The sequence below is a fragment of the Trichosurus vulpecula genome, chromosome 4 (assembly GCF_011100635.1).
Source record: "Trichosurus vulpecula isolate mTriVul1 chromosome 4, mTriVul1.pri, whole genome shotgun sequence".
Classification (NCBI taxonomy): Eukaryota; Metazoa; Chordata; class Mammalia; order Diprotodontia; family Phalangeridae; genus Trichosurus; species Trichosurus vulpecula.
In genome coordinates, this window is record NC_050576.1 from 108871613 (window position 1) to 108938439 (window position 66827).

At 42.1% G+C, this 66827-nt stretch overlaps 2 protein-coding genes across 3 annotated transcripts; one reads left to right on the plus strand and one right to left on the minus strand.

The window, feature by feature from the left end:
* The first annotated feature begins 17726 nt into the window (after positions 1-17726).
* On the plus strand, positions 17727-23684 carry IL24 (interleukin 24). Its single transcript, XM_036753656.1, has 5 exons — positions 17727-17888; positions 19706-19768; positions 20965-21123; positions 22823-22897; positions 23601-23684. Exons 1-5 carry the CDS (start codon positions 17727-17729, stop codon positions 23682-23684), a joined length of 543 nt encoding a protein of 180 aa, XP_036609551.1.
* Positions 23685-25531: 1847 nt separating this feature from the next.
* FCMR (Fc fragment of IgM receptor) lies at positions 25532-54494 on the minus strand. Of its 2 annotated transcripts, XM_036753688.1 has the most exons (9): positions 54356-54494; positions 48726-49058; positions 42343-42675; positions 41109-41204; positions 40177-40387; positions 38477-38604; positions 36611-36796; positions 34908-34963; positions 25532-27310 (listed from the first exon to the last, which is right to left on the minus strand). In XM_036753688.1, exons 1-9 carry the CDS (start codon positions 54390-54392, stop codon positions 27125-27127), a joined length of 1566 nt encoding a protein of 521 aa, XP_036609583.1. In that variant the 5' UTR covers positions 54393-54494; the 3' UTR covers positions 25532-27124. The 2 variants fall into 2 exon arrangements, with proteins under 2 accessions (XP_036609583.1, XP_036609584.1); XM_036753689.1 differs by lacking the exon at positions 41109-41204.
* Positions 54495-66827: the final 12333 nt, after the last annotated feature.

Below are 66827 nucleotides of genomic sequence, written 5' to 3' on the forward strand. Positions count from 1 at the left end.
GCAGAGTAGGGCAACAGGAGTGCTATGTAATTAACCTGGAGAGGTAGGCTGGAGCCGGGTTGTAAAAAGATTTAAGCACCACACCAAGAGTTTGCATTTGACCCTTGAGGCAATTGAAAGGGAGCCAGTGGTGGAATTGACTGGACAGAGAAGTTCCATGGTGGTCAGACCTTTCTTTAAGATGTTACTTTGGCAGCTTTGCGGAGAATAGGTTGGAGAGACTTAGGGCAGGGAGACCAATGAAAAGGCTATTTATGACAATAGTCCAGGTGATTGGTAGGTGCTGAGGGCCTGAACTAGGGAAAGAGTTGTGTGAGGTGAGAAGAGAATAGAGACTAGAGATGGTATGTGGTAAGGTAGGCCTGGTGTCCCTGGGTAACAGAGATTATTATATTTCCCATCTCTCTCCCTTAAGACTGTAGTGCTGGGGAGGAAAATGAAGGGAATAAGCATTGATTAAATATGTGCCAAGCACTGTGCTAAGGGCTTTCTAAATATTCTCATTTAATCCTTGCAACAACCCTGACAGGTTATCCCTTTTTTTATAGTTGATGAAATGGAGACTTTTGTGTTGTTCCTATCATGTTCAACTCTTCATGACCCTATTTGGGATTTTCTTGGCAAAGATACTGGAGTGGTTTGCCATTTCCAGCTCATTTTACAGATGAAGAAACTGAGTTAAGTAACTTGCCCATGTCACACAGCTGTCTGAAGCCAGATTTGAACTCAGAAAGATAAGTCTTCCTCATTCCTAGCTCAGTGTTCTATCCACTGAGCCACTTAGCTGCCCCCAAATGGAGACAGACAGGGGTTAAGTGACTTGTCTAGGGTCACACATATAGTAAGGGTCTGAGGCCGGATTTAAACACAAGTTTTCCTGATATCAAGCACACTTTATCCACTATGCCACCTCTTAACTGTCTCAACAGTTATCAAGTATTCATTAAGTGCTTACTACATGCCTGGTGCTGTGCTAAGATGTAGACTGGTCTTACAGGTTAGTCTAATGGGCACTGGAGAGAGAAAGTTTCCTAATCCCCAAAATGGATAGGAGAAGAGACTTTCTCTTCTCTAGGGGCCTTCTTTCCAGCAAGGAAAAGAATTTCAGAAGGGAAATGATTTTCTAAAGAAGAAGGAAATGCCTCCACCCTCTCTTTGAGTCTTATGAGTAATAAATTTTTTAGAGGGTGTTTTTCGGAAGCTGAAGGTAAATTCTTTGGGAATTGGGAAAAGCCCCACCTGTTGGGAAAAGCCCCACCCTTCTTCCTCAAAGCAGAACCTTCTCCCCACTGGATTCTTTGTGCTCTGCTGATAGTGGGAGAAGAAAATCTTGGGTGGTTTTTGGTTTTTTGTTTGTTTGTTTTTACAGAACCGGGTCTGAGTCTTGAACCAGGCAGTATTATCTCAGCCCAAGCCCAAGCCCAAGCCCAAGCCCAAGCAGGGATCTGACTACCTTAGCTGTTGGGTCTGAGCAGGAGGACAGAAAAAGAAAGCAAGATTTGTTTAAAGAGTTCAATTCCTTGGACTGTAAGCAACACACATGAGTCTGTTACACTCACCTCTTAACCCAACATTCACAAGAATTCAGTGCAAGTTCAGACCTGCTAGCTTCAACCCACCACTTCTCCATTGCATTAGAATTCTTATAGCAGCTGAGAGTATTCGCCAGGATTACCTACCTGTAAAGGGCATCTATTTTTTAAAATAATGCCTGATTGACACTAAGTTTTGCTATCACAACCACTTCCAGATATACTCCCCATCCACTTAACCATCATTGGCTGCCTTCTCTTGTAACAATGGAAAACAGTTAAGCAAAATCAATTTACATAGAGCCTGTGTCCAACAGTCTGGGCACAAGAACTTGGCATAGTTATCCTAAGGCAGATTTACTAACAGCAATAATAAGAAACATTTATAATAGTGCTTTAGGTTTACAAAGCATTATGAGAGCTTAGTGGAGAGAGGGACTTGGAAATACTCATAAGGAAGAGGTAGCGCTTGATACAGGGCAGCTGGGGGCGCCTTATCGCAGAGTGCGAGGCCTGGAGTCAAGAAGACTCAGCCTCAGACACTACCTGTGTGACCCTGGGCAAGTCACTTAGTCCTGTTTGCCTCGGTTTCCTCATGTTTGAAGTAAGCTAGAGAAGGAAATGGCAAATCACTCCAGTATCTTTGCCAAGAAAACCCCAAAGGGACTCAAGAACAGTTGGACACAACTAAACAACGACGAAAGCATTTGATACAGCTTTCAAAGATAGAATAACATTTCAACAGGAAATATTGTGGGGGAGGATGTATCAGGGAACGGCACTGGCACAGCCAAAAGCACAGAAGCTGAAAGAGCAACGCAAAGCAATTCCAGTAACGAGTTTGATCAAGCAAGCAAGCAAGCTAGCGTTTACCATGTGGCAATCACTTTCTCGAGTTCTGGAGATAAAATAATGTAAAATGTGCACCTGGGACCACTGCATCACTCCCTACTGACTAACCTTTTTGTTATTTTTATCTCTGGGTTCAAAAACAGTCTGACAGTCTAGCAGGTATGCTCTGAAATATGCTCAGGAATTTAGAAAAAGGCACAATTCTGTCTCTCTCTCTCTCTCTCTCTCTCTCTCTTTCTATCTCTGTCTGTCTCTCTGTCTCTGTCTGTCTGTCTCTTTGTCTCTCTCTCTGTGTGTGTCTATCTGTCTCTCTCTGTCTCTCTGTGTGTGTCTCTGTCTCTCTGTCTGTCTCTCTGTCTTTGTCTCTGTCTCTTTGTGTGTCTATCTGTCTCTGTCTCTGTCTCTCTCCGTGTGTGTCTCTCTCTGTGTCTCTGTCTCTCTGCCTCTCTCTTTGTCTCTCTCTCTGTCTTTGTCTCTGTCTGTCTCTCTCTTTGTGTGTGTGTGTGTGTGTCTATCTGTCTTTGTCTGTCTCTGTCTCTCTCTTTCTGTCTCTGTCTTTCTCTCTCCCTCTCTCTCTTTCCCTTTCTGCCTTTCTCTCTTCTCCATTAGCCTGAGCCCCAATTTTCCCCCTACATATTCTCCTAAATCTCTCACAAATAATTGTAACTCATGGGATTTAACAGTTCACTATTAATGGACACATTATTTATTAGCGGTATCAGATTGTATAGAACACAGAGTTAGATTTTGAAACAATGTAGAATAGTTTGCAATAATTTCATTGGGAGTCGAAATTTCCTCTCCTCCCTACCCATCTTCCTAGCTAGTGTGAGGGGTACAGAAGAAAAAAAGACATTGAGATGTAAACCCTAGGCACTAATTTCCCCTTCACTCCTCTCTGTGGAAAGGAAGAAAGAAACCAAACTGAGCTTTTCTTGATCTCCTCAATTGCTACAACTGGCTTCCCACATCCCCGCCTGCTCATTGGCATGAGTGGCTCCGCCTACTCCTACTTCCTCCATCGCCCTCTCAGTCCAGTTGGTGCCTTGGGTCGGCTATAGCCATTGCCTCCATTCCGGCCTGCTCATGGCTCCCACAGGATACAATGCCCACCTTCACACCACTTCTTGCCATATATCTAAGCAAGCATGGAGCCCCGAAGTGGCTTTCCTCTTCCTGCCTTCTTTGCCTCTCCACCCTTATGACCCCTCAGATCCAAGATGGAAGTCTCCTTTAAGGCTGCAGAAACTGGAAAACCTGGGGGCTTTCCTGCGTGCCTGTGTACCTTCAAACCCCCCAAGTCTCTCTACTGTTGTATTCTCTGTGATCTCTGTGACATCTTGATTATCCCTGGAGGTCTGACAGGGCAGCATGATCATAGGATCGTACATATGGAGTTGGGAGGGACTTCAGAGGTCTTCTGCTTCTACCCCTTCTTTTGCAGATGAGAAGACGAAGACCTAGAACAGTTTGTTCAAAGTCCTATATTTGCTAATTCCAAATCCAGTAAGTTTTTCACTGCAACAGTTTGCTGAAGACGAGGGTATGTTAAGTAAAGCAGTTAGGTGGCACCATAGGAGAGAGAGAGGCCTGGAATCAAGAAGACTCATCTTAATGAGTTCAAATCCAATGTCAGATACTTAGTAGGTGTGTGACCCTGGGCAAGTCACTTCACCCTGTTTGCCTCAGTTCCTCATCTATAAAATGAGCTAGAGAAGGAAATGGCAAAACCACTTCATTATCTTTGCCAAGAAAACCCCAAATGAGGTCACAAAGAGTTAGTCACAACTGAAATGACTGAACAAGAGTATGGTAAAGGGAAATAAAATTCATTAAGAATGTTGGGGTCAGAATGTGGAAGGCCTTAAATGTCAAAAGTCAATAGAGTTTGGAGTATTTGATGGGCTGTTCAAGCTATGTGAATAGTGGAGGAGCATGGCCAGAGTCCTTCTTTAAGAAGATGACTCTCTAGAACCAGGAGAACATTACACATGATTACATTCACATGGTAACTGTGATGACTAACTTTGATAGACTTGGCTCTTCTCGGCAATACAAGGTTCTAAGACAGCTCCAAAAGACTCCTGCTGGAAAAGGCTATGCACATCCGGAGGAAGAATTATGGAGTCTGAATGCAGATTGAGGCAAACTATTTGCTCTCTTTTTTGGTTTCATTTCTTCTTTCTCATGATTCATTCCATTGGTTATAATTCTTCTTTACAACTTGACTATTGTGTAAATAAGTTTAATGTGAAGGTATGTGTAGAACCTATATTGGATTACAGACATCTTGGGGGGAAAGGGGAGGAAGAGAGGGAGGGGGAGAAAATTTGGAACTCAAAAACTTATGGAACTGAGTGTTGTAAACTAAAAATAAAAAAACAAATTAAAAAAATGACTCTCATTATGATGTTTACGACAGATTGGAAGGAGAAAAGCCCAAAGGCAATCAGATAAAGTGGAGTTATAATTCCTAGTTTATAGACAGGGAAATTTAGAGGGTAAACAATTTGTCTAGGGTCATAAAGCTTTGCAGAGCAGAAACTCTCACTTCTAATTCCCAGATTGTGTCACCTTCCAAAAGTCTCTCCCCCATATCAGAGAATCATAAACTCCAAGAGTTGGAAGGGACCTTAATGGTCATCCAGCTAGACCATACCTGGACAAGAATCCTCTCTATGACATGCTTCACAAAGTGTTGTACAGTTTTTGCTCGAAGACCTGTTACAAGGGGGGAACCCACTAGTTCTCAAGGCAGTCCATCCTACTTTTAGATAACTTTAATTGTTAGAAAGTGTTTCCTTAAACCAAGCCTAAATTGGCACTAATACCTGTTGGCTCCTCAGGAGTCAAGCAGAACAGAAACGATCCCTCTTTTGTAAGATAGCCCTTCAAATACTTGAAGACTATTATGTTCCTCTTCTCCTTAATCTCTTCTCTGACACAGTTCCTTGTATGTCATGAACTTGAGGGCCCTAGTCATCATGGTTGCCTTCCTCTGATGCCCTTTAGTTTATCAATGTTTCCCTGAAATGTAACTGAACACAAAGCACTCCAGATATGATCAGAAGACTTGGGTTCAAACCGCAGGTCTGTCACTTACTTTCCACGTGACCTTGGGCAAATCACTTGAGATCACTGGGCTCTAGTTGGACTAGATGACATCTATAGGCCCTGCCAACTCTAAAGCTATGCACCAGCAGTCCTCCAGCCCGACCTAGGTAGATTTTACTCCATTAAAGTGATCATCTCAGGTACAGTGTCTGATATGGTATCTTGTGCCTATGTCACTTTGTTCAGGTAGAGAATGAATTCAAAAGAACATGTAGCCTTTGCACACAGTATATACATCCCAAGTCTTAAGTCATTGGACAAGCCTATGACAGTGATCTCAAAGTAAATAGTTCCAAGGATGCTATTTGATTCTTCAGATCATTAAAGCTGCCCATCTGTAATCAGAAATACTCATTTCACAAAAGGAAGGGGGCCATACAATTTTTTTGTTTTGTCCCATCTTAGAACAACCATCCCTCTAGTGTATCCATAATCAGGATAGGACATGGGCATGCTCGAGGTAATCTTAGAAAACTGTAAATCTTGAGCACCACTTTACATCAACCAAATTGGTAAAAAAAAATTAAAAGCAATAAAATTCAATGTTGGCAGAGTTATAGAGAAACTTTTATACTTATTTGTTGTTTACGGAATTGCAAATTAATGGGATTTTTTTTTGAAAGCAATCTGGTAGTATATGGTAAAAATTATCCCCCAAAATACCCTTTGACCCTCAAAGTTCTATTGTTAGGAATATACTTTGAAACTGTTATAGAAAACAGCAACAAAAATGATCTCTTCAAGGATTTTCATAGCAGTATAAAATATAATTCTGCTTTGCTATAATTTAATCAAGTTAGATTTCATATTCTCTTTCAAGCTTTCCTCCTTGTAAACTTCAACTACCACCCATATCCTGGAAAAACTTGTCTAAAGGTTAAACTTTTGTCTTGTAATTATCTCTGCCTTTGTAACACCACCCATCACCCACTTTCCAGAGAACCTCGGTTAACCTAAAAGGTCAAATTTCATCGGTTTAAGCTCTTGTTGCAACTCTCATCTTTTAAAGACTACTTCCATTGCCTGGGAACCTTTGTCCTGAGACTCAAATCCCATGTCTTCACTGTGGCTGTTGCTCTTCCTTCTTTTTTCTAAGAGGATCAATGATCATGGGGTGATGTCTTGACTTGCTCATGAATTCCATTTTAGTGAGTCAGAGTTGCACAAAATCATTAGCATCACTCTCTCTTCCTGTGGCAAGATTGAAGTCAAAATGACTGATAGAGGCCCAGGATGCAGGGAATAACCTTGGTATCTTTATTGCATGACCAAGCTCTAAGTGCTCCACAGTGCTTGCTTCAACTGCCTTCATGGCTTTGGAACCAATTGTTCTCATCCACCCATTCCACTGGGAAGTCTTTACATGCTTGGGGTAGACATCCCCCTAACTCGCTGACAGGTCTGAGGCCTGTTGGTCACCCTCAACCTAGTTTATCCCCATCTGCTGAGATGATTTTACCAGAGTGTGGCCACTGCATTGGAGTGACTGCATTGGAGCCACGAGTGACAGTTGGGTGGCGCACGGACAACAAAGATTGATGAGAAGCCCTGAAAAGAGCTTGGCAAGCCCTCACAGTGGAGGCGATCCCTGAATGCCTCATACACTCCTCCAAATGTAATCTCAATTCTGACTCTGTCATCGATAGCCAATCAGAAGAAGAAACACCTATGTTGATGGAGATTTTGATACGTTTTCTTGGTAATTGTATTAAAAGACCCTGTCAGCCTTTGCTCAGGGTTTTTGGTCATTTAGAGAGGCAATTGGCCAATTATTGGTTACTACTAGCCTAACTAAAAAATTGATTTTGCTCAGAACCTTGTCTGTTAGTTTATCTTAATTTTAAAATATAACAATAGGTATATTTGTAATTGAAAAAAAAAACTAGAAAGAACTTAAATGTCCGAGAATAAAGGAAATAAACTGTAGTATATTAATGAAATGGGATACTTCAATGTAATTAAGAACCACAAGTATGAGGAATAAAAAGAAATATGGAAAAAATTTATGCAAAGTGAAAAAAAAAACAAACATAAAGTCAGAGAAATAACTGAAAATGACTGCATAAGAGAAAAAGTGAGAAGGAATGGATAAAAAGTCCTAATAGAGATAATGAGAAAAACTGAATATTTCTTACATTTTATATATTGAAATTAATTTATTTAAATGCAAAAAGTTGCAAAACCTGTTTAACCAGTTGTACTGATGTTTAATATTAATTTTAATTAATATTAAGTTTATATGTTTTTAAAAATCTCCCCTTATATTTTATTGTTCATCCCATTCCATAGAATCATAGACTATTAAAATTGGTTAGAGATGATCTAGTCCACTCCCTCCTTTTGCAGATAAGGCAACTGAGGCTTAACTTGTCTGAGATTACACTGGTAAAAATTGAATAGCTAGGATTCAAACTGAGGTCTTCCCTTTTTCTGCCACTCCATAGCTATTGATTTATTTTTTTTAAATGCCAGCATAACATGGGGAGCATACATCTCTGACATCTTTAAAAAAGTACAGTTTTTAAAAAGCCACTAAGGCGTAGCTTTCACCATGACCAGCCCCTTAACGATCATATAACCATAGTCTTGGGTTCTGAGTCGAAAGTCACAGAATGTTAATGATCGAACATCTTGCAGATCTAGTGCAATGAACACTTCAATTAATTTACAAAGGGGGAAACTGAGTTTCATAGAAGAAAAATGAGTTCCCTGAGGTCACACAGAGTTGAGACCCAAACCCAGATCACCTGATAACCCATCTAGGCATTTTTATCTGTGTAGCATTCTGTTTCCCAGGCTATTTTTTTACTCTTTTATTTTTATTTTTTCTACTTAATAGTATTTTATTTTTTCCAATTATATGCAAAGATAGCTTTCAATATTTACTTGTATAAGATTTTGACTTCCAGTTTGACTTCCATTTGACTTCCTCCCTCCCCTCTTCCCTCCCTAAGACAGCAAGCAATCTGATATAGGCTATACATGTACAATCACATTACGCATATTTCCATATTAGTAACATTGTAAAAGGAGAGTCAGAACAAAAGGGAAAAGCCATGAGAAACAAACAAACAAAAAAGAAAGTAGTCTGCTTTGATCTGCATTCAGACTCCATAGTTCTTTCTCTGGACGTGGACAGCATTTTCCATCATGAGTTTTTTGGAATTCTCTTAGATTATGGTATTGCTGAGAAGAGCTAAGTCCATCAAAGTCGGTCATCGAAAAATGTTGCTGTTGCTGTGTACAATGTTCTCCTGGTTCTGCTCACTTCACTCAAGATCAGCTCATGTAAGTCTGTCCAGATTTTTCTGAAATCTGCCTGCTCATCATTTCTTATAGCACAATAATATGCCATTATATTCATATACCACAACTTGTTCAGCCATTCCCCAATTGATGGGCATTCCCTCAATTTCCATTTCTTTGCCACTGCAAAAAGAGCTGCTATAAATATTTTTGTGCATTTGGGTCCTTCTCCCTGTTTTATGATCTCTTTGAGGTGCAGACCTAGTAGTGGTGTTGCTGGATAAAAGAGTATGCATAGTTTCGTATCAATTTGGTCATAGTTCTGAATTGTTCTCTAGAATGGTTGAATCAGTTTGCAACTCCACCAACAATGTATTAGTATTCCAATTTTCTTGCATCCTCTCCAACATTTATCATTTTCCTTTTTTTCTCATATTAGCAAATCAGATAGGTGCAAGGTTGTTTTAATTTGCATTTCTCTAATCAATAATGATTTAGAGCTTTTTTCATATAACTGTAGATAGCTTTAATTTCTTCATCTAAAAACTCAGGTTATATGTTCTTGATGTCCGTGTGACCAGAGAAATAAATGATCATTATCCAACAGGAGCTTTTCTTGGGGTCACTGTCATGTTCTCACCGGAGCCAGAAGTAGCAATTCTGGCACTAGGGACAATTGTAATTAGGTGTGGTGGTAAGAAAGATCTGGGGTAAGGAGAGACATTGATCCCTAAGTACAAGACCTCTTGGGAGAAAACCACCTTATAGGAAGAGGCATATTGAGGCCATTGCTAAGGAGGGCACTGCTTAGGAAGAGAGCAGGGCAGGGCTTGGCCTGGGAGGAGTGGGGTATGGTCACCAGGGGAGGAAGTAGCCATTTGGTACAGTAGAAAGAGCATAGACTCTACAGGTAAATTTCAGAAAAACCTGGAAAGACTCACATGAACTGAAGCAAAGTGAAGGGAGCAGAACCAGGAGAACATTGTGCACAGTAATAGCAACATTGTGCAATGATCAATTAAGATTGACTTAGCTCTTCTCAGCAATACAGAAATCCAAGACAATTCCAGAAGACTCATGATGAAGGATGCTATCCACATCCAGAGAAAGAAGTGATGGAGTTTGAATGTAGATCAAAGCATACTTTTTTCACTTTATTTTATTTCGTGTTTTTTTTCTTTAGCAAACTAATTTTTTTTTGGCAAATTGTTTCTTCTTTTGCAACATGACTAATATGGAAATAGGTTTTATATGATTGTGTGTGTGTGTGTGTGTGTGTGTGTGTGTGTATATTTATATATATATACACACACACATAAAACCTATATCAAATTGCTTCCCATGTTAGAGAGGGGGGAGTGAAAGGTGGGAACTAGAAAACTTGGAACTCAAAATTTTATAAAAAATGAATGTTAAAAATTATTTTTACATGTAAATGGAAAGAATAGAATCATATAAATTTTTTTTGAAGAGTATAGGCTCTAGTGCAAAAGGATCTGGGTTCAAATTCTGCCTCAGATGCTTACTATCTATATGATTTTGGAAAAGTCATTCAACTTTCCAAGGCCTCATTGAGTATTCTCATCTATAAAATGAAGAGATTTGGGTTAGATGGTTTCTGAGGCCCTTTCAGTTACAGAAGCTTCTTATTTTAGCTAATTATTCTTTATGACTAGGGCTAGGCCCCTCTGTTTCTACCCACTGAATTTCAGTGTCCTAGACCAAAGCACTAGTTGACCCACCCTAGTTTCAGCTCTTATTCTTGATGGTCCCTATTATAGAAGCTAACAGCACTAAGCCTCCTCAATTGTGAAATTAAAAAGTGAATATCATAACAGGATTCTTGATCTTGAATCAAGGGCTGTATCACAGCTGTAGGTTTCCATTTTCTGCTGCTGAGTGTGGGAGGAGTAAAGAAGGATGAATTCTTTCCCCCTTACTATACTTTGATCTAAAAGTTCAGGGAGAAAAGCAACAAAAAGGTGGAATAAGTCCATAGCTCCCTCAATCCAGGGTTGTGAGAAAAGTGGGGTTGGCTCTTCAACAGAGGTCTGGTCTCCTGGACCTCAGTCAACTAATCCCCAGAAGGCAGCCCCATCCTTGGGGAGCAGTTGAAAAGTTTTGGCAGGGCTCTCCCAGAATGGAGCTAGGGCATCTGTCTAGATCCATGGGAGGTAGCCCCTTTTAGCAAACATCCACACGCCACTATGCTGTCAAGTACATTTGATGGCGAAGATGTCTCAAACTGATCAAAGACCCTCCTAATCAATCCCCCATTACAATGATGCCACTCTCTCTTGACAGCCTTGTCTCATACTCTTCCATGCTGCAGTAGAAATAGACCATTCTCTGATTCCCAAATAAACCCTGTGCTTTTCCCCTTTCGTTGGGTTCCCTTATGCCTTGTGTGTCCTCATTTCTCCTCTTTATCTAGCTTCATCTACCCATCCCATAAAGTTCCATTCGAATGTTATGTCCTCTGGGAAGCCTTGCCTGATGGCTTTGGCTATAAGGATGTTTTTCAGATCTCACATAGTCCTTTAATTTGTACCTGTAACAACAATGCTACTTGCTGCTACTGTGGCTGTGTAAGGCCAATAACACCAGCACACAGGAGGGCTGCTAGCACAGGTTCTTTGATCTGCTTTTCTAAGGAAAGCAACTTTAAGGGGTTGACAATCTCAGTTTAATTAAACGTACATGTATCATTCACTTAGTTCAGGGGAAAATGTCAGCACCCTGAACTTCAGAGAAAATACAAACAGAAACTACAAACACGTCAACAGACAGGCTTTGTCTGATCAAGATATCACATACATAGTTACCAAAAAGAGAAGCACCAATATCTGGGTTTTCAAAGCTAGGAGGCTCTTAACAATGGCTACCCAGAGTCTTGTCTGGTCAAACCACATGATACTCTTCCAGTGAGTGAGAGCCCCAAAACAAAACTCCAACCTCAGATCTTATATACCCTTCTCAGGGTCAGAGAGCTTCAAAACCATGGGACTCAAACCTATGTGAACTAGACTTTCTGGTTTCTTAATCGGGTCAAAGACTGTTAATTTACTGAAAGAAACAAAAGACAACAAAAAGTCCACTTTGCCTGCTATTACATTTGAAAGGCAAGACTCATCAAAGGTACCTGATTACCTTAGCATTCTAAAAGAGAAAACAAAAAAATCCCACCCTAATTACCATAACAGTACCTTTCAAAACAAACAAACAACCAAATGGGGTTACAAAAAGTCAGATATGACTGAAAAACAACTGAACAACAAGATATACTTGGTACTTGAAGCCATGATTTTTCTTTCTGCTTTTCCCAATAGTACAAACCTCAACCAATCTACTTCTAATGAACTTACCAGTTATTATTGTCTATTATTGTTATCTGGCTATGTTATTCCCATCCCACCCCGCCACCCCCAGACTCATAAACTACATGAAGACAGAGATTGAATTTTATTCAAATTGAGTAGCTGTACAAGTAATAGGCATTGAGTAAATGCTTGTCAAATTGAATTGAAGCTATAGATAATACTCTTAGCTTCTTCCCAACTGTACTTTTTGGCACAGTATCTGGTGACCTCATCAGCCTTTTTGTAACAGCTCAGGTCTCCTTCCAGGCAACTATGAATATTCCAATTAGGATTACAATTATTCTAATCCCTCACTTACCTCCTCCATTGATTTCCAGCTTTGGTTCTTTCTTTTCATCCGGACCCACCCCTAGATTCTAGGCAGGTACTTCCTGTCTGCCTCATTACAATTTCTCCCCACAGTGACCTAGAGCACAATTTGATAAAAACTGGGGAGAAACCTAAGGCCGGTATTGAGCACTAGTCCTATATTTTGGGTCTGCCAGGAGCAAAGGAATAATCCAGGAACAATGACTGTTATCTGTGCATTGCACCTCACCCCCTTCCCTCCACCCATCACATCTCAACCCCATTTTTTCCTAAAAGAAGTGTGCCAGGTTCAGAGAAAATTAAAGTTTCATAGGATCATAGGTCCTGAGCTAGAAAGGAACTTAGAAATCATCTACTCCAACACCCTCACTTAATAGATAAAGAAATTCTTTGGCTGTGAGAGCTGGGAGGTGTCTGGGGTCCTGGCAGAGAACAATGAAGTGCAGGGAGGTAACTTCACTCACTCAGAGCCACACAGGCAGTATTAAAATCTAAGTTACTATAGGAAGAAAGTGACAAGAGATAAAGAGATGAAGAGTTGGATAGTATCTGGAAGGGGAGGATGGTTCAAGGTGAATACTTGGGAGCCAGGAGTGAGTGAGCATGGCTAACCCGAGCAACTCACCCTGAAGATGCTTCTAGCCCTATGACCTTCTCCTCTAACGGGTGAGTCTCTGGCCTGGACCACCATTTCATGAAGTGCTCCCTTCACCCTTTACTCCCTCCCTCCCACTTTCTGGGTCTTTATATCTCTTCCCAGCAGCTTTGACCCTAGCCAGTATCTTCCCTGTCCAATTCACTTTCCAGATCTCTTTTATGTATTACCTTCCCTCATTAGAATGTAAGCTCCTTGAGGGTAGAGATTGCATTTTTTTCCCCTGCATTGTATCTCCAGCACTTGGTACAGTGCCTGGCATGCAGTAAGTGCTTAATAAATGCTCTGTCTCTCTATCTACCATATTGCTGCTTAGATTGGCTGTGTACCCTACAGCTTGGGGATGGAGTGGGGGACCTGCAGCCTTGAGGCCACATGTGGTCCTCTAGGTCTTCAAGTGCAGCCCTTTGACTGAATCCAAACTTAATTTGTCCTGTGAAGTTTGGATTCAGTCAAAGGGCCACACTTAAGGACCTAGAGATCACATGTGGCCTCAAGGCCACAGGTTCCCCACTCCTGGAGGCATTCCAGGGTTGCCCATCGGAAGTCAGAGTGCCCTCAACAGGGAAAGTGAGGGGAGGGGCATGGCTCACACTTGTTTGGAGCATAGTGTTAGTCAAATTTTAGGTAAGCTTCTGTTCCCCACTCCTGCACCTCTAACTCAGAATATTTAGCAATGAGAATATGGACGGGTTATATTCTAAAATATTGGTCTGAGAGGTTTCTAAGAAGACCCAGAAAAGGCACTAAAATAAGCTGCCTGAACTCCTGACCCACCATCAGCAGAATGGATGTATATGACAGCAATCCTGCTGGGTAGCCAGGAGCCAGACCTCTCAGTGGCTCCAGTCACATAACTAATGACTTTAACACTGGCTGACATTCCCTATTGTGCTGCCATTTTCTAGGAATGGAGGTGGTTGCCCACTGCACCATCTATACTATCTTGCCTAGACCTTCAAACTGGGTGGGCAGTGACTAGCCTGGGAGGAGCTAAGCCCCCCTAGTTCAGTACTCCCTGGGATCGTGTATCCTCATCATCATCCCTGTCATTCCTACCCTTCTGCCAAGAGGAAGAAAACAGTAACAACTGATCGGATCAGAAGAAGAGCCCCATAGAAGCTTACACATGAACCGAGCCTTGAAAGAAGCCAGAGATTGGAAAATAGGGAAGTGCTGAGGGAGTGCATTCCAGGGAGGGTGCACAGTCTGGGCTAAGGCCAGGAGGTAGGAGGTGGAAAAAATTTCAGGGAATAGCAGGTCAACAAGCTTGGGGAGTGAACTAAAGGGAGTAATGGGAATTAAGCCTTGACCTCTCTGGGCCACAAATTTGTCACCTGTAAAAAAGAGAATTGGACAGAGGCAGTGAGGTAAAAACAAAAGGGCGCTGGATTCCTTTGCCAAGTAATAGCTGTGTGACCTTTGGCAAGTCACTTAATTTCTCTTGGCCTCTCAGTTTCCTCTTTTGTGAAATGAGGAGATGGGATTACATGGCCTCTAAGCTTTAAATCTATGAGCCTGTCACCGGTGACTTCCCCTAATCCTCCCCCATGATGAGAAAGACCAAAACATTACCCCATATGGATGGACTTTGGAGTTCTACTAAAGCCACAGACATGATCCTGGACAATCCTGTCTATTCTGACCCCTCCCCCATTGTGGTATTGTAAAGGAAAAGCTAATATGCCCCAGGTGCCTGGAAGTGAGAATTTAGCGGTAGTGAAGTAACTTTCTAATTAATCATGACTGAGAGTCCTTTCTCCCCACCCCCACCCCCTCTTCCCACCCCCAACCTGACAGTCACACAAATACACACACAAATTCATGAAATGACTTCTCCATTGGGTTAGGAGAGAATTCCAAACTACTGATACATCTCTGATAGGTACAAAGGCACCCACCACAAAAAGTACTCATCCTTTCTCCTCTATAAAAGCAGATAGCTAAGTTCATAGAGAATCGCAGATTCTCAGAGTGGACTAGGCACCAGGCTTTCAACCCCCACTTTCCGTGATCCCAAGGTAAGTAATGGACATCATTTTCCTTGGTGAATAGTTTCCTTTAGGGGAAAGTAACAGTTCCATTGACTTTTTGCTTCCATTATTATCAGCTGCTGGCCTCTTTTGGGTGTGATGAAATTAAGAAGCATCCAGACAACGATATTATTATATAGAACCATTGAGCCCAGCACAATGCAGGAGGGAACCACTTTAGCTAGAACAGGAGGGTAAAGAGACCGTGAATTGAATTTGGAGAGTCTCCCAGTCTGGAAGCTCATAAAAAGGCAAAATAGGGACATTTGAGGGGGTTGGTTCAAGTACAGAACTGTCTGGATATGGCGTAATGGACCCAACGACCTATGCAGGTCTATTTTATCTGGGACATCTGCGATTGTTACAGATATAGATCTCCTCTTGTCATCCTGCCCAGACTGAAGATTGGACATTGGAAAACTATCCTGTGCTTTGGAGTCTAGTAGGAAATGACCTGAATTTTTACCTGTTTTCAGAGATTGGAGACAGCGTCTTATAACAGGGAGGTTCATTAGATTCAGAGTCAAAAGATCTGAGTTCAAGGCCTCTCTATCACATATTACCTGGATAGCCTTGGACAAGTCATTTCATCTCTCTGGGCCTCAGTTTCCTCATCTATAAAATGAAGGGGTTGGACTAAAGTGATCTCTAAAGTACCTTCTCATAGAAAGATTATGATTCTATGGTTTATTCTGTTAACAGATTTAGTCCTCCTCTTGTGCTTTATTAAAAGCAAGTCAACTTTAATGGGAAGGCTTAATAAAAATGACTCATCTGAAAATTCGACTTCTTACTTTCTTTCCTGGAAACTTAATTGTTAGAGTCAGGACTGAGTCAGGGTGGAAACGGGTATGTAATCCTTACATTCTTATCCTTTCCTATTCTCTGACTGAGATTTCTTTTTTTTTTTTAACCTCTTCCAGTCAGAACCCGATACCCTGGCAGGCAGAATTTTTGTTTTAATGTTCCAATTTTATAACTCTTTAAACTTGACAAAGTGCTTTACGTACGTTATCCCATTTGAACATCCCAATAACCCTTTAAAGTAGACATTACTGGAAATATACCCATTTTACAGATAAGGAAAAGACAGAGACATTTTTTTTTTTAAAAACCCACCACTTCTTAGGCATCTACTGTGTGCTGAGCACTGTATTAAGGTTCTAGGAAAGATACAGTGCATGCCCTCAGAGAGCCTAGCTGGAATGACTCTCTTTGTGTAAGAGATGGGGAAAATGCTTTAGTAAAGGAAAAGGGCCTTCTTATAGGTAAAGCCAAAGGTGAGAGATGGAGAGGCCTGAAACCCACTTAAGCTCTCAGGCCTCAAGACCTCTATTTCCCAATATGTATAGTTTAATGTATATTTTTGTATACCATGTTGTCTTTTTTTTTGCCATGGGAGGTCATGGAATCATAAATCTAGATCTAGAAGGGATCTTAGATATGAAATAAATCTAATTCCCTCATTTTACAAATGAGGAAATTAGACTGAGAGGGGAGAGTAACTTGCCTAATACCACACAGGAAATAGAATGGAAATAAAAGTAAGAAAATAAAAATAATTATGGTAAAGAAAAGAGGGAGGATAGTAAAATGTATGTATGTATATATATACACACACACATATATGTGTATATGTATACACACACACACACACACACACACACACACACACACACATACACACACACAAGACTTGTCCAAGGACATGGTGAACTAGGCATTAGAGTGTCTTATAATAGAAGGCACCCAAAGGCATACCTTAAAGAAATGGTATGTCTTAGAGTTGCAAGTATAAGGGGTAAATATCCACTTTGTGCAGGCTTCAAAGACCCTTAGGGCTAGATCTCTATATGGAAGCATATAATATCATGGTTAGGTATGGCAGGTATGGAGAGATAGATTAATAGACCAAGGTTTGAAAGGAAGAAGAGAGCTAAAACCAGAGTGGAATGACCAGGGCTTTGTCCCAGAGGACTGGAATTTAGGTGTTTAAAGTGCTTACATTCCTTCAGCATCATAAAAAAAATGGATTTTAGTGCTGAGTTAGAATGAATAATTAGTTAAAATAGGAACTTACAAGATATGCTTTTTCCTTGTCCCTGCTCACTCTGGCCACTAATCTAGGTGAGCTCCTCACTGGCCCAGGCTCACCTGTTCTTCCATACCACTGTCATCATACTCACGTATTCCAAGGTCTACATTTTTCCATAGAGGGGCCTTAAATCTCAGGGTCTTTCCCTGTTCCCAGTGGAATTTGTCTCAAAAAGTTGACTTGGAGGTATTTTTGTGCTCATCGCTCCAGGCACCAAAATGCCTAGTTCTGACTGGAGGGTGAGGGTGGATTTCAGAGAACTCATGAGTATTTCACCAAGTGATAAAGTTTGGCCAACATTGCTCTAGACTCCCTGGTCACAAAGGTTTCCCAAGGTGGTTTCTGTGTGCCCACGGTCCTACTATCGGCAGACTCCAGTACCTGGTACTAAAGATCCTGTGTCTTTGAAGCTTTTCCCCCTGATAATTTATTAGTTAGTGGTCAGGTAAAGAGTGATAACCTCAGTCACACCGTGACACCTCCCTCTGTTTCTGGCAGGGGAATAAAGGAATGCAGATGGCTATCTTCTCTTCTTCCTTGTTTCTGCTCATCTTTCTCTGGAACATAGAGCTAGGAGCTGAGGGTCGAGAACTCCACTTTGGACACTGTAGGGTACAGCGTGCAATTCTTCAAGATTTATGGAGGGCCTTCCAGGCTATAAGGAGCACTGTGGTAAGTAAAGGCACAATACCCAGCTAAGCAGGGCTTCAGTATGAAAATGTTGTGGTAAAGGGGAAGAGGATGGGAATAAGCATTTATTAGAAGCTTAGTATATGCCAGTCACTGTGCTAAATGCTTTTCAAACATTATCTCATTTGATGCTTGCAACTGCCTTGGGAGGGGGAGTGTTATTATTAACCACACTTTACATTGGAGGAAACTGAGACAGAAGCTAAGTGATTTGCCAAGGGTTACACAGTGGAAAAATCACTGGCTCTACTCTCTGATGACCTGGGTTCAAATCCTGTGTCTGACCTTGGACAAATCATTTAACCACTCTGGGCCTCAGTTTCCCCACATGCCAAATTAAAGAGATGGTCTCTGTTTTAAATCTGCAATTCTATGAGCCTATGGTGGCACAAGCAGAACCCAAAGGACCAGATTTTCCAGGCTTTAGCTATTTAGGGAGAAGTTGGTGGAGGAGGATGGGGAGAACAATAACATGTTCAGGCCCCCAGGATCTCACTGTTTTATCAGGCCCATGCTGCCCCCTGCCTTCTTGTCCAAATTATGGGCCAAGAAAGGATGGAGGAGGCTAATCGGAGATGTGGGAACAACATGGGTATGTGTTCAAGTCTAAGTGTGCATTTCTCCTGAGCTTCTAGGAACTCAGCTAAAAGCATTAAATGAAAACATCGTAAACCTGTAGGGTAGGAAGTAAAGTAGCAACGCTTGGGGGCTCAAAATGAGAAATACTAAGAAGGATAAAGGGAATGTGATGTCATGGAAAGAATGCTGCACTGGGCTCTGGTCTCAGCTCCAACACTAACCAGTCATGAGATTTGGGGCAAGGCATTCCATCTCAGTTTCTTCATCTATAAAATGGGGAGAATGGTAAAGTAGACAGTGTCTACAATCCCTTTCGGCTCTAATAACCTGGGATTCTAAGATGCTGTCATCAGGGAATGGGGCAGCAGATTCTCTAAGTGCTGGGGTAGGTCAGGCAAGTCAGGACAACAAGCATTTATTAAGCTCTTAATATGTGCCAGGCACTGTGCTGTCTGGGAATAGTAATGCAGGAAAAAGAAAGGCATAGCCTATCTCAGAGTTTATATTCTAGTTGAGGAAGATAACACATGAAAGGGAACTGAAAAGTTCAAGAGGTGAGAGGTTAGGAAGGTAGCCATGAGGGGGCTGAGAGGGGAACGAATCATGGCGAGTTGGGTCTGACCCCAGAGTGGAGGCCCTGTGAGGAAGCTACTGTCAGGAGAAGGGAGCTAGAGAGGCCACGGGATGTTCCAGGGTGAGAAGGCCCCGAGAGCTGAAGGAAATTCTGACATGAAAGGGTGACTGAGGCATAATGCTAAAGACCTGAGAGTCAGAAGCAGAGCCCAGGAAGCTCTAGGCCAAACTCCAGTAGCTCCAAACTCAAATGCAGGCTTCAGACTACATGGCCTTTCAGGTTCCTTCCAGCTCTAAAAACTGATGATCTTAGGATACCCCACTCTGAACACATGGGGGGATAGCTGAGGAAGTAGGCTTGACCCAGGTTCAGGAACAACCTAAATATTTCATTTTCCAGAAGCACTCATCTTTTGTGTTGGCAAACACAAGAGAAGTCCCTTCAGACTTCCTGCCCTTGGTGTGATTCCTAGGCTTTCCCTTTCTTAGGTCGATCTCTCCTGGTTCCTCTCTCCATTTCTCCTTTGGTTTTACATTGGGTGGGTTGAATAGCTTTAATGGCTGAGGGAGCTTGGGAAATTATTTGCAAAGTTGGGTCCTGTCTTATTTACCTTCTCCCACATGACTTTCTCTTTCTGTTCCCCAAGCAAACCCTGGACCACAACACAGACATCCGGCTGCTGAGGCAGGAGTTTCTTCAGAACGCCTCGGTAAATGGGTCATTTGGGATGGCTGGTGGAAGGAAAAGGTGGGAGGTGGAACATCTCTTTGCCCAGGGCCTTGCTTCGTGGCTCTGGTCTGCCTCAGGCTGACTTGGGGGTCTGGGAGAGGCTGATCTATCTTTTGGAGAGACTAAAGTACTTCAGCTCTGAATTGGTGATGAACTTTTTACAGACAGAGCAGAGGCTGGTGAATTCAGTCCCTGGGGATGATCCAAATAGGAGCTCAGGCCCACAAACTTCCTGCCCACGTTAGCCAGAAAATGATCTCAACTTGTCACTTCACCTTTCTCAATGCAGACAACCTGTGTGCCTGCTCTAGATCATGACCCCAGCCTCTTTCACTTCCTCTCTCACTTCCTCTTTCTACATCTTGAGCCTTCATTTCCCCTACTGATTCATTCACTTATTCATTCAATAAACATTTATGTGCAAGGCACTGTTGTTGATGCTACGGAAATACAAAGATGAATGAGACACAGTCCCCACCCACAAGGAGATTACTGTCTCCTCCTTTTCCCTCCTTTGTCACTTCCTTCTTTCTCTCTCTTGATCATGTCTTTCACCCTCTTTCTATTCATTCATTCAACAAATATTTATTCATAGGACTGGAACTTAAGAACGCCCCAAAGAACCAAGTTGTATCTATTAAGAGTGCATTTTTAAATTCATAAGCCAAAGAAAAGAGATAAGGTGAACATTTCTATTTCAGAGTAAAATTATAATAAAATTTTTCTCATGGTAAAATTTTTCTATCACTTTATATGACAGGTTCTCATATTGTTAAGTGCTGACTATGTACGAGGCACTGGGCCTTTGTGAGAATACAAAGATAAATGAGACACAGTGCCCACCCTCTGAGAGCTTGACCTCTTTTTCTTCTCCCCACTTCCTCTCTCTCTCTCTCTCTCTCTCTCTCTCTCTCTCTCTCTCTCTCTCTTTTCACCTATTTCTTCAACTACATTCTCAAAACAGAAAATACTCCCAAATATTTCCCTGAGCTTCCTCTCCTTGTTTGGAGAAGGTTATCATTAAAGTCCTTCAAGACCCAGGCGTACTCTTTCCACACCTCTTGCCATATGTGATGCAATTACTGTCCAATCTAATGGATTTGGGGAGGGCAAAACATCCAGGGCCAAAGAGTGTAGAATGGAAGACCTTGGTATTAACCATCCTTCTTTTCCCAGTTGGCTGAAATCTGTCACCTCAACTATTCCCTGTTGAATTTTTATTTGAGCAACATTTTCAATAAGTACCACACAAAGGCAGAGCAACTTGGGATCCTGACACCATTCACTGCTTTGGCCAACAACTTCTTTGCCATCCTGAAGAAACTTCAGCATTGTGTGAGTGGGGCTGGGGGTTAGGGACCAGTGGCAGCAACGTCCGCCTCTCCAGACTGTCACTGACACAAGCAACCACCTAGTGTTTAGTGGGCTCAGTACCTTGGACAGGGAGGGCTTGGTCTCACTTCTCTCTCCCCTGCTCTCTCCATCACCTCACTACTCAGAGGACATGTAGTTAGATTGGGGGGGGGGAGGGAGGGGGAGAGAGAGAGAGAGAGATGTAGGTATAGATATAGATACTTGGAGCATTTATTAAGCACTAACTATATGCCAGATGTACTATTTGCTGAGGACATGAATACAAGCAAAAAAAAAAAAAAGACAGTCTCTACGTCAAGGAACTTACATTACATTGTAATGCAGGAAGGTGATATAGAGAAAAGAACTGGAAAGCAGAAGGGCAGCCACATGGGGGCAAAGTTGCTGGAGTGGAGGTATAAATGTCCAGAGAATGGGGAATGTATCTAAACTGTTGCCTTTAGAAGTGGTGAGTTTCTCATCATTAGGCTGGGTGACTATTTATTAGGGATACTGTAGAATTAATTCCTGCTCAGACATGGGTTAGACTAGATGGACTCTGAGGTTTCTTCCAACTTCACTGATTAGAGTGAAGAGCCCAGACCAATGGTCACATGGGGACCTATGGGGAGTCCCATACTAGACTCTCAGTGGGAAGATCTAGAACAAAAAGAAGTCTTAGTTCCTACTGTCAGGGAGATTGTGAGCCATCTAACATTTCTAGGGACTGTAGGAAATATCCACACATCCAAATGTGTGAAAATCAGTACAGCAAAATTAGTGTGCTAAAGGACAGAAGGGAATTGGCTAAAGGAGGTTCAGAATAAGCAGAAAAATATTTAGAAGATTATGGAATCATAGACTTAGAGCTAGAAGGGACTTCAGAAAGGGGGATGGGTGAGAACAAGCATTTTAAAAATACCTACTATGTGCTAAGCACTGTGCTAGGTACTTTACAAATATTACCTCATTCCATCCTCACAACAACCCATGGAGATAGTGCAGTTAGTATCCTCATATTACAGTCAAGGAAACTGAGGCAGACTGAGGTTAAGTGGTTGGCCAAGCGACACACAGCTAGGAAGTGTCTGAGGCTGGATTTGAACTCAGGTCTTCCTGACTCCAGGTCAGTCAACTAGCCAACTGTGCCACTACCCCTTCAATTTATAGGCAAGAAAAATACAAGTCAGTGAGGTTAGATGATTTGCCCAAGATTATATAAGGAGTAAGCAATGGAGTCGAGATTTTAGGGGCAGCTAGGTGGTGCAGTGACTAGAGCATCAGCCCTGGAGTCAGAAGGACCTGAGTTCAAATATGACCTCAGACAACTGACACTTACTAGATGTGTGACCTTGGGCAAGTCACTTAATCTCAATTGCCTTGCCTTCCTCCTCCTCAAAAAAAAAAAGAAAAAAAAGATTTTAACTCTGGTCCTCTGACACTAAGACAATGCACTTTCCAATGTACCACACTGCCTCTGGGGGTGACAGTTTTAAGAAACTTCCTCCCTCTTCAGTAGATACACTGAGGATACAGATTACTGCACCATCCATTGGGCACCTTCAAGAACCTATTTGTTGCCTCCCACCCAAAAGAGTGGCCTCTAGGGAGGGAGAGAAGGGAGGGAGGGAGAAGAGATGTATGCATTGATCCTAATTCCCTTGTTCTTCCTCTTCTCCAGAAAGAAAGGGGGATGTTTTCTTTAAGTGAGAGCTCCCAAAGGAAGTTTCAGCTATTCCAGCAAGAATTTACAAAGGTATGTTTGGGGTCATGGGGAGTGTGGGGAACTGAAGGGAGGGTAGAAAACAGAGTAAGGGGGTTTGTTAGCCTGGTAGGCATTGATCGGCCTCTGTGAAAGGAAAAGCTTAATAACAGACTTCAGAGCAGGTGGATCCATTAGTATCATTTCAAGATATACATGAAATCATAAAATCCAAGGTCTAGAACTGAACGAGATCACAGAACTCATTTCATCTAGCACCTTCATTTTGTAGAAAGGAAACTGAAGCCCGCTGGGTTATATATGTGACTTGCCAAAGGTCATACATCTAGAAAATATCAGGCAGAATTCAAACCCAGATCCTCCAACTTCAAATTGAACACCCTTTCCACTACAGTAGGATGTATCAGGAGGGCAATGGGTGTATTTGACTCATACTTATCATGGATCTCCACAGATTGTGATTATCTCATCTTCTGCCCCTTTTCCAGTTGAGAGGTTACAATTGCCCCTCTCCCTGACTTGATTATTTTGTGGTTCTTCTCTACTTTTTTTTTTCTCCTCCCTGGGTCTCACCACCTCTCATTTCATAGATAGCATTTAAGAGTTGCAAGGTATCCTTGAGATCGTGTGCCCATTTCCTTTATTTATAAATGGAGAGAACAAGACTCAGAGCAGAACTTTGTGGTTTGCATTGCATCCTCTACTTGGCTAATACCTAATTTTTCTTGCCCTTTAGCTGAACCCAGAAGCACGGCTGACAAAGGCCTTGGGAGAAGTGGACATTCTCTTAGCCTGGATGGAGAAAGCTTTTCGGCCCTGATGCTGCAGCCCACCTGCTATCCAAAATTCCCCATCATTTCAATCATGAGCCACTTCTGGTGGTTTTTTCATGTGTCATTTCTTCCTGCCAGTGATGTTACCCTGTGCTCAGACTGCTCCCAGCCTCTCTACATTCTCTTTTTAGTAGCCACGACTCAGCTAATCTACTCAGGGAGGCTACACTAAGTTGCTGTGAATCATTCTCAAGGCAGATGACAAAATGCTGGCTAGTTGGAAGCTGTATTTATTCTAGATGTATTTAATAATTTATTTTTATTTATATGGGGAGACTGTAAGCCTCTTTTATTTATATGGGAGGACTATAAGAGGACCAGAGTTCAAATCCTACCTCTGATCCTTACCACCTGGGTGATCTTGGACAAGTCACTTAACTTCTCTGGGTCTCAGTTTCCTCACCTATAAAAGGAGGGAGGAGGTTGAACTAGATGGCCTCTGATGTCCCTTTCAAACTGGATCTTGGATCTATGGATTAAATATTTCTCTTGTGTCGCCTGTGGTGCCTAGCACAGTGCTGGGGGACCCAAGGGAGGTGATCAATAAATGCTGAATTGAACTGAAGGTGTGACTGGTTTTTTCTTCCTGCTGCTCCTCTTCTTCCTCTTCCCCCCTCCTCCTCATTGTCCCCATCTTCTTGGTCATTATCATCCTTCATGTCCATCTGGTCAAAGGCAGTTGTAGTAGTCATCTCCATCGCCTCCTCCTCTCCTCTTCCTCCTCCTCCTTCTCCTCTTCCTCCTCCCTTCTACCTCCTCCCTCTCTGTTCCTCCTCTTCCTCCTCTTCATTCTCCCCCTCTCTTTCTCCTCTTCTTTCTTATTGTCATCAATATCTTAGTCACCATCATCCTCTTCCTCCTCCTCCTCCTTTTCATCCTCCTTCTCCCCCTTTCCTCCTTCTTCTCCTCCTCCCTCCCTGCTCCAGCCATGATTTAGTTGTTGTTGGGCACTCAAGGTGAGGAACCTAACTACTTATGCAGATCACCAACTGTTTTGCAACTTAGAGTTTTGGAGAGTTGCCTGGAGCACTGGAGGTTTGTTACAGGAAATTTAAATAACATTTATGCCCTTAAGTTGAAGGTTTGGAGAGCAGACTGTTCTTTGTGCATTTGTTAGAGTTGGAACACTGGGCTGTGGTAGGCCACATTTTGTTCTAGATCTTCCCACTGAGAGCCTAGACTACCCACACATGGGGCCCCTGGTCCAGGCTCTTCACTGTGATCAGTGAAGTTTGAAGAGACCTCCCCTCTGCCTTCCCAAGATCCAGGTCCAATTTTTGCTCTTCTGCTTTTTCAGGATCTCTCAGGAAAAACCAAAAGCAGTGAAAAGGACCAACTTTGCAACTGACTCCCTTTTTATAGGCTTGATCTCTTCATTCCCTGTTTCATCCATTGCTCAATTGACTGCCCTCAGAGAGGATGGAAGTGCCAGAGCAGACAGCTGGTGTTAGCACAGCAGCTAGGACATCCATTTGGTTAAATGCCATTCGCTATTAATAAAATGCATCTTTGTTGACTCTTGACAGCTTTTTTCCATTGATAGATAGGATTTCAGTTGGAGAGGGAAGATAGGTAGCTGGGAAAAGCTACCAAGGATACTTGGAGGAGAGGAAGACCGGGGAGTGGGAAGGGTAGAGTGATCTCTACTTCTAAGAGCAGTACTGGATTCAGTTCTGCAGCTGATATTAAATCAACATGTCTCTGGCTGACTTTGAACTGGTTTTGGAAGCCCAGGAGAAAAAAAATCCATGGGATGGGTGAAGTTTAGAATTGGTATAGCTGGTTCAGGTGTGAAACAATTCACACAATTATTCACACAATTCACAATTGTTCACACAAACAATTAGCCATTGGAAGCTTTATTGATGCAAAAGCAGTACAGATCTCCTAGAAAAAAAGGTAAGTGAGACCCCTGTATTTGGGGGAGTTATGCTTTTATAGAGGTTTCAGAATGATGATGTAGTTTTAGGGGTTTTTATGGGGGTTGAAGATTAGGGACAGGATGAGGACGATGGATGACACAAGATAAGGGAGACAGGGGAAATTTTATGACCCAGGATGGGGGGAGACAAGGAATTTTATGGTCCAGGACAAAAGGGGAAATTTTATGGTATTTCAAGATAAGGGGAAGAGACTTTAGGATGCCTTCTGGTTAGAGAATAAACTAGAGAAAAGCAACTCTTAACTCTTAGGGCACTGTTTGCATCGTCATCAGGATGGATTGACAGATGGACCCTGGGCAAGTTATTTAAGTCATTTGCCTCTGTTTCCTCATCTATCACGAGCTGGAGAAGGAAATGGCAAACCACTCCAGTATCCTTGCCAAGAAACCCCCAAATGAGGTCATAAGGAATTGGACTGAATGACCAAATCTAGTACTCTAAGGCAGAATATTTCTTTGGGTCTCTGGGGTAAAAGAGTGACTCACTAGAATATATTTGTTTGTGTATGTATGTGGGGAGGGGGAGAATTGCCTGCCTGACATACTCAAGTTTGTTTGGTTTTGAGGGCTCTGCGGGCCATATAGTGATGCTATGAGCCTGGGAGACTATATAGAGCCCTAAGGGAAGGTAGGACTCACTAGAGATGAAAAAGAAACCCATTATTTATGGGCTATTCTGAAACCTTTATTCATTTTCTGCATTTATTGTGGAGGTAGAATAAAAGTTGGTCTGAATTCAATATACTTCTTGTTACTGGGTGCTCATATAGTACCTGGAGACCCTTTTCACCCTTATCTGTCGAGACCTGGACATGAGCTGTATTCAAGCCTATATTATGAGATTTCCCAAAGGCAGCTGTGAATGGGGGTAAAATGAGCCAAGAAGACAATGATTGAAGTAGGGAGAGGAATTCCCAAGATTGGACCCAGTTTGTAGAAGTCCAAAGCCTGGAAAAAGGGTCCATGATTTAGACCTTCTCATCAGTTCTCACACCTCATCTATACCTTCTACCCATAGGAGCCCTCTGAATGGAGGATGGAGTGAAAAGCTCCTCCCCAAACCTCCACTTAAGGAGGGTCCCCAGGTTTTCAAGCATCTTTTCATTTTCTGTGGGGCTAGGACTTGGTCATCATCCCCCTCCCCCACCTTTCCTTCCCTTACCTTCACCTCCTTTCAGCTTCCTTTTATGTGTTAGCTTCCCCTTTAGATATAAGCCCCTGGAGGGCAGGGGCTGGCTTTCTTTTTTCATATCATATCTCTAGCACTTAGCACAGTTCCTGGCACATAGTAGCACCTAATAAATATCTATTAACTGCCAGCCTCCATGGAAGCAAAGTGGCCTTCAGAGATGAATAGCAGAAGCTTTGGGGTGTGAATGGGCTATGCTCAGGGAAGACAGAGCCTCTGCCTCTACCTGGGGAAAACAGCTGGGGTGGGCCTGCGGAATGTGCCGGGAGTAGAGCAGAGTCAGTTCTGAGCACAACTCAGTGGCAAGCCTTGTTGGCATGGAAGCCTAGGCCTGGAGGGCAGTCGGGCATCTGAGTCAAGCAGGAAACATTGATGTAGTCATGTGAATCAGAGTCTTCTGGCTCAGGAAGACACAGGCGATAGGTGCTCATATATTCATTCTTCACAGGGACTGGTGCCTGGAGCTGGACAGTCTTAGAAACCTGAGAACAACCAAAGAACCATTACATGGACTGACTGAGGTGACAGAGGCTCAGTTTCCCTAGAGGGCAATAGAGCATACGGCAGGGAAACTGTGAATTTTTCACCATTTTAAGACATCTTTTGTAGGATGACTGTCCCTATCCCACAACTAGTACCTTCTCCTCCGGAGCTACTTTCCTTCTATTCTGTATTAATCTTATACGAAACAACATACACACACACACACACACACACACACATATGTATGCTCTCTCCCCCTTTAGAACACAAACTCCTTAAGAGAAGGAACTTTTTTGGGGGGAGGGGCACAATATTTCCAGTACTTAGTCCAACACATAGGAAGAGCTTAATAAATTTTTGGTGATTATTTGACTGATTCCAGAAGATGAGAAACCTTCACCAGCTTCTGTGCTCAGGGATGTCCTGGGGATTTCCAAAGCCTGCTTCAGGGAAGGTAATCCTACCCTGGGAATCCAGAAAACATATAGACCCAATCAGGAAGGGGATTGCCTTAAAAGGAGCTGGGTTTCTAAAGTTACCAGACATTAAGTTGCTAGAGACTAGAGCCAAAAGAAAGTGTTATCCTCAGGGCTGTATTACATGACACATGATTCAAATATCTACCTTCTTGGCAAGTAATTAGGAAATCGGGCTGAGTCAGGCCCTGCCTTTCCTATGATATGGTACAGTGCATTAGGAAATTTGCTATTGAGGTATTCATTCCTGGAAAAGGCTGACAGCTTGAGGGGGCTTCAGAGACCCCAGGAGAGATACAAAGAGAAGACAGCATTCCCTTCCTGGGAGAGAAATTATACACTACCTATCTACACGGTGCTTTGGCACATAGTAGGTGCTTTTCTTTGTTGTTCAGTCGTTCTTCAGTTTCTGACTCTTCGTGACCCTATTTCAAGTTTTCTTGGCAATGATACTGGAGTGATTTGCTGTTTCCTTCTCTAGCTCATTTGACAGATGAGGAAACTGAGGCAAACAGGGTTAAGTGACTTGCCCAGGGTCACACAGCAAGTAAGTGTCTGAGGCAGAATTTGAACTCAGGAAGATGAGTCTTCCTGATTCCAAGCCCAGTGATCTATCCATTTCACTATCTAGTTGCCCAGTAGGTACTTAATAAATATCTATTGGATTGAGTTGCCTAAGAGATCTTTAGAATCTCAGTTCCCAAAGGATGGGCATCAGTGTAAGTGCCTTACAGGTAAGGTGCCCTGAACATTCCAACCACGGGCAAGGCATGTGCTGCCACTGATCAATAAACCGACAGGCATGCATTGTGCACCTGCTATGTACCAAGCACTTGGGAAACAAATACAAAAACGAAAGTCATGATAACCATGATGATGACAATGATGACATGTTTGGGAAGCCATAACCAACAGATAGTGTCTTTTCATTATATGTGCGTTTCCCTTTAAACCATTCTCAGGATATGCAAATGCACAAAATATATATTTGGGGCAGAACTGTAACTAGGCTGGAGTGATCGAGACTTTGCTTCAGGGTATAAAATTAATAATCTAGCATTTATATAGCATCTGTTATGTGCCAGGGAGTATGTTAAGTACTTTACAAATTTCATCTCACTGGATCCTTACAACGTCGGGTCGTTGTTATTATCTGTTAGTGTTAAGTACTGTTTTTATCCTCATTTTACAGATGAGGAAACTGAGGCAAAGAGAAGTTAAACAACTTGCCCAAGGTCACACAGCTAGTAAGAGTCTCCAGCTGGATTTGAACTCAGGTCTCCAGGCCCAGCACTCTACTCATTTTACCAACTAGCTGCCTCAAAAACTAGCATAAAAACTGTACTCCTTCCATACAGAAGGAGTTAGGAGATTGAAAATTCCAAAGATGACTGAGGATTGATATAAAAGATGTTCAGGGTGCAGGCGACCATGGGAACACTATACTACAGATTGTTCATCTTCCTTTTGTTTCATAAAAATATCCTCATCCCATCTGTACCTACCCCTCTTTCTCTTCCATTTCTCTTTTTCTGGCACATTCCCTTCTTAAGCAGTATCACCTGTCCCTAGCAAAGAAGAATAACAATTCCAACACTACCATCTTTCTCCCATGATGGGAGAAGGCCTCCAGAAGGCCCCTTCTAATGGAATAGAAAGAGCCTGGCACTCCAAATCCCCTGGGTTGGACCAGATGACCTCAGAGGTCCCTTCCAAAGAAGAAATTCTAACTTCTAAGGCACTACAGTAACTGATTGTCCCTCCCATCCAACTGAATTTGTCCTAATGACTTCCTGTGTTATTTTCACATCATGAATTACACATTGGATCTGAGGGAATGTATGCTCGCGGCTACCACCTCATTTGGGTGTTGCTTACTTTGGGCAGTGGTTGCCTCAGAGATAATACTGCTAGCAATCACTTTGGTTTGGGGCATTTCTTTGATTCCTGGAAGAATTCATCCTGGACAACTTCTAATTAGGAAGCTCCCTAGCACATTTAGAAAACATTACACCTTTTAAAAAGAGGATTTATATTGTTGGCACAGCATGTCAGGAGATTCCCTAAGAAGCTGAATCGCCTTAAGAAAATCACTTTGACTTTCATAGCCTCAGTTTCTTAATTTGTATGCCTGGCAGTGTGCTCATGCTAAGAAAATAATCAAAAGAGAATGCTGTGAAATTATAATGACCGAGATTGACCCCAAAGAAGATGTATGAAGATGTACCTCTCCCTCTTCTTTGTAGGGATGGGGATGGGGAGGGACTATACATGTCAAATATAATATTAAAATTGGTTGATGTATTGGGTTTTTTTGCTGAACTGTTTTCTTTTCTTTTATTATTCCTTGATAGAAGCAAGAGTATGCTGGAGTCAGCTTGTTCTGGCTCATGAGAGCTGGTTGTTAAATTTTTGGTGTGAGCATTTACACCTCAGAAATTGGCAAATGCTACAAATCAGGGGTTGATTTTTTTGTTTTGTTGGCTGTCTAGACTTAAGAAAGTGATGGAGAAAATGCTGATAAGGTAGATTTAATTATGTGTACATTTTTCACACCAGAGAACCAGTTGTTAAATGTTTACTAGCACTCCCTTGGTTACATGGAATGGTTCTTTGGGAAAGGTCAGGGGAAAGATATGTTGGGAAATATGGGTGATAGCAAAACAAAAGATGCCAATTGAATTTTAGGAAGGAAAAGGAGCACATAGAATATAATGAAAATGAGTCAGCATCTTGTTTCAAGTTGAATTTGTGCCTGGTTTTCAAGGGAATCTCTCTTTGTTGGTTGCAGGCAGACAGTGTAAAAAAAAAAGAAAGAAGGAGGGAATCAAGGCCTGGCTCATCCACAGATGACTGTAATTTCCTGGTTGAGAAGCACACAGCCAACCTGAGACCACTGTGTGGAGAACCTGACCAGAAGCTAGGACTGAGTCCATCAAAGATGGGAGAAGCAGCAGCTACAACTTTTACAAGTTTGGAAGGTGATTCAGGTGCCCCAGATGCAGGGGGTTCACAACTTCTGTTAAGAAGGTGACACGGTATAGAGGCATGAACTAGGACCCAGGAGACCTGAGTTCAGACTCTGTTCTGCCATCCATCACCAATCTCATGACCCCCAGCCTTGGAGAGGCAGCTATGGGAGCCCCATAGCCAAATGGTAGAAGTTCCTGGACCCAAGCCCCCTAGACAGAGGAAGGAGGATTTCCAGAGCAGTGCCAACTTCAGGGCTGCCTTCCTATCAGTCTTAAATTCAAGAGTTCCAAAACCCAGTCTCCTGGAGAGGGAATCTCTTGGGGAGGGGGAGATTGCATGTGTGACGGATGGAGAAGGATGGAGGAGAATGAAAGGACTAAAGCCACAAGGTGGGAGAGACCCTTCTAGGTGATTTGGGGCAAGTCTCTTCTTCCTGAGCTTCAATTTCTTTTTCTGTAAAATAAGGAGGTTGGTCCATCAATTCCTTTCCAGACCAAAGATTCTATAAGTCTAATAGATGATGGGAATGTTGGTTTAGAGCTGGAAGAGACCTTAGAGATCATCTAGTCCAACCCTCTTATTTTACAGAACAGGAAACTGAGGTACAAAGACATGAAGTGACGGAGGCTACACTGGTAGTAAGTGGTAGAGTCTGGTTTTGCATCCAAGAGTCGTGGCCCTAAGGAAGTCTGCAGATGTATGCAAATGAAGATCAAACTGTTGGTGTTCATGCTTTCAGTTCCCGGACAGCTCCCAGTAGGGTCTGCCTCATGTGTAAGTGGAAAAAACAGGTGCCCAGTGAGGTGATCTGGAGGGCCAGCCCTGGGAATCCCCCTGCTCAGAAATGATCTCCTCCACTGACCTGTGACACAGCCTTTGTGTAAGAAGACATCCTCTTTAAAAATGCAAATTCCTCCTGGGCCCATAAAAACTTTAGGTTATCAGTCATTCACCCTTCAATTTGTGGTTCAGTCCTGCCCCACTCTTCATGACCTCATTTTTGGGTCTCCTTGGCAGAGATACCAGAGTGATTTGCCATTTCCTTCTCCAGCTTATTTTACAGATGAGGAAACTGAGGCAAACAGGGTGAAATGATTTGTCCAGGGTCACATAGCTTGTGTCTAAGGCCAGATTTGAACTCAGGACTTTCTGACTCCGGTCCCCGTGTGTACTCTGTCCACTGCACCACCTAGCTGCCCCCATACTTCAATAAGTCAGCTTAATTATGGATCCCCGAGGTTCTAGTATTAATGGAGCATATGTTTTAATGACCCAGGGACCACTTAGGGAAAGGTGGACTACAGAGGGCCCCAACATGGCAGGGCTTTGGGCAGCCTGAAGGACAATGGGGTGAAGTAGGGGTAGGGGTAGAGATGAAGAGTGGGAGAAGAAAGGGAGATGGGAAGTGCTTGAAGACAAAATTCCACTTGGTCATTTTGCCAGAGTCACCCTGTACAAGAGCTCAAGGTGAGGGCAAACTTGGCTACCCATTCAAGACTGGATCATTCTGAAAGACCATCCATCTGGGTCCCAGTAGGGAAGGGGGAATACTCACTTCAGACTCCTCATTGGCCAGTGTGAATATTCTACAGCAGGGACAGGCAAGTTCTAGCCCTGGTAGAGAGTGAACTTCACATCCCCTAGTCAGTCTGTGGGTTCATAAAGGACTTCAGAAGAGCATCTCATCCAAGCCTCTCTCATTTTGCAGATGAGCATCCTGAGGCCCAGGGAAGTGGAGGCTTGCCCAAGGTCACATAAGTGATAGTCATCATAAGTGGGATTTGAACCCATGCCATTTGCCTGCAGAGTAAGTGTCCATTCCACTCTATTGAGTCAATATTTCTGTAGGCATCCTCTCCTGCTAGGAAGTTGCTAGGCTACTGAATGTTGTTGTTTTTCAGTTGCTTCAGTCATATCTACCTCCTCGTGACCCTATATGGGTTTTCTTGGCAGAGATACTGGAGTGGTTTTCCATTTCCTTCTCCAGCTCATTTTACAGATGAAGAAACTGAGGCAAACAGGTTTAAGTGACTTAAGTCACACAACTAGTAAGCGTCTGAGGCCAGATTTGAACTCAGGTTCTCCTGATTCCAGGGCTGGTGCTCTATCCACTGTGCTACCTAGCTGCCCAGGCTATTGAACAGTCAAATTAAATACCCTTCTCCTATTAATTTTAAAAGATAATCAGGGGATTGTTTTCTATTTCTCAAAAGAAAATACATTGAATTAGTTTGGTTTTTACTTGGATGTGACCTTTGATGGTTTTCCCCCTCTGAATTAATGATGCTTAACCAAAAGTAAGGGTCCCCATTCCTGATTAGACAAATGCCAAAAGAAGAAGGAAGCTAGGTGATGCAGCAGACAGAGTCAGGACCTAGAGTCAGGAAAAACTGAGTTCAAATCTGGCCCCAGATAGTTAGGAATCTTGTGATCCCCAGTGAGTCACTTTGCCTCTAGTCTACCTTAGTTTCCTCCCCTGTAAAATGAAGCTAATAACAGCACCTGACTTCCAGGATTGCTATAAGGACCAAAGGAGATAAAACTGGAAGCCTCAGTTGGGCAGAAAGTGCACTGGCCTAGGTAGGCCACAAGAGAACCAGGTTTAAATGCCATCTCTGCCATGGATCTAATGTGTCATCTTGGACAATCACTTCTCTGGGCCTCAGTTTTCTCATCTGGAATGTGGAGGTGAGCCCTTCTAGCTCTGACAATCTATGACTCCTGGGCCTGAGGTTTCCAGTGGCAGCTGAGCAGCTTTCTATGAATCAGCTTGGTATCCTGACAAGGACACTGCATCTGACATGCTCACTGTCCTCAAGGGTCTAAAGGTTTCTTTAAGGTTTGAGAAGCACCTTATATTTGTCTCATTTTAGAAATATTTGTTGATTGGTTGCCATATAGAGCCAAGCTTCTAGACGTAGGAGTCTAAGAGAGAAAAAAGAGCCTAGAGCTCAAGCAGTCTTGAGATGGAACTCTTGGCCCAAGAACTGTCTACAGGACCTCTAGATATCCCAAAGGTTGTTACTCCTCTTCGTTTCTGCCTACTACCAGCTCACTTATGCATTATAACTGGATGTCCCTTTGATTAGAATTGTTTGCCCCCAGAGGAAAGAACCAAAAAGAATGCATAGAAATTGTAGATAGGCAAATTTAGCCTTGACATCAGGGAAAAAAAACCCCAACAATACCTCCCCAATAGTTAATTGGAGACGTTGCTGTTTGTTTTTGAAGAGGACCAATGACATCACAGAATCATGTCTTGACTCGCTTGTGAATTGGATTTAAGCTAGGCAGAGTTGCACAAAGTCATCAGCCTCATGCTCTTCCAAAGTCATCAAAATCCAGGGGCAAGACAAAAGTCAGGACAACTGGCGATGACCCACAAAGCAGTGGATGACCTTGGTGTCTTTGATGCCTGACCAAACTACACAGCTCCTGCTCCTGCCACTTTTGTGGCCATTGGAACAAATTGTTCTCATCTGTCATTTCCACCAGGGGAAGGCTTCACATGCTTGAGGTAGACACCTCCCCAACTCACCAATGGGTTTGAGGCCTAATAGTAATGTGCTCAGGACATCTATTTTAACTCGTCTGCAGAGCCAACAGTTTTACTGGGGTGTGGCCACTGCACATGCTACAGCTTCTTGGAACCAAAAGTGAGAGTTGGGTGGCAGGTGGGCACCAAAGGTAGATGAGCAGCCCTGAAAAGGGTTCTGCAAGTCCTCATACCAGAAGTTCTAGTCCTCCCTGAACAGGTAGAATGGGCCGTCTCAGGAGGTGGTAGGTTCCCTCACTCTAGAGATCTTCAAGGAGAGCCTGGATGATCCCTTACTTACCAGAGATGTTAGAGTAGGATTCTTTCCAATATGGTGTAGAATAGATGGCCACTGAGGTCCCTTCCAATTTTTAAATTTCATGTTTACTAACAATAACTAGCATTCAAATATCACCTACTATGAGTCAGGCGCTGCCCCAAGTGCGTTACAAATATTAGCATCCTGGCAATTGCCATTTACAAGCCTAAGGAAAGTCTAAGCCTCCATTTTCCAATACCCTCCAACAAAGTCATTGTGAAGATTGAATGAGGTGAGGGATATGATGGCTTTCTGTAGGTGAAGGGCATTAGCAGAGGAGGTAAAGTGCTCACCTGGGTAGGAGTAGAAGGTTCTGCAATTCTGGGGCCACTGGCAGGCATCTGCTCACCTAGAAAATAGGATAGAAGTGAGGCGATGTCTCAACAACATTCACCCTCTTGACTCTGCCTGCCCCTTGCCAGCCACACCACCTCCCTACTCTGTATTTGGAAGGAACTTTGGCAGCTCACAAGGGGATGGAATGGATGACAGCAGAAAGAGTCCCTTAGGGTCTGCTTTGTACACACACACACACACACGTATGTATACACATACATATGTATATATGTGTGTGTGTATATGTGTGTATGTGTGTGTATATTCTATATATGTTTTATATATATATGTGTATATATATATATATATGTATATATATATATATATATATATCCACTGATAGACTATAAACTCTTTGAGGGCAAGAACTGTTTCATTTCTGTCTTTGTATCTCTAGCATTCAGCACAGCGCTGGCATATGGTAGACACAATTCATTAATGATGATGATGATACTGCTAACATCTATGTAGCTCTTTTAAGTTCATTCAGCACTTTGTATTGATCTCATTTTTCAAATTCTTGACAATTGATTGCCAAATAGAGCCAAGGCACCAGAGATAGAGCTTCAATGGAGTCTGGGGGAGAAGGAAAATAGGCCCAAGCAGCCTTGGAATTGAACCTCTGATCTAGGAGCCATCTACACTTCTAGATGACCCCCAAGGCCATCACTCCTCATTTTCGCCCGCTGCCAACTAGCCTCTGTGTTATGGCAGGATGCTCCTCTAAGAACCTTAATTAGGGCAGATTAAGCCAGCCTTTGGCCCAGGACACCAAAGGTCACAGGATTGGCAGTCATTTTCCTCCTGTATAGAAACAACTCATCCTAGCCCCTGGTCAGAAAGGGATACTGGACCTGCAATTTTCTGCCTATACAGGACTTCTGGAGGAGGAAAGACCTTCCGCCATTGCAGGTTGACACTTTCTTTGTGGTCTTAGAGTTGCCTAGCATGCCAAGGGTGACTTGCACAGGGTCACACCTCTAGGATGTGTCCAAGGTAGGACCAGAACCCAGGTCTTCCTGGCTCAGATACTGGCTCTCTATCCACTACAATACACTGCTTTTTAGCACCTAGTTAGCAAGAAAACGTAATTAAAATATGGAGTTATCATTTTTATTGGGGGAAGGGATTGGGGGTGAGAGGAGATATTGTCATAGTGTAGTGATAGGAAGAACAGACATACAAGGGGGTCATTGAAGCATCTTTTTGAAACACAGTATTGTCGTGAGGATCAAATGAGATATTTGTCCATAGAAACCTTAAAGCACTCTATCAGCATTATCATCTATCAATCCATTAGTGTCATTTATTATTGCATTATATTAAATATAATTCTCTTTTTCTGTTCCACTTTGTATATGAAAATGCTTTCTCTCTCTCTTTATTAGGTATTTGTTAATATAAAATAAAGTAGAATAAAATACCATAAAATAAATGGGAAGCTCCCAGAACTTCCTCCCTGCTTTACTTAAGGATGATCCCAGGTGAGTTCATTGCTTCTCCAGTCTGCCTTGCTCTCTCTCCTTCCCTCAATGGCATCCTCAGCAGTATCCATAGGGTCTGCTGTACCCATAGGATCTTTTCCCTCCCTTCCTGATCAAATTTCACTCTATTTTTTCCAGGCACTAAAATTGTCCCCCCCATCCCTACCCCTTCTCACCATTCTGGTCAGCTCTTTGAACTTGTCGTGGGCAGGCACTGTAGATGTTGTGTTGAGAACGGAATCTATTAGAGACAGGCCGGTGGAGGCGCCTCTGGTGGGAGCGGTGCAGGTGGGAATGAGCTCTCTGGGAGGCCTCCAGAGCACTCATCCTCATAGTCAGTCTGTCGAGCCTCCTGGAAAGAGCTTCCCGGGAAGAAAGATCACAAGGTCATCAATCTAAGCTGGAAGGGACCTTAGTCCCTTGGACTAAGTTGGCCATCTAGTCCAACCCTTTCATTTTACAAAGTAAGAAACAAAACCAGCACAGGGAGGCTAAATGATTGACAGGTGGTCAAAAAGATCTCAAGTACCAGAGCCAAGATTTGAACCCAATTAGTGGAGGAGAAAGAGGAAAAGAGATCAATAGCTTTAGAAGTCTCTGGACATTCTTTCCTAAGAAGGATCTTAACCAATAGGCCTCATCCCAGATAAATGAATGGCAGGCCTTGCTCATTTAGGCAGATGTCTAAGAGTTGATGATGCCAATCTCTTCTCCCATAGTCTTCTAAGGACTCTAAAGGAACAGGGATAATCAGAAATAAAGCCAATCTCAGACTCTCTGAATTCCTTCTTCCTTCGGTCCTTGCTCTACCCGTCTGGTCAGAGCTATAGAAAGTGGGGGTATGTGCGGGTGGCAGTTTTGACCGCAGTACGTTGAATTCCCACCCATGCTTTAGAGCAGAGGTTCTTAGCCTGGGATCTAGGGTGGTGCATGGATAGGTTTCAGAGTGTCTATGAATTTGGATGGGAAATCTTTATTTCAATATATTTCCTTTGTAATCTTATATATTTTGTTTTATGTATTTAAAACATTATTCTGAAAAAGGGCCTATAGACATCACCAGGCTGCCAAAGGAATCCATGACACACAAAAGGTCAAGGACCCCTGATGTAAAGACCAGTTCCAAGGCCAAATCCTCCATCAAGGCTCCTGATTTTCTCAGCCCTCACCCGTGCCATTTTGTTTTATACCTCTCTGAGGGACTTGTCATGTAATAATGTACACCATAGTCATCTCTCTCACCAAAATCTTCCAATGCCTCATTGTAGTCTAGAGGTGGACCAGGGGCCTTAAAGGATAGGCCTGCATAACGTAAGCTCTGCCAGATCTTACCAAGCCAGAAGGTCATTGAAGAGAGGCCTAGTGTAGGATCATCTTAACTTGGGATTTGTGAACTTATTTCAAAAAATATTCTGATAATTTTATTTTAATGTTTCCCTTGGAATCCTATGCATTTGATGCATTTAAAAATGCTGTTCTGAGAGGCTGTCCATAGGTTTCCTCAGATTGCCAAAGGGGTCCATGATACAAAAGGTTAAGAACCCCTTTACTAGATGATCTCTGAGGTCCCTTCCAGTATGGAAAGAGGTGGAAAAATTTGGGGAGACTCAGAAAGTTACCTTTCTTCATTCTTCCTCTTTTCCTGGCCAATTCCCTTGGTCTTTGTCTCCCTTTATCTCTTCCACCCAAGTTTCCATCTAAGATTTAGCTCAAGCATCACTTGCTTTTCTGGGTGTCTCCCTACCCCTACCCCATCTTGGCTGCTAGGTTTCTTCCCAAAGTTACCTTGTGTTTGCTTGGGTTGGATTTGGTGTATACCTTTACATGTGGAAGTTGTTTCACCCATTAGAAGGAAAGATCCTTGAGAAGAAGGACTGGTTCATTTTTGTCTTTAGATCTTTAGAATCTATCCTAACACATATTGTGTCCCTAACTCTAATCCAAGCCCATCAATGGCTCCTTGACTTGGCAGAAGGTACTCTAATGTGTGTCTTCAGGCACTACAATGCTGCCTTCCTTGGGAATCGGACCCCAGCACTTACCTCTCCTTTTCTGCAATGATCTTCCCAACACCATTCCTAGAAGCATCATCAAGATAATGCCCAGGGTGGCAGGGATCAGGATGTGAAATCCCCCATCCTTCTTCACAGATGATCCAAAGTAGGAGGCACTGGCCAGAATAGAGAGAGTGGTAGATAAGGGACTATATAGAGAAGCAGGTGGATTTAAGCAAGGAATATTGGATGTCATCAAACCTAAGGACAGTTGTTAAGAGTTTTTGCAGGATAGAATTTGTGCCCTCACCCCATTGCCACAATCCCCACACAATCCAAATTTGCCAGCGTGACAATAGCCAAAAGTCTTCTATGACATGTGTACCCTCACAGATTGTCTTTTTGCCCACTGTTCCCCACTGAAGCATCTCATCAGCTCCAGACAGCCCACGTTCTTGACATGGTGTAATGGAAAGAGTACAGTATTTGTAATCAGATGACCTGAGTTCCAACCCCAATTCTGTTAAGTTCTACTAATGTGACCCCCATGCAAATTACTTCTTATTTCTGGCCTTCAGTTTCCATCTTTGAAAAAATAAGGCCTTTGGCCTTGATCAGTGGTCTCCAAGCTCTTTTGATCTTGTGTCCCATAAATAATTCTTTTTCTTGGTGGCTATGCTTGTGGGGGACAGATTTTCCCAATGGCATTTGCATTCTTGCTGTGGTTGGTGCCCAGATTGGGGTTAGGTTACAACTGCTCTGAGTGACTGGCTCAGTAGAGAGAAGGTTGGCAACCCATGGAACAGAGGGAGGGGGTGGAGTAGAAGGGAATGCTAGGTTATAATGAGTAAAGATTAGCTTGGTTGTGTTGGAGAAACATCCCATGATTCGCTAACCTGGAGAGGTTGGGATTTGACCCATCTTCCCACCCTCTGATTGGTTGATCATAGGTCCCTTGGGGTAAAGCTTTGTTCCTCTGGGAGTCATGCCATACTTCTTTCTTCTTTGGAGAACCCTTCTGGAAAGCCTTCTAAGTTCTTTTCTATCTCTGACAGTCTGCTAATTTTGACCTTCTCTTATCTCTACTTAGAGGCAGCTAGGTTGTACAATGGATCATAGTGACTGGACTCAGGAGACCCAGAGTTCAAATATGACCCCAGACATTTATTGGTTGTGTGATCCTGGGCAAGATACCTCACCTATCTGCCTCAGGTTCTTCAACTGTGAAATGGGTGCTATAATGATGGCACCTACCTTCCAGAGCTGTTTCAAGGCTCAAATGAGATAATATTTGTAAAGTGCTTAGCACAGTGCCTGTCACGTGGCAGGCACTTAATATTATTACATTATTATTAAATATCTGATTTAATAATTTGAAATAATTATTAAATATTAAAATGATTACTAAAATGCTTATTTCCTCCCTTCCCATCCAAAGAAACTGGTCCTTCCCTCAGTCTCTTCTAGGCACTCTTTTAGAGAACTAGGATCTAATCCTCATTAATGGTGAAATGATATCAAATGAGATAATAAATGTAAATCATTATATAAAGCTCATCATTGTTGTCATAGTCATCATTTTACTCCCTAAATCAGATGTTCAACAGTGGCCTTCTGCAGACAGTTCTGACAGAGTGGACTTTGTGGGAGGGGCTTAAGTACTGGAGTGGGTGAAGGGATCTTTCTATGATATGTCCCAAACCACATAGGGCCCTGACCCTGCTACCAGAAGCACTGCCAGGGCTTACCTTTCACCTCGTAGCCTGGTGTGATGGGAATAACTGACAGTGGAGGGCCGGAGTAGTCTGCTGAGGTGTAGAGTCTTTGAGGCCACAGGGGATCGGGAGGTCTGGGAGGCAACTGCTGCTGCTAAGGTAGTTCTCTGACGGCTGGTGGGAGAAGGGTCCAAGGGTGGTTGGGTTTGTTGTGGCTGGATCCTTGGTGCTGAAGTGCTTGTTGCTGGGAGATGAAGGAAATTGCAATGAATTGGTGCCATGCCAACTGCATGCCAAGCCCAAGGGCACAAGGGGCTCCTTATAGATCCCTGGAGAGCCAGTGAAGCCAACACATACACAAATGAGTCTGGTAGGGGACTGGGAGAACCAGGAAAGGACTCAGACTACAGATTGGAGATGTCTGCCCTGGATCTTTTCTGCTCAACCACTTTCTGATATCTAGTCACTGCAATCAAAGATTGAGGCTCAGGCTGTGCCAAATGAAGACACTGAACAGGAGGGTGAGAGGAGATGGCTAGCTTTCCATAAAGGAAAAGCCTATCAGTGACTCAACTCTCTTTTACAAGCCCCTTTGAGAATTAGATAACATCTGCTTATGCTAGCCCCTAGAAGACCTTCAGGATGGGACAGTGCAAGCCTATTCATTCTATTCACTTTTTCTTCTTCCTCTTTTCCTGGCTCTTTCCTTTTCTCTCTTCCTCCTCTCCTCTTTTTAATTTCTTCTCCTTTCCCTCTTCCTTCCTCTTTTCTAATTTTCATTGTTTTTATCCCCTACTCTTCCCTTCTCCCTTTTCCCTCCCTCCATCCTTCCCTTCCATCTCTGTCTCCTTCCCCTCTTCTTTCTCTCTTTGACCTCCTCCTTCCTTCTCCCACTTCCTCCATCTCCATCCACCCTCACTCTCTTTCTTCCTCCCTCCTTTCCCCCTGGGATTAACAAACCTGACCTTGGGTGGTGGGCAAAGAGGAAGAAGCCTCATTGGATATCCAGGGAGGTAGAGGGGGTTCAAAGAAGTCAGGATCCTCCCAGAATGGGTCATATTCTGTGGTGGGGTAGAAGAAGGACATGTTGAGCACCGGGATCATGGGAATGAGGTCTGTATATTTTGGATGGAGAGAGGGAAAGGAATATGGGAGGTGGGGGAGGGGATGGAGAGAGGAAGTTAGGGGATACTCTACGGGATGAAGTGAAGCCTGCTGAAACTAAAGAAATGTACATGGAAGAGAGACAGGGACAGAAGAAGGACGAGGAAAGAAGCTTCCCAGAAGGGGAAATCTTACAAGGTGGTGTAGGAAATAAGGAAAGCTGTTGTTTGGGGGAAGTTCCCTCTGATCACCAACACCTCTTAAAGGAGCAAGGGAGATAGGAGAGGATTGGGGTGATAGCAGCTGAGGTACAGGACACAAATGAAATCTACAATTGGTATAACTCTAAAGCAATGAGCCAGATTTGTGATAGCATGTTCCTTGTTTATATCACTCCTTATCTTACACTTCTTTCTGTTGTGCCTTATTCTCTTCCTCTCCCTCCCTACCATCAATTATACTTTTTAAGGGTTAATTATCTAGACAATGGATTATAGTATTTTTTAGATTCCTTTATCCTCCTCTTCTTCCTCCTCTTCCTCTTCCTCTGTTCTCTCCTTTTCTTCTCTTCTTTCTTTTTCCTTAAATTCTTCTCTTCCTTCATCTTTTTCTCTCCCTTCTCCCTCTCCCCAGGTTAAATCCCCTTCTATACCTCTTTCTCCTCTGAATTCCTTTTCTTGATCTTCATTTTTCCTTCTCTTCTCTCCTACTTTTCTTCTCCCTATCCTCCTCCTCCTCTTCAAACTCATCCTATTGATTAACTTTGGCCAGCTCCCTATTTACTTGCCTTTCCCCAAGAAAATAAGGAAAAGCCATAAAGAGCCATATACTTTGCTCCTTATGAGCATCTTGAGAAGAAAATCTCAGGCTAGAGGCAAGTGAAATTGGTAGCTAAAATAGTATTTGGGGATTATCTGTGCAAGCCATTTAACCAGGGTTCCCATTCACTGCTGGCTTTAGCTTCGACAGTTGATGATGTGAAACGCTGGTCTGAAAGAATGAAGGATTTAGTTGCCTTCACATTTCCAAGTGAGAAAGAAGGTACCATCTCCTTTCTTGGGAATATCGGGATCTCCAAGCAGTCAGGACACCTACCAGGCATGACTGTGAGAATCACTTTCCAGGTCTTCCTCCTGTCTGTTTTCTTGCCCATCCCACAGGCATAGCTGCCGTTGTCCTCTTCTTTCAGCTTCCTCAGTTCTACCAGGAACACATTCTCCTCAGGGAGCAGCTTCAGTGAGACTCTGCCCTTATAGTCCGGCCCCACAAATGATGTACTTGACACTACTATGGAGCACTGTCTGGGACCAATTTCCCGACAGAGATAATAACTCTGTAGTGGGTCCTTCAATGGACACTCGATGTCAATGTATCCTCCCAGCTCTCCAGACAATGTTGTTTCTCCAAGTGGCTTCAGAGCCTTTGAGACTACAAGGAAACAGAATTAGTGTAAAGAAAGTATTAGCTCCATCACAGGCTCAGCCCTGCCCCTTTAGGAACCTGGATATTAATCTTGGGAGAATATAGTCCTTCATAATTCACTCCAAAGAAGCAATGCGGTGCCATGGAATAAATATAAACACATTTGAAAATGATATGATGAAGATGAATGTGAGATGATCTCTAGGACTTGACTCTCAACTAAAAATGAACTAAGATTATTAATAATTAATAAAATAGCAGGAAATAAAATGAATCCACAAAACAATCAATAACCTTTCTGTATAATGCAAAATAAAGCCTCAACATTAAGAGATAGAAAAAGAAATCACATTCAAATTATCTGCAGAATGAATAAAGTATCTGAGAGCCCATCTACCAAGACACTCCCAGAATTTATATGAATGAAAGTACAATTTTTTTCTTCCTTCCTTCCTTCCTTCCTTCCTTCCTTCCTTCCTTCCTCCCTCCCTTCCTTCCTTCCTTTCTTCTTTTCCTTCCTTCCTTCCTTCCTCCCTTCCTTCCTTTCTTCTTTTTCTTCCTTCCTTCCTTTTTTCTTCCTTTTAGAAATAAAAGAAGACAAATAATTTGAGAGATGTTAATTGTCCATGGTTGTACTGCGCAAAGATAACAGAAATCGGGATATTACCAAAATTACTTTGTAGATTTGATGCCATACCAATCAAACAACCAAGGGATTATTTTATAGCACTAAACACAATAACAGAATTTACCTGGAAGAACGAAAGGTGAAGAACATCAGAGGAAAGAATGACAAAAAGGTGAATGAAAACGATCCAGCAATAACATACCTTAAATTATATGATAAAGTAATACTCATTAAAATAACTTGGCACTGCTGCAAAAAACAGAAAAGTGGATCAGTGAACAGATAAGGTAAATAAAAACTAGAATCAATTGGATATAATAGTATGATGTTTGAAAACACTAACCACTGAGATAAAGACTCTCTATTTGATGAAAATCACTGAGAAAAGTAACGAAAAGCAGTCAGGCAAATATTAGGTTTGGATCAACACCTACATCCTACCACAGAGATGTAATGGATACTTGACTAAATACAGTCATGTCCTAAAAATCATTGGTTGATGAAGGAAGAAGGCATAACTCACAAGTATAGGAAAACAAAAAGTTCTACTTAAAACAGGACAGAAATGATCATAATAGATGAAATGAACAATTTGGTTGCATAAAATTAGCAAGCTTTTGCACATGAAAAGCAAATGCAGTTAGAAAGAGAAGGGAAGTCATTCGGGTGGGGGGTGGTGATTTTGCCAGAAAATTCATTTAATAAAGATCTAATATACAAGATATATAAAGAATTGCCTGAAATATGAGAATATAAGCCATCAATACATTAATACTCAAAGAACGTGAACAGATAGTTCTCAAGTAAAGAAATAAAGGCTATCAACAACCGTATGAAAAAAAATGTTCCAAATAACTAATAATAGAAGAAATGCAAATCAAAGCAACTCAGAGGTTCTGCCTCATGACCCGTTAGATTGGCAAAGAGGAAAATAGTGAGTTATGGGGATTGTGGAAGGAAGGCACATTTGTGTACTGATGGTGAAGTGTGACTTTGTTTAAACTAAAGTTTAAATTTAAAACTTGGAGTTTATTGACTTGTCTTGGGTCACACAGCTATTATGTGTCAGAAGCAGGGCTTGAACTTGGGTCTTCCTGACTCCAAGGCCAACAGACTATGCTGTATGTATGTATGTATGTATGTATGTATATATATATGTATATGTATGTATATACCTACATACGTACATTCATCACATGTATATCATAGTTGAATATTTATAATTCTTTATTTGCTAAGTTAAAGACTCCTTCAAAGGAAGAAATCTAAACTTTCAATGACTGTAGTAAAAATAAACCCTACACATCACTAATAATTAAAGAAATATAAATTAAAGCACTTCTGAAGTTCCATCTCCTGACAGACCCATCAGACTGATAAAAGAGGAATATGGCAAATGTTGGAGGTGTTGTGGGTAAACAGGCACACTAATGTATTGTTGCTGTAGCTGTGAAATAAGCTAGTCATGCTAGAAAGAAATTTGGAACTGTGCCAAGAAGATTTGTTAAACTATGCACCACTACTAGGTCTATCCCCCAAAGAAAGAGGAAAAAACTCATGCATATAACAATATTTAGAGACAGTTAATAAATGTTTATTAAATACTTACTGTATGCTAGGCTGGGGATGCTGGGGATAAAAAGAAAGTTCAAAGATAGTCCCTGCTTTCAAGGAGCTCACAGTCTAACAGCGAGGGGGTGGGAGGGGAGACAATATGTGACAATTATGGACAAATTATCTAGGAACAGGATAAACTCAGAAAAATCAAGAAAGGGAAAGAAGTAGAATTAAGAGGGATCATGAAAGTCTTCTTGGAGAAGATGGGATATTAGCCCAGACTAAAAGGAAGCTACAAAAGCCAGGAGGTAGTGATGAGGATGGAGAACATCCAGGCATGGGAAACAGTCAGTGAAGATGTCTAGAGTACCTTGTAGGAAGATCACTTTGAGAGTTGGATGAAAGACGGACTAGAGTGGAGAAAGACTTTTGGCAGAGAGACCAAGCAGAAGACTGTTGCAATAGTGCAGGCTGGAAGTATCTGTAGCAGGGTGATTGTAGGGTCAGAGGAGAGAAGGGGGCATATGTGAGGGATATTATAAAGGTAAGATCAACTGTCCTTGGCAACGGATTGGATACAGGGGGTGAAAGAGAATGAGAAGTTGGGGATAACCCTTATGTTGTGAATCTAAGTGATGGGGAGGATGATGGTACCCTCAATAGTAATAGGGAAGTTTGGAAGGGGGAAGGATTTGGGAGGAAAAGATATTGAGTCCAGTTTTGGACATATTAAGTTTAAGATACCTACAGGACATTTATTTTGAGATGTCAAATAGGCAGTTGAAGATACAAGACTGGAGGTCAGCCAAGGGGTTAGGACTGGATCAGTAGACTGGAGTATAATCAGCATAGAGATGATAATAAAACCCATGGGCACTGATGAGATCACCAAGTGAAACAGTAGACAAAGAAGAAAAAAAAGGGCCCAGGACAGAGACCTGGGAGCCACCTAAGTTTAGCATATATGATCTGGATGAAGGTCTGACAAAACAGACTGAAAGGAGCAGTCAGGTAGGTAGGAAGAGAACTAAGAGAGAGTAGTGTCACAAAATCCTAGAGAGAAGAGATTATCATGGAGATAAAGGTGATCAACAGTCTCAAACACTGCAAAGAGGTCAAGGACGAGGACTGAGAAAAGGCCATTAGATTTGTCAGTCAATCAGTCAGTCAATAAACATTTATTAAGTGCTTACTGTGTGCCAGGTACTGTGCTCAGCACTAGATTTGGCAATTAAGAGCTCATTAGTAACTCTGGAAAGATTACATTAAGTTGAATAACGAAGTTGAAAGCCAGACTGTAGACAATTGAAGAAGACACTGAGAGGAAAGGAAGTGGAGGCACCTGTGGTAGATGACTTCCTGAATGAGTTTAGCCACAAAAAGGGAAGAGACATATGGGATGCCTAGCTAGCAGGGATGAATGGTGAAGTGAGGGGTTTTTTGAAGATAGGTGAAACATGAGTATGTTTGTAGGCAGTAGGGAAGCAGTCAATGAGTGGACAGAGAGATTGCAGGCAAGTGAGAGTGGGTATGATAGAGGGGACAATCTGCTGGAGAAAATGGCATAAAATGGGCTCACTTGGCAAAGGGAAGGGCCGACTCTTCCCTTGAGGAGTGAAGGAGGAGGTAGTGGCAGAAAGGATGTGAAGGATGCAAAGAAGAAAAGGCCTGAATTTTTTATAGCAACTCTTTTTATAATAGCCCCAATTGGAAACTAAGGAGATGACCTGTTGAAGAACAGATAAACAAATTATACTACATTAATATAATATAATAATGTTGTGCCATAAGAAATGATAAAATGGACAATTTGGAGGAAACTGAGATCTCTATGATTCCGTATAAAGAGAAGTGAACAGAATTAAGCAAATAATCTTTACCAAAGAAAGATATCTTTAAAAAAATTTTAGAACTCAAATAAAGGCAATGATAAACCATTAGTCCATAGGACTGAAGATGAAACATACCACCCACCTCCTGCTAGAAAAGAGAGTGATTTAAAATCTAGAATGAAATGTGTTTTTGGACATGGCCAATGTTGGAATTAGTTTTGTTGGGCCATTTGTATGGTCAATTTGTTGTGATGTTTTTTGTTTGTTGGTTTGAGTTTTAAAAATTGTTTAATTTGGAGTGGAACAATGGAAGGGAGGGAATAAATGCTTACAAATATAAAATTAGAAATCCTCTTTAACCTTGAGGCTGAGGCCAAATGGTTCTCCTCCTTTCCAACTCACTCTAATTTTCTCCATGTGAAATACACTATTATATGATATAGAAGCACAAGTTTTAGAGCTGGAAGGAATCTCAGAGGTCATCTATTCTATTCTGAAGAATGCCAGGAGACCCCTATTTCCCAACACCTATCCTCAATATCTTCTTTTTCCTCATCTACCTGCTTCACCACCTAGAACTCCACCATTAAGTTCCTTTAGGTTCTGAATACTTTTCAGTCACCAAGAGCCCCTCTATCAGAATGAAAATAAACCAAATATATTTTTAAATTTGGAGTCTCCTTTCCCTCCTCTTTCTCTTTTTGCCCTCCTCCTTCTTTCTCCCTACTTCCTCCATCTCCATCCACCCGCATTCTCTTTCTTCCTCCCTCCTTTCTCCCTGGACTAACAAATCTGACCTTGGGTGTTGGGCAAAAAGGAAGAAGCCTCATTGGATATCCAGGGAGCTGAATGGGGTTCAAAGAAGTCAGGATCCTCCCAGAATGGGTCATATTCTATGATGGGGTAGAAGAAGGACATGTTGAGCACCAGGATCATGGGAATGAGGTCTGCATGTTTTGGCTGGAGAGAGGGAAAGGAATATGGGAGGTGGGGGAGGGGATGGAGAGAGGAAGTTAGGGGATACTGTATGGGATGAAGTGAAGCCTGCTGAAACTAAAGAAATGTACATGGAAGAGAGACAGGGACAGAAGAAAAGGAACTAGACAGGGAAAGAAGCTTCCCAGAAGGGGTTCTCTTATAAGGGGCTATAGGAAATATGGAGGGATGTTGTTTGGGGGAAGTTCCCTCTGATCATCAACACCTCTTAAAGGAGCAAGGGAGATAGGAGGGGATTGGGGTGATAGCAGCTGAGGTACAGGACACAAATGAAATCTACAATTGGTATAACTCTAAAGTAATGAGCCAGATTTGTGATAGCATGTTCCTTGTTTATATCACTCCTTATCTTACACTTCTTTCTGTTGTGCCTTCTTCTCTTCCTCTTCCCCCATACTATCAATTATACTTTTTAAGGGTTAATTATCTAGACAATGGATTATAGTATTTTTTAGATTCCTTTATCTTCCTCTTCTTCCTCCTCTTCCTCTTCCTTTGTTCTCTCTTTTTCTTCTCTTCTTTCTTTTTCCTTAAATTCTTCTCTTCCTTCATCTTTTTCTCTCCCTTCTCCCTCTCCCCAGGTTAAATCCCCTTCTATACCTCTTTCTCCTCTGAATTCCTTTTCTTGATCTTCTTTTTTTCCTTCTCTTCTCTCCTACTTTTCTTCTCCCTATCCTCCTCCTCCTCTTCAAACTCATCCTATTGATTAACTTTGGCCAGCTCCCTATTTACTTGCCTTTCCCCAAGAAAATAAGGAAAAGCCATAAAGAGCGTATACTTTGCTCCTTATGAGCATCTTGAGAAGAAAATCTCAGGCTAGAGGCAAGTGAAATTGGTAGCTAAAATAGTATTTGGGGATTATCTGTGCAAGCCATTTAACCAGGGTTCCCATTCACTGCTGGCTTTAGCTTCGACAGTTGATGATGTGAAACGCTGGTCTGAAAGAATGAAGGATTTAGTTGCCTTCACATTTCCAAGTGAGAAAGAAGGTACCATCTCCTTTCTTGGGAATATCGGGATCTCCAAGCAGTCAGGACACCTACCAGGCATGACTGTGAGAATCACTTTCCAGGTCTTCCACCTGTCTATTTTCTTGCCCATCCCACAGGCATAGCTGCCGTTGTCCTCTTCTTTCAGCTTCCTCAGTTCTACCAGAAACACATTCTCCTCAGGGAGCAGCTTCAGTGAGACTCTGCCTTTATAGTCCGGCCCCACAAATGATGTGCTTGACACTACTATGGAGCACTGTCTGGGACCATTTTCCCGACAGAGATAATAACTCTGTAGTGGGTCCTTCAATGGACACTCGATGTCAATGTATCCTCCCAGCTCTCCAGACAATGTTGTTTCTCCAAGTGGCTTCAGAGCCTTTGAGACTACAAGGAAACAGAATTAGTGTAAAGAAAGTATTAGCTCCATCACAGGCTCAGCCCTGCCCCTTTAGGAACCTGGATATTAATCTTGGGAGAATATAGTCCTTCATAATTCACTCCAAAGAAGCAATGCGTTGCCATGGAACAAATATAAACACATTTGAAAATGATATGATGAAGATGAATGTGAGATGATCTCTAGGACTTGACTCTCAACTAAAAATGAACTAAGATTATTAATAATTGATAAAATAGCAGGATATAAAATGAATCCACAAAACAATCAATAACCTTTCAATATAATGCAAAAAAACTCAACAGTAAGAGATAGAAAAAGAAATCACATTCAAATTATCTGCAGAATGAATAAAATATCTGAGAGCCTAACTACAAAGACACTCCCAGGACTTACAGGAATGAAAGTGCAAATTTTTTTCTTCCTTCCTTCCTTCCTTCCTTTCTTCCTTCCTTCCTTCCTTCCTTCCTCCCTCCCTCCCTCCCTGCCTTCTTCCCTTCCTCCCTCCCTCCCTTCCTTTCTTCCTTTCTTCTTTTTCTTCCTTCCTTCCTTTTTTCTTCCTTTTAGAAATAAAAGAAGACAAATAATTTGAGAGATGTTAATTGTCCATGGTTGTACTGCGCAAAGATAACAAAAATGGGGACATTATCAAAATTACTTTATAGATTTGGTGCCATACCAAACTACCAAGGGATTATTTTATAGTACTAAACAAAACAATAACAGAATTTACCTAGAAGAACAAAAGGTGAAGAATATCAGGAGAAAGAATGACAAAAAGGTGAATGAAAAAGATCCAGCAATAACATACCTTAAATTATACTATAAAGTAATACCCATTAAAATAACATGGCACTGCTGCAAAAAATAGAAAAGTGGATCAGTGAACAGATAAGGTAAATAAAAACTAGAACAAATTGGATATGATAATATCCTGTTTGAAAACACTAACCACTGAGATAAAGACTCTATTTGATGAAAATCACTGAAAAAAGTCATGAGAAGCAGTCTGGCAAATATTAGGTTTAGATCAACACCTTTACCTAGAGCAACGAGGGGAAGTGAGAATGGGGGCCGCCTCAATCAGAAGATTGCTCTAAGGTGGGCTTAGTCACCCAGAAATGAGAGGCAGGGAACAGAGGAGGAGGAAGAAGGAGAAACAGCTCTAAAAACAAGGCATCTGCCAGAGCAGAGCCTTCCTCAAACAGAAAGCCTGGCTCAATCATCTTGAAAGTGCCACACCACAAAGTCCTAATGGATACCTGACTAAATGGAGTCATGTCATAAAAATCTTTGGTTGATAAAGGAAGGAGGTATATCATCTCATAACTATAGCAAAACAAAAAGTTCTACTAAAAACAGGACAGAAATGATCATAATAGATAAAGTGAATAATTTGGTTGCATAAAATTAGCAAACTTTTGCACATGAAAAGCAAATGCAGTTAGAATAAGAAGGGAAGTCATTCATGGGGGGGGGGCGGTGATTTTGCCAGAAAATTCATTTAATAAAGATCTAATCTTCAAGATATATAAAGAATTGACTAAAATATGAGAATATAAGCCATCAATAAATTAATACTCAAAGGACATGAACAGATAGTTCTCCAGTAAAGAAATAAAGGCTATCAACAACCGTATGAAAAAAAATGTTCCAAATAACTAATAATAGAAGAAATGCAAATCAAAGCAACTCAGAGGTTCTGCCTCATGACCCGTTAGATTGGCAAAGAGGAAAATAGTGAGTTATGGGGATTGTGGGAGGAAGGCGCATTTGTGTACTGATGGTGGAAGTGTGATTTTGTTCAAACTAGAGTTTAAATTTAAAACTTAGAGTTTAATTGACTTGTCTTGGGTCACACAGCTATTATGTGTCAGAAGCAGGGCTTGAACTTGGGTCTTCCTGACTCCAAGGCCAATAGACTATGCTGTATGCATGTGTATATATACACATATATATATGTATATATATACACACACATATATATGTGTACATATGTATGTGTATATATATACATATATATACACACATATATATGTGTATATATGTATGTGTATATATATACATATATATATATACACATACACACATTCATCACATGTATATCATAGTTGAATATTGATAGTTCTTTATTTGCTAAGTTAAAGACTCCTTCAAAGGAAGAAATCTAAACTTTCAATGACTGTAGTAAAAATAAACCCTCCATATCACTAATAATTAAAGAAATATAAATTAAAGCACTTCCAAAGTTCCATCTCCTGACAGACCCATCAGACTGATAAAAGAGGAATATGGCAAATGTTGGAGGTGTTGTGGGAAAACAGACACGCTAATGTATTGTTGATGTAGCTGTGAAATAAGCTAGTCATGCTAGAAAGAAATTTGGAACTGTGCCAAGAAGATTTATTAAACTATGTGCCACTACTAAGTCTATTCCCCAAGGAAAGAGGAAAAAACTCATGCATATAACAATATTTACAGACAGTTAATAAACGTTTATTAAATACTTACTGTGGGATGCTGGGGATAAAAAGAAAGTTCAAAGATAGTCCCTGCTTTCAAGGAGCTCACAGTCTAACAGCGAGGGGGTGGGAGGGGAGACAATATGTGACAATTATGGACAAATTATCTAGGAACAAGATAAACTCGGAAAAATCAAGAAAGGGAAAGAAGTAGAATTAAGAGGGATCATGAAAGTCTTCTTGGAGAAGATGGGATATTACCTCAGATTAAAAGGAAGCCAGAAAAGCCGGGAGGTAGTGATGAGAATGGAGAACATCCAGGCGTGGGGAACAGCCAGTGAAGATGTCTAGAGTACCTTGTAGGAAGATCACTTTGAGAGCTGGATGAAAGATGGACTAGAGTGGGGAACGACTTTTGCCAGAGAGACCAAGCAGCAGACTATTGCAATAGTCCAGGCTGGAAGTATCTGTAGCAGGGTGATTGTAGGGTCAGAGAAGAGAAGAGGGCATATGTGAGAGATGTTATAAAGGTAAGATCAACTGTCCTTGGCAACAGATTGGATACAGGGTGTAAAAGAGAATGAGAAGTTGGGGATAACCCTTATGTGGTGAACCTAAATGATGGGAAGGATGACAGTACTCTCAATAGCAATAGGGAAGTTTGGAAGGGGGACGGATTTTGGAGGAAAAGACATTGAGTTCAGTTTTGGACATATTAGGTTTAAGATATCTGCAGGACATTTATTTTGAGATGTCAAATAGGCAGTTGAAGATACAAGACTGGAGGTCAGCCAAGAGGTTAGGGCTGGATCAGTAGACTGGAGTATAATCAGCATAGGGATGATAATAAAACCCATGGGCACTGATGAGATCACCAAGTGAAATAGTAGACAAAGAAGATAAAAAAGGGCCCAGGATAGAGCCCTGTGAGCCACCTAAGTTTAGCAGATATGATCTGGATAAAGGTCTGACAAAGCAGACTGAAAGGAGCAGTCAGATAGGTAGGAAGAGAACTAAGAGAGAGTAGTGTCACAAAATCCTAGAGAGAAGAGATTATCATGGAGATAAGGGTGATCAACAGTCTCAAAGACTGCAGAGAGGTCAAGGATGAGGACTGAGAAAAGGCCATTAGATTTGTCAGTCAATCAGTCAGTCAATAAACATTTATTAAGTGCTTACCGTGTGCCAGGTACTGTGCTCAGCACTAGATTTGGCAATTAAGAGCTCATTAGTAACTCTGGAAAGATTAAATTCAGTTGAATAATGAGGTTGAAAGCCAGACTGTAGATGATTGAAGAAGACACTGAGAGGAAAGGAAGTGGAGGCACCTGTTGTAGATGGCTTCCTGAATGAGTTTAGCCACAAAAAATGAAGAGAGATACGGGATGCCTAGCTATCAGGGATGGATGGTGAAGTGAGGGGTTTTTTGAAGATAGGTGAAACATGAGTATGTTTGTAGGCAGTAGGGAAGCAGTCAATGAGTGGACAGAGAGATTGCAGGCAAGTGAGAGTGGGTATGATAGAGGGGACAATCTGCTGGAGAAAATGGCATAAAATGGGCTCACTTGGCAAAGGGAAGGGCCGACTCTTCCCTTGAGGAGTGAAGGAGGAGGTAGTGGCAGAAAGGATGTGAAAGACGTAAAGAAGAAAAGGCCTGAATTTTTATAGCAACTCTTTTTATAGTAGCCTCAATTGGAAACTAAGGAGATGACCTGTTGAAGAATAGATAAACAAATTATACTACATTAATATAATACAATAGTGTTGTGCCATAAGAAATGATAAAATGGACAATTTGGAGGAAACTGAGATCTCTATGATTCCGTATAAAGAGAAGTGAACAGAATTAAGCAAATGATCTTTACCAAAGAAAGATATCTTTAAAAAAAAATTTAGAACTCAAGTGAAGGCAATGATAAACCATTAGTCCACAGGAATGAAGATGAAACATACCACCCACCTCCTGCTAGAAAAGAGAGTGATTTAATATCTAGAATGAAACATGTTTTTGGACATGGCCAATGTTGGAATTAGTTTTGTTGGGCCATTTGTGTGGTCAATTTGTTGTGATGTTTTTTTTTGTTGGTTTGAGTTTTTAAAATTGTTTAATTTGGAGTGGAACAATGGAAGGGAGAGAATAAATGCTTACAAATATAAAATTAGAAATCCTCTTTAACCTTGAGGCTGAGACCAAATGGTCCTCCTCCTTTCCAACTCACTCTAGTTTTCCCCGTGTGAAATACACTATTATATGGTATAGAAGCACAAGTTTCAGAGCTGGAAGGAATTTCAGAGGTCATCTATTCTATTCTGAAGAATGCCAGGAGACCCCTATTCCCAAACCCCTACCCCCAATGTCTTCTTTTTCCTCATCTACCTGCTTTACCACCTAGAACTCCACCATTAAGTTCCTTTAGGTTCTGAATACTTTTCAGTCACCAAGAGCCCCTCTATCAGAATGACAATAAACCAAATACATTTTTAGCCAACAATATTTCATTAGCAAGGTTGAATTCTGGCCAGAATGGGAAAAAGTATCTCAGAGGCATAGATTAGGATCAGAGGGGGCTTTGGCAGTCATTGATTCCCATTCCCTCCTCTCATAGATAAGGAAACTGAGGCAAACAGAGGTTAAGGGAATTGCCCAGGGTCACACAGCTAGCAAGTGTCCGAGACAGATTATGAGCCCAGGTCTTCCTAGCACTATCCACAAAGTTATGCTACTTCCCATTTTTCTGCAAGGGAAGTAGGAGGGCATCCTCCAGTGCTGAACCTCAATCCCTGGAGAAAGTCAAGATTTGGTCCTTCCCTGAATCACTTACTTGGTAAGAAGAAAAGTATCCTGAGGAAGACGTCCATGACTCCCTTGCAGGAAAAGATCCCATCACAGCCCCACCTGGGCTAGAGGGGGAGAGAGGACACACAGCCTAGCCAGGAACTTCTCAGTCTCTGAGATTGACGTTTCTGGCCTTGATGAAGAGTAAAATTTAGAAACCAGGAAACAGTAGATAATCTTGTTTACAAACTCACTCATGCTGAAAGGAAAATATCAGCTGACTGCAGAGGAAATCACACATGGGGCTGAATGGGGGTGAGAATGAACACATGGCCTAGGAGCACAGTGTCATTATTAGTGGTAGTAGCTAGTAATAACGTTTCTTTACTGGTCTTCAGTATATTTACCCTGAGGAACATAACGTGCTTTACAATATTCTCAGAGACTTGGCTGGTTAGGGGTCATCTGCTCCACATGTGGCCTCTAATCTAGCCATATCTTCTGTCTCTCAACCTACACTCATTGCCTCAGTGCCCAATTCCTGCTAAGTACAGACTACCCACATCCAGATGGATGGTGACCTCCATAACCCTATCTCTGCTAGAATTACCCCAGAGCCCCACTGCACTCTGAACTCTTGGACCCACTATCTTCTTGATAAGGTACCATTTGCTACCTGGCCATTCCATCCTTTATGTGATGTTGCCCCCAATTAGAATGTGAGTTCTTTGAGAGAAAGGATTATCTCGATTTTCAATCAATCAGCATTTCTTTTTTAAATTTCTTTTTTATTTTTAGTTTACAACACTCAGTTTCATGAGCTTTTGAGTTCCAAATTTTCTCCCCCTTCTTCTCCCCCCCCCCAAGACAGCATGTAAATCAGCATTTATTAAGTGCCTACTGTGTGCCAGGCACTGTGCTAAATGCCAGCAAAACAAAAGGAGGCAAGATTATCTCTATTCTCACAGTGTTTATAATCTAATGGGAGATACAACATGTAATATATATATAAAGCAGCTATATACACAGGATAAATAGGAAACAATTAAGAGGAAATAAAGAAGGCTCTAGAATTAAGAAGGAGTGGGGAAGGCTACCAGTAAAAGATAGGATTTTAGTTGGCACTTAAAGGAAACCAGGCAAGTCAGTAGGCAAAGCTGAGGTGGGAGAGCATTCCAGACATAGGAGAGAACCAGAGAAAACGCCTGGAGCTGAGAGATGGGGTGTCTTGTTTGTGGAATGGCCAGGAGGCCAGTGTCACAGGGTCAAATAGTACCTGTCAAGGAGTAAGATGTAAGAAGACTAGAAAGGTAGGAGGGGGCTAGGTTATGAAGGGCTTTCAATACCAAACAGAGCATCTCGTATTTGAGTATTTAATCCTGGGAGTGATAAGTAGTCACTGGAGTTTATTGAGTAAGAGAGGGTGACATGATCAGACCTGACCTTTAGGAAAATCACTTTAGAGGCTGAATGAAGGATGAATTGGAATGGGGAGAGACTTGAGGCTGGCAGACTGACCAGAAGGTTATTATACTACTACAGATGTGAGGTGATGAGGGCCTGTACCAGGGTGGTGGCGGTGTCAGAGGAGAGAAAGGGGCATATTCAAAAGATGTTGCAAAAATTAAATCAACAGGCCTTGGCAATAGCTTGGATATAGGGGGGCAGGGTGAGAGGGAGTGAGGAATCCAGGATGATCCCTAGGTTGGGAGCCTGGGAGACTGAGAGGACGGCGGTGCTCTTGACAGTAATAGAGAAGGTAGGAGTGGGGAAGGATTAGAGGGGAAAATAATGAGTTCCATTTTGGATGTTGAGCCTATACTATCCACTGGACATCTAGTTCAAGATGTCTGAAAGGTAGTTGGAGATGAGAGATTGAAGGTCAGCAGGGGGATTGGGGAAGGATAAGGGGATTTAAGGATCATCAGCAAAGAGATGGTGATTAAATTCATGGGAGTTTATGAGATGGCCAAGTGAAATAGTATAGAAGAAGAAGAGAAGAGGGCCCTGGAGAGAACCCTGAGGGACACTTATGGTTAGATCTGGAGGAGGATCTAGCAAAGGAGACAGAAGGAGCAGTAGGTAGTTGCATGGGAAACAGAAGAGAATGGTTTTCCAAAAACCCTGGAGAGAAGAGATTATTAACGAGGAGAGAGTGATCAATTAGTGTCAAAGGCTGCAGAATGAGGATTGAGAAAAAGCTATTGGGTTTGGCAGCTAAGAGAGCATGATAGCTTTGGAGAAAGCAATTTGGGTTGAATGATAAGACAGATTGTAAGGGGTTAAGAAGAGGATGGGAAGAGAAAGAGGAGGCACCTATTGTAGATGCCTTTTCAAGCTTAGCTACAAAGGGCAGAAGAGATAGAGGACAATAGTTAACAGGGACAGAAGGATACAAGGGTTTGAGGGGGGTTTCTGTCTTCATTTCTGGCTGTCAGAGTCCTTAATTGTCTTTAAAGCTTGACTTACTGGCTACCTCATGCCTTGGCTGATCTCCTTCCCCCCACCGGGTGCTAGATGCCTATTCATTGAAATTACCATGGCTGTCCCGCCATTTTTTTCCTTTTGCCTTTCTTTGTAGAAAGGCTCAGTGCCTGGAAAATTTTGTTGGTCGGTTATTCAGTTATTCAGTTATTCAGTCATATCTGACTCCTCATGACCCTATGGACCATACTGTCCATGGGGTTTTCTTGGCAAAGATACTGGAGTGGTTTGCCATTTCCTTCTCCAATAGAACATAGTAAACCTCATTGGCTTGTCTCGATTATATCTTTGGCTTATATTCATATATGTATATGTTGTCTCCCTTGTCAGAATGTAAACACCTTGAGGGTGAGGGCTGTTTCATTCCTGTCTTTCTATCCCCAACACCAAACAGAATGCCTGGGACATAGTTGGCACTTAATGAATGTTTGCTTGGCTATGCTATTGACTAGTTGTGTGACCTTCAGCAAGTCATTTCTATTATCTATAAAATGATAGAGTTGAATTCTGTGATCTCTGAGGTTCCTCTCAGGCTCTAATGTGTTATGGCTTCCTGTGAAGTCTTCTCAAAAGCCTCTTTTCACAACTATTCCCCACAACCTACCCACACATCTGGCAAAGAGTATGGTTGCTGTCCAGCATTGATCTTCTCTATCTCAGGATATGGCTGTTGGCACTAGTCAGATGGTCATACTCTCTTTCGGGTTGTAGAAACACCTCAAAAAGAGATGCTTCAAAGCATAGAAGGTGCCACATGGAGGGCTAGGGGACAAATAATTAATGAACAGTGGAGAAGTGGGGGAGTAGGATGAGATGGCAATATCTTGGAATAGGAGTCAAGAGACTTGAAATCTGTCAAAGAAAAATATTGACATGTATTCTGTATTGCCAGAATAATTTCTATTAACTTATCATTATGTGAAACCTAAGGTATTCCAGCTTAGAGAGGAATATCCAAACTGACAAAGTTCCACCCCATTCCCTCAGACGTTTTTCTAACACAAGATGATAAGAAATATTATTCACAGGAACCCTGAACCAGGAAAAGGCCACAATATGATTAAAATGAAATTTGGGGTTAACATTCTATTCTACCTACCAGGATGATAATAAATCAATTTTCTAAAATTACTTAATTCTTTCTTTGACCACTTCTCTTAAGAACTCTCCCAGAGTAATTAAAAGAACCTTCTCCCAGGGTTCTATACACAAATCCCTTAAGAAGGGACCAAGAGGAGGTTGCCTGAGTTTGCTGTAAATATTTAAAAACTGGCTCTCCTCTTCTCCCCAAAAAGTGTGTTCAAGACATGTTTTTAAGTTTAATCTGTATTACTGACATTTTTCCATCACTTTCTTAAGTGTAGACAACTGACAAAATGATAAATCAAACCATGATTTGGAGCATTTGCCAATTTTGGGGGTGTAAATGGCCACAATGAGATTTTAACAACCAGCTCTCCAAAGCAGTAAGAGATGGGTCCAGCCCATACTTGGAAATCTTATTCATTCAGGGGATAAGGAAGTTGATTATCTTAATGGGACAAGAGACATTTCTTGTTCTAAGTTGGGTAATCTCCCTTCATCCATTTCCTTCTTCTTGACCTTTTCTACACTTTGTAAATGAGAGTCTGGAAAGGATTTTAGAAAAATATGTATTTTTTAATATTTTTGGTTGGAGCTTTTTTGTAGACTTCCGTGTTCTAAACATGGCTCTGCACCAACATTCTGGGTGACTTCAAATTAAATCATTTAGCCTCGTTGGGGCCCAATTCGCTCAAGCATAAAGTCAGGGTAATAATAGCCACCCTGAGCTGACACAGGCTGATATATACATAACAAATGAAGATAATAATAGCTTACATTTATATAGCATTTTAATTATGCAAAGTACTTTTTTCACAACAACTCTGTGAGAGAACTGTCTCCTTCCTCATTTGGGTCTTCTGGCTTCCCCGGCATCCTTCAAATCTAAGCTAAAACCCCACCTTCTTCAAGAACCATTTCTCAGTCCTCCTTAATTTTGATGCCCTCCCCACAAAACGATCTTCAATTATCCAGCCTTTACCTTGTTTGTACATAGTTGTTTTCTTCCCAATTAGACTGTGAGCAACTTGAGAGCAGGGATCATGTTTCTGCCTTTTTTTATATCCCCAAGGACAAAAAGGAGGGAATAAGTATTTGTATGGCTCCTACTATGTTCCCACTTTATAGGCGAGGCACTGGGCTAAGTGCTTTTTTACAAATATCATCTCATTTGATCCTCACAACAACCCTGGGAGGAAGGTGCTCTTGGTGCATTTTATACTTGACAAAAAACTGAGATGAACAGAGGATAAGTGACTTGTCCAGGGTCACGCAGTAGCTGAGGCTGGATTTGCTCTATCTGGCACTGGGCCACCAGCTCCCTAGTGCTTAGCACAGCGCTTGGCACATGGTAGGCTTTTAACAAATGCCAGGTGATTAACTGGCTGACAGAGGGAAGTAGTGTAAGTATTAGCATCATCACTTACAAATGAGCAAACAGGCTCTGAGGAGGTTCAGTGACTTCCCATGATCACAGTTAGGAGGTATCAGAGTCAGGATTTGAACTCAGCTTTCCAACTTTAAATCCTAGACTAAATTCCTGAACTCTAAATCTGTTGCCATGGAACCACACTATCTTTGATGTGGAAATTCTGTGAAAATGCAAGAATCATTATTTTGATTAAAGGACGAATGACTCATAGGCCCAGAGAATGCCAAAGCCACAAAGGAGTTTTGGGTTGTTGTTCAGTCGTGTCTGACTCTTCGAGACTCATTTTAGGGGGTTTCCTTGGTAAAGATAGTGACGTAGTTTGCTGTTTCCTTCTCCAGATCATTTTACAGATAAGGAAACTGAGGCCAACAGGGTTAAGTGACTTGCCCATGGTCATACAGCTAAGAAGTATCTGAGGCTGGATTTGAACTCAGGAAGAGGAGTCTTCCTGATTTCAGGCCCTGTACTCTAACTATTGTGCCGCCTAGCTGCCCAAGAAAGGGCTTTAATCATCATCTTGTTCTAGGCCTGCTTCTATAGAAGAAGAAACAAAGGTCCAGGGAGTTATGGAGATATGTTCAAGGTCACACTAAGAGAAGCTTTCCATAGTCCTGTCACTGCAAGGAAGTGGTGCCCAGTGGCTCCTTATCAAATTTCCCAGAACGAGCAGGAGACCCCAGGCTTCCTCCAAGGCCATGCCACTGCTGGGGGTTCGTTAGCTGTTTCCTCCTGCCCACTGCCTTAGCATAAAGCAATCAAAGCATCGTAGTAGAGCAGGTGCAAAGGAAGTGCCTGCCTTAGCTTCCCCTCCCCCGCCCCATTGCCCCTCACCACAGAAGAGGAAGCAGCACCCTTAGGCCTCACTCTCTGAAGTTGTTTTCCTCTGGGTAGCCAGAACCTGGGTCTGAGTGAGAGTGAGGGCAGGAGCTACATTTAAGACTCGATTTTCCCAATAGTGACCTAAACACCATTTATCTTGGCTCTGTCCCATGGAGAAACAGGGTTAGAGATCCAAGGACTAGAGATGGGGGATTGGCAAATATTTCGGTCAGGATTAGACCTATCTAATCTGCTCTATCCCCAAGGGGTTAAAAATGGTTACTTTTGGAGTCAGAAGACCTGCATTTGAATCCTAGTTCTGCCATTTTATAAGCTATGCTACCCCAACCTTGTCGATGCAAGACATTTAGCCTTCCTAGTCTCAGTTTCCCCATCTGTAAAATGAACGGGTTGGACTAGATGGCCTCTGGTGTTCCAATTCCAACATCCAACTCTAGCCTTAAGATGCCACAATCGATTAAGATGAATAGATTGGCCTACGTAACTTCTAAGGAACTCTCTAACTTAAAGCGATGACCCTGTGATCCCATAATGACAAGGAAAGAGTAAGAAGGTCGCATAATCATCATCTAGTCCAGTCTCATGAAGTGTGTTGTCCAAGCTCTCCCAGAGCATAAGTAGCAGAGCCAGGATATGAAGCCAGGGCTCAGATTCAGCCAGCTTTCAGTGACATCTCTGTCTTACATCCCCAGACCTTGACATCTCAGGAGCTGGGTGCAGGATCACTCTGGCTTAAGGGTAGCCCTTAGCAAAGTTAGAAAATAGGTGAAGTTCATCCCCCAAATCCCTCCCCTTCTCTTTCTGTGCTCTTCTCTATCTTGTTAGCAGCTCTGATCTCCCAACCCCCTTATCTCCCCTCCCTCCACCCAGGCATTGCTATGCTTTCTCATTAACTTCTCTCCAAGAAAAATAATGCCCTATAAACTCTTTCACACTAAGAAGTTGGATTCTGTTTTAGGCACATTGAGTTTGAGATATCAGTGGGACACCTAGTCTGAAATGTACATGTATAGGTGCTGCTCACAATGTCTGCCCCCTGGAGAATGCAACCTTGAGTACTGGGACTATTTCACCTCTATTTTTGTATCTTCAATAGACCTGGCATAGCATTGTACTACTAACAATAATAGCAATATTAATAATATCTAACATTTGTAGAGCACTTTAAGATTTGCTGAGAGCTTCATAAATATCATCTCAGTCTGAACCTCACAAGAACCCTGGGAGGTAGGTGCTGTTATTATCCCCATTTTACAGTTAAGGAAACTGAGGCAGACAGAGGTAAAGCACCTTGCCCAGATAGTAAGTGTCTGAGGCTGGATGGGAAGTTAGGTCTTCCTGTATCCAGGTCCAGAGCTCCATACCCTGAGCTATCCAGGCACCCGCTGTGCCACCAAGCTGCTAATAAAGGTTAGCTGATTGACTGATTGATCCTTAGGGAGAGGGCAAAGCTTTAGCCCCAAAGAATGATTCACCCATGGTAAGATTTTAGGCAGAAGATCTATTTTAAGGTATGTGCTATGAAGATGGGCAGCATGGTGTCAGTGAAACACCATCAACCTTGAAGCTAGGACAACTGGGTTTATTATTGGAGTTTCTCAGAGATCCACCATGACCCAGAGAGTTGTGTGACTATACACAAATATATGTATGTGTGTGTATAGACCTATATATATATATATATATATATATATATATATATATACATATACAAACATAAATACGTATGTGTGTGTGTGTGTGTGTGTGTGTGTGTGTGTGTGTGTGTGTTCGTGTATTTCTGGAAGATAGCTTTGGGTCAAGGTACCACTGATGATAGAAAAAATACTGTGTTGTGTCCTGTGTGTCCACCTGGAGGTTTCATGAGTTTTTGGTTTCCCCTTCTGTCATGGTAGTATATTGTGGACTGAAGCAGCCATTTGGGATGTTTCACCAATTCTGCTAAGGCCTGACTTGGCACTTAATTGGGTTGAGCTCTCACCAAACCCAGAGACCTCATGCTTACCCATAGGGCAGCAGGCTGCAGATTTCCGGTCTCTTGATGTCCTGGTAGCAAAAAGTGAGGCCAACATTAGTCATCGGAAACAATTCTGTGGCAAGACCTTACAGACTTATTCCCTGTCAGCACAGATTGGGAATTACTGAACTAAAAACCCAGGTTATATAGCTTCAGTCACCCAAGAGATGAGTCCAGGAGCAGTAGAGGAAGTGGGATAGGATCATCACTTTGGCCCTGGGAAGGATCGTAGAAGTTACCGAGTTCAACGCTCTCATTTTTGTCTAGCCATTTTTCAGTTGTATCTGACTCTTCATGACCTCATTTGGGTTTTGGGGATTTTTTTTGGCAGAGATATTAGAGTAGTTTGCCATTTCCTTCTCCAGCTCATTTTACAGATGAGGAAACTGAGGCAAACAGGGTTAAATGACTTACCCAAGGTCACACAGCTAATAAGTGTCTTGAGGCCAGATTTGAACTAAGAACAATGAGTCTTCCTGACTCCAGGCCTGATGCTCTATCCACTGTATCTCCTAGCTGCCCCCTTAACTGTAAAATTCTATTTTACAGATAAGGAAACTGAGGACTAGAGAAATGAAGTGATTTGTCCAGGGTCACAAAGGTTGTAGAATCCTGTGATTTCACTCTTTTCACCTTTCAGCACTCTTTTCACTGCACCATGCTACTCATCTTTGATGACTATTAGCACTAACTTTCTAGTTGGGCACCCCGCCTTGAGTCTCTTCCCTATCCAGTCCATCCTCCACTCAGCTGCCAAAGGGATCTTCCTAAAGCTCAGGTCTGATGATGTCATGCCCCCTCACTCAGTAAACCCCAATGACTCCCCATCACTCGATCATCACATACGAAATATTCTGGTTGGAATCTAAAGCATTTTACAAGCTGGGCTCTGCCTACTTTTCCAGTCTTTACATTTGACTGGCCTCCACATACTTTTATTATAGAGCCACAACTGTCTTTTTTCTGTTCCTTGAACGAAATACTCCATCTTCCAACTCTTTACCTTTCCACTGGTTGCCCCCTATTCCCAGAATGCTCTTCCTCTTCACTGCTACCCATTGCCTTCTCTTACTTCCTTCAAGACAAAAATCAGATCCGGCCTTCTGCAGAAGGCCTTTTCCAGTCTTCCTCTACTGCCTTCTACCCTCCAGTAATGCCTTTCCTTTGATATTACCTACTATGTACTCCACATATAACTTGTTTACAAATTGTCTCCCCATTAGAATGTAACCTCCTTGAGGGTAAAGAGTATCATCCTAGTTTTCTCTGTATCCTGAGTGCTTAGCCCAGAATCTGGCATATAGTAGGTACTGTCTGTTCTTGGTACACACAAAGCTATCTATTTTATGCTAGTTGTGACTGTTCTCACTAAAATTCCAGGTAATACTTAAGGACCTAAAAAGGAAACACATGGAAGGGACCTTGGAGCTATTGGTTTTGAGTGGATGTTGGCCCTAGCATCTCATGAATCTGGAATTAGCTTTCATGGGATTCGCTATGGGGGAGGCACCTACCTGCCTCCATTTCCAATACCATTTCCCTCATATTTATCTGCTATGTGTGACAGAGAAAGTAATTTCCTTTCTCTTGGTCTTATTAAACAGGGAGAATGGTCCTTAATCTACCTACCTTAATCCAATCCAATCCAATCCAATCAGATCCAATCCAATGAGCATTTATTATATTACAGGATTGTTATGAGCAAGGGGGTTTGTAAACCATTAAAAATAGGAATAGCCACTATTATAATGACTATCAGCCAAAACCACATCACAGAGACAACCTAATTAGCTTACACATAGGGTTAAACCTACTCTGTGGAGAACAAAGGGTAGTCAGAAGGGGAGAGTGCTCTCTTGACCTTTGACCCTGGTGCGCCATTGTAAGATGAACAATTTAACTCCAGAACCTATCCAGATGGAAAGACAAAGGGCCTTGAGCTACAAAGAAGCATTTAGGGGGGGATTTCCATGAGCTACTTTTAGTTCATGAATGGAAAGTCTAGCTGAACTTGTCATGGGGTTGAGGGTGTCCCTAGAGGGCAAGGGATATGGGGGAAGAGTTCCAGGGTGGAGCTACCTCAGAGGGTCTAATGAATGGAGTATGTCTTCATGTATTTTGGAGGGAATTACTCTTTTTGAATGAGCGGAGGATTGTACACTCAAAACAAATTCCCATCCCATTGTATATACTCATGAACTTGTTTAAAGCATTGGTAAGCTTTGCCCCAAAACATTGCTTTTTTTTTTTTCTGTTATGAGGGATGACTCTGAGGTTGGGGTGAAGAGAAAGGTATATTGGGAAATGAAGATAATGTAAAACTAAAAGACAGTAATACAGTTTTAAAAAGTAATCATCTTCCTGTTTCTCTTCTACTGTAAAGATGACCTAATGAGTCGAGTCACTGGGGATGCTGGGATAGAGCATAAGGGGCCAACCAGAAAGAGGAAGCTGAGGCTTGGCACAGGGTTTTACGACAAATGGAGTCTATCCAGGGGACCTGAGCTGGATAGATCCCAATGCTGACACAAAATGCTGGTGGCGGGGCGGGGAGGGGAACCCATCTGAATCTGGGCAGAGTCCAAGATGCAGAGAACTATTGAGAGTCAACTCAGAGATCTGGTCAAACTAGAAAGCCACAGAACCATCCAACTTGACTGGTGTTCATTTGTAAAATATGGTTTTGATTAACTATGAACCCAGGGTAATATTTCTATCAATCGCTTCTTTTCTTGTGAATAGTCATTTCTTGTGAAATGGAAATTCCTTCCATAGATGTAGATCATCAATTCATCTGCAACTTGGGGTTAACTGGGAAAATAAAAGGTTAAGTGATTTGCCCAAGGTCACAGAGGAAGGATGTGAATCAAAGTCTTCTTGACTCCAAGACTGGTACTCTTCCTTTATGCCAAGCTGCCTCTCCTCCTTGGAATACATCATTGAAGCTATCATCATCATCGTCATACAACAACCCTGTGAGGTCTTTTTATGCCCATTTTCATTTAGGAAACTGAGGCAAACAGAGGTTGTCACTCGCCCAGGGTCACATCACCTAATAGTAAGTATCTGAGACAGGATGTGAAGCTGGATCTTTCTGACTTCAAGTTTAGCACTCTATTGTGTCACACGGTCTCAATATTTACTTGAACACTCCAACAATCTGTGGCTTTGCCAGTTTAGCTATTCTTTCCACCAAATGATAAAGCAGTGGACCCAGAGTCAGGCAGACATGAATTCAAATCCAGCCTCAAACACTTACTAGCTGTGTGACCCTGGGCAAGTCACAAACCTCTTTTTGCCTCAGTTTCTTCAATTGTGAAATGGGGATAATAATAACACCAACCTCCCATAGTTGTGAGGCTCAAATGGGATAATATATGTAAAAAGCACTTAGCCCAATAGCCTGTAAAACGAGGATAATAACATAGTAGTGGCCTTATAGATGCTTAGCACAGAGCCTGGCACATAGTAGGCACTTGATAAATATTTCTTTCTTTCCTTCCTTCTATGAGGGCAGAGAGTATTCCTTCTATGTGCTACCATGATGTTGCAGGAGAATTGAGCTTGGCCTCAGAAGACCTTGGTTTGAATCCTGGCTTTGCTACTTCCCCACCTGTGTGATCTTGAGCAAATCAAGTCTCTTTTCTCATCTGTAAAGAGAAGGGGGCTGGACCAGAGTTTCAACAATCCGGCTAGCAGCTGCTGTGGGGGTGAAAAACCACCAACAACCAGCTCACAGAATGCTGCAAGCCCAGGTTCTTTTGATCTGCTTTATTAAGGAAAGCAACGTTGAGGGGTTAACAATTTCAATTTACTCCAGCATACAAATATCATCCACTTAGTTCGGAGGAAAAAGCCAGCCCCCTGAACTTCAGAGCAAATATGAACAAATTGCTAACATCAACAGACAGACCTTGTCTGATCCAAATCCCAATTCATAGTTAGCAGAGTTTAAGCAAGTCCGGACATCCCAGCAAGCTGGAGGGCTCTTAACTACAGCTGCCCGGAGTCTCCACATCAGCGTGCCACCAAGAGTGAGAGCCCTAAGCAAATAACTGTGTTGTCTCTTTTTATACAGTTTCAGACGTCATCAAGCATCCTCTGAGTGACCAGAACTTAGGCTCTTACTATTGGCTCTGGAGTTAGCACCTCCCTTCATTGGGAGCCCTGGAGCCCCACCTTAGTTACCAATTCACACCCACATAGGCTTAGCATCTAATAGATAGGGGTTTGGGGCCTGGGGTTTAGCACCTAGTAAGACTCAAAGACACCCAATTTAATTGATATTACACCAGATGACCCCTAAGTCTCTTCCAACTTGAAATCTATGGCCCTATGAGTCTTAGTGGATAGTCTTCATGGGTTCCTGTGGTTGAAAAAAGTCATTCCCCAGTGACCATGATGAAGGATTGGAGCAGGATTGGAGCAGAGGTTCTTTGTATATATCTACCACCCCTTCCCCACCCGCCCCCCCCCCCCCCGCCGCCCCTATATCAAAATCATGGACCTTTTCTCTTGTCTGGTTTGTGGCAAGGAAAAGAAGTAGGGGGTGGATGCCTGGAACAATAATCATCTTATGGTAGCAGTGCAGGAGGACTGGGGCTCAGAGTTAGTGGTCGTGTGAATACTTTCCATCATGTCGAACACGTTCAGGAGCTGAAT

Bases quoted from the DNA above. Each gene is read 5' to 3' on its own strand.
- IL24 (XM_036753656.1), top strand. From the start codon at position 17,727: ATGCAGATGGCTATCTTCTCTTCTTCCTTGTTTCTGCTCATCTTTCTC. The intron at 19,769-20,964 runs GTAAATGGGTCA...TTCTTTTCCCAG, and splicing joins AGTTTCTTCAGAACGCCTCG to TTGGCTGAAATCTGTCACCT. The intron at 21,124-22,822 runs GTGAGTGGGGCT...CCTCTTCTCCAG, and splicing joins TGAAGAAACTTCAGCATTGT to AAAGAAAGGGGGATGTTTTC.
- FCMR (XM_036753688.1), bottom strand. From the start codon at position 54,392: ATGGACGTCTTCCTCAGGATACTTTTCTTCTTACCAA. The intron at 36,797-38,476 runs GTAAGTGCTGGG...CTTCCCGGGAAG, and splicing joins ATCATTGCAGAAAAGGAGAG to CTCTTTCCAGGAGGCTCGAC. The intron at 27,311-34,907 runs GTGAGCACTTTA...GGTTGTTCTCAG, and splicing joins AACCTTCTACTCCTACCCAG to GTTTCTAAGACTGTCCAGCT.